Raw genomic sequence first — 72,089 nt, 5'->3', positions numbered from 1 at the left:
ATAATACAATACAGAAGAGGAAAAAAACACAAAAGTCAAAACAAAACAATGAATAAATCACACCAGTTACACTGGTAGGGCACCTTCGTAATACCTTCACTGTCCACCAGGCTCAAACCAACATTCATCCTTCTGACCAAACTTGGTTAATGTAAAGATCAGTATTAACGGCCAAAACGGACTGCATAAACAAGTTAAGGATGAACTTCTGGTCAGCAGTAAGGACATTCATCCTCCCAAAGTTATTCAAGTCATTTTCCATGATGGTAAGCCTTTCCAATTCCTGAGGAGGAAGAGTTTCAGAAAATAATCTAAAATTAATGAGGCTGATGGCGTGGGCTTTAAACACCAGCTGGCTTCGAACCATGGGGTGGGTACTGCATGGGATTGGCAGGGACACAACTTATGTTGAGGAAATAACCACCATCCACAAAGGCCTAGAGTAAGAGTGGGGCAGACTGCAGCCAGGTGTAACTGGATTGTTCCTTGAATAGATTCAAAGCTTCAAGAGTGTCGAAAACAGCACAATCTGGTGTTAAGCAAAAAATAAAGCAGCCAAAACTCTGTGAAAAGCTTCTTCGGACGAAGCAGCCACCACACATTCCCTAGATCAGTGTTTCCCAACCATGTTCCTGGAAGCACACCAACACTACACATTTTCCAACTTTTCCTAATCAATCACACCTGAATCAACTCATCAGCTCATTTTTAGAGAGCCCAAGACCAGAAATATATGAGTTGCACTATTCATACAAAAATTATGAAAATTAAAAAGTATAATTTTTGTTTTTAAATTATGTTCGGGATGTTTTCCATATGCATTGGTGTACACAGATGATGGACTCCTTATATCATTTGATTCAAGAGCTGCAGCCATTTCATTTTCGGTATGTCATCTACAGCTTGTGGGGTGCTGGTAAAATAGACAGATCACACTTTAATTTATAAATTTGTTTAATTTTTTTGCTGAATTGCTAAAACACATTTCTTGAAACCATCACTCACTTTCTCAAAACCCTACAGTTTTTCTCAGTCGCTTTGGTGCATTTCTCACATCACTATTTACATTTGCACAACAGTTAATGCAGTTCTCAAAACAATTAGTACAAACTGCAAAACCTAGTTGATAACCTGCAAAAGCGTGTCACTTGCTCAAAATGGATAGCTCATTCCTCAAAAGCAAGTATTCATGTCAATGAAAGTGTCAGTGTCATCAAGATGAAAAGTCCTGACACCATTGTTTATGAACAAGATAGTCAAATGGCTTTGTCATGTTTTCATTATGACGGTTTACTCTGTAAATGTTTTCCAATGCAAAAAAAGTCAGATCTTGGTGACACTACCTGAAAATGCTCAAGACAGCACTATATACTATTTGCACAGCCATTTGAAAAATACAGTAAAGTTACACATTACTGTATTTAGTGAGGTAACTGAGTACAAGACACTGAATATGTATGTTTCACATTTTTACTGCATATGCTCTTTGCAATTCTAATTTTGTTCACAGCATTGTGCAAAAGAAAAAATACACCATTATTTACAACAAACATAAACTCCATTTGGGTAGAGCTGTGCACAACTGTACACAATATTGCAGTACTGGAACTGAACATACAACATACAAGTACTGTAATCATTCATGCACATCCAGACGTTCCTCATCAGTGAAAGCTGAGATTCACCTGAGAGAAATTGTTCAATTTAGGAGACATTTTCAAAAAAAAAAAAAAAAAAGAAGATTTTAAAAAATGTGTAAAATTTGCTTGACAGATTTTGACAACTAGTTCAACATTTTTGTATGTAATGACTCAAGCAATGAAATGATGACTATTAGTTTTATATGGAATGATTATTCAGCATTCACAAGTATAGTTAATTTTGACTGACATGACATAAGCAAATGATAATGTTATACAGTTTTTCTCGATTGTTTACACACATTTTCTGGTACTTGAGACACAATGACCACAACATGTAACTCATTCACCAACCCCCTGAACCAATTTTGCTAAACTACAAGCACAATTCCTGCTTTACACTCAAATTGCAGTTCTAAAACACACTTTTTTCAAAACACTACACACAATTCTCTGCTTTTGGCACAATTTTCATGCAGAAAATGTCTTGTTTTCACAAGGAACACACTGCCATTCAAATATGCACACTGACTCTTCACATGGGCAAACACCTGTCACACAGTTTTACAATTAGCAATCAGAGCTTTAGCATAAAAGAGCAGCAGGTCAGCTCTTCAATGGGGCAATGGATGCCAACATTGGATTTTTTTTTATTACTGTAACTGTATACAGTAAATTCTTCTGTTGTTTTGTATGTAGACCACTGTATGTCCTACTTTGTGTTGGTTGGGATGTACACTGTGTACATTTTTTTAGTGGGAAAAAAAAAATATATATATATTTGTTACTGTGTATTTGTGTGTTCTGAGTATAAAAACAATATTCTCAGATATTTTACAACACACTTATGTATGTACTGTCTGTAGAAAGTGTAACACTGAACAAAAAAAGGCCTAAATCATTATGATGACTGGAGAAGAAGTGTTTTCCATTCATCATAGTGTTTTACATTGAGCACATCAGTGTTCAACTGGCTCTTATAAATGTCTATTCATATGATGGTTTGTGTGTGTCATTTGAAAACAAAATACCATTTTGAGAAGAAATAACATTGTTTTGAATGTAAAGTTTCATTTTGCAGGAGAATTGAGGAGTTTTGCCCATTGTGTGTGTGTTTTTGGATTTGTGTGTAGAGTTCTGAGAATATGAGGCATGCTTTCAGAAAATGTGTGTAAACAATCGAGAAAAACTGTAAAACAGCAGAGAGTTTTATGAAAGCAATTGATGCATGTCCAAAAGCATTTGCAATTTGTTGGAAGGAATGAGAAACTGCTACTATGATGTGCACAAATGAATAAATGTTGTGGAGGTTGAACTAACTGTTGTGCAAATGTAAAAAGTGATGTGAGAAATGCACCAAAGCGACTGAGAAAAACTGTAAACACAAAAACTATTTTATCTGTGCTCCAAATCAAACAATGCTTTCAGATCTTGCCAAGCCCGTCCTTATAACACGGGACGTCACAACTGCAAGTATAGTATTGTATTGAATATTGTATAGTAAGCCTATTGAATGTATGTATATTCAGCACTTGAATACTGTAAAAATACAGTAGTCAAACTGCAAAAGCCAAAAAGGTTACAGCACAAAACTCTAAATGAAAGCATGTTATAGTCACTCAGAAGAGTTCAGAATCAAGGTCAGTGAGAGATTTTATTCTGCTTCAGCATCACGTCTTCGTGTCGGTCCGGCCTTGTATTATGTACAGTTGGTTTGGTCTCATCATTAGAAATAAGTGTGAACAATTTTAAGTCGCTGTGTGTAAACGATGACAACTGTGTTGTAGTTGTGTTTAAATTTTGCCTGCCTGTGTTTAGTGCTTTGAAACATAAGTGCATCACAGTGTGAAATGTGTTTTAGTGAGTGAGAATGTGTTTAGAGTTTTACAAACTGTGTTTTAACTACCTGATCTTGTTTAATGTTTTACAGAAAGAGTGATTTATTTGACGAATTGGTTTATGCTAATGGCAATTTAGTTCAGAGAATGGGGTTTGTTTTAGCAATTCAGAAAAAACTGTAAGCATAAACATGTGTTCCTAGAAATCACATGACATATCACAAAGGGAAATAGTTTTATATGGTTTTTGTGCTCTTGATTTTGAAGTGATTTTTGCAGGTTGATCTCATGCAGGTTTGCATTGTTTAACAGCAGGAAGATCAGGCCTTTTCTGTTCACGTCACTCCTCTCATTGTCTATCTTCACTGGATACCGGTCGCTGCTGGCATCAAGTTCAAGACATTAATGCCTGTATACAGAACAGCCACTGGCTCCACACCCACCTAACGCCACTTCTTATAACAAACATCCTGTAGTCAGAGAACAAAACAACATTAAAACTTTCTAAGCTCGACAGAGTCTTGTGCACTCTAAAAAAACAAAACAAAAATTTAGCCTCAAAAAATGTTTTGATGCAGCTGTTTGTATCAAACTTTTTGACTTATGACAACTCCCCCCCCCCCCCCTAAAAAGGGTTTAGAAGAATTAGCTTTTCCTCTACTTACAGTTTTTCTCAATTGTTTACACACAAATTCTGGTACTTGAGACACAATGACCACAGCATGTAACTCATTCACGAACCCCCTGAACCAATTCTGCTAAACTACAAGCACAATTCCTGCTTTACACTCAAATTGCAGTTCTAAAACACACTTTTTTCAAAACACTACACACAATTCTCTGCTTTTGGCACAATTTTCATGCAGAAAATCTCTTGTTTTCACAAGGAACACACTGCCATTCAAATATGCACACTGACTCATCACATGGGCAAACACCCGTCACACAGTTTTACAATTAGCAATCATAGCTTTAGCATGAAAGGGCGACAGGTGAGCTCTTCAATGGAGCAATGGATGCCAACATTGGAATTTTTTTTTTTTTTACTGTAACTGTATACAGTCAATTCTTCTGTTGTATTGTATAGACCACTGTATGCACAACTTTGTGTTGGTTGGGATGTACACTGTGTACATTGTTTTTCTGGGAAAAATAAAATATATTTGTTACCGTGTATTTGTGTGTTCTGAGTATAAAAACAATATTCTCAAATATTTTACAACACACTTATGTATGAACTGTCTGTAGCAAGTGTAACACTGAACCAAACAAAGGCCTAAGTCATTATGATGAATGGAGAAGAAGTGTTTTCCATTCATCATAGTGTTTTACATTGAGCACATCAGTGTTCAACTGGCTCTTATAAATGTCTATTCATATGATGGTTTGTCCCATACACAAAAGAAATATATTGAAATATATTTTAAAGTGTCAAAAATATATGTGGCATATATTCCAAATACATTGAAATATATTTGCATTGTTCACTTATATTTATCATTTTGAAATATATTCTGAAATATAACAAAAATATATGATGTTAAGTGTGAAATATATTTACATTTATAACATGTAATGTAAAATATATGACAAAATATATGGTCATAAAATGTTTAGCTTGCTAAAGAATGGTCGAAAATGTATTTTGATCATGGTAATTCCTCTACCTTTTCCCCGATACACAACAGTAGGCTACCATATTTCACTACTGTATAGTGAAGCTATACAGATATATTCCTGGAGGGACTTCAGAGCCAGTCACTCCTGAAGATCCAAGGGCTTCATATATATAAGAGGTTTACACACAGCTATAATAAATACTGTACTTACATTTAAATGACTGCAATGTAAAATGACAGATAGTTGCTTTCCTAGGACTATTAGGCCATATTAGGTGGCACGTAACTAACACTAAGTGCAATTATTAGATTTATTGTTTTATTGACATCTTTCCTGAAGTAATTTAAATATTGAAAATATGCACAATATTTATGATGCAAGTATAACAGTGACACTCCAACAGTGAAGTACACTTAAACAATAGATAGAACTCAGTGTCTTACACTGCATACACACACTATTAAATAACTGTATTCAATTCTGTAAAAATATAGTCAGTAAAGAGGTAGCTGTGGCCTACTGGTTAGGGCTTCAGGCTTGTCACCGAAGGGTTGCCGGTTCGATCCTCTACCAGTAGAAAATTGTGGGCAGGGGAAGTGGTAGAGCACTGCTCTCCCATGCCCATATCCACGGCTGAAGTGGTCTATCTAAAAAATAAACTGAAAATGTGTTGTTTGTTTGTGAAAATGTTAACTTTTTAAATTTCAAAATGAAACAATTTGCAAAACATATATGAACATATATGTAAACATATATGAAAATATATTTACATATATTTAACTAAAATATATTTATTGGGCCAATATGAAATATTTGCATATATTAAATAAGTTTATGATCATTAAGTAAATAATACATCTAAATATTTGAAGGCTACATGCTGTTTAAAAGTAAACATTTTTTATAAAAAAAAACCTTTCTGATATGTCATGTGACTTCAAGGAACACTTATTTGTGCCTATAAAAGGTCTGCGGAGAGCTCGGAAAGCCCTTAAGGATCTCTGGAGTTGGACAGATGATAACACACACAGAGAGAGACATCAACGATCAGGTTTGACTTTATTTGCCTAATTTGGTCGATTTAGCAATTATCAGTTTATTTTCAATTATCTTCTTAAAAACAAAATGTATTATATAATATATTTAAATAAGTAAAGAAAAAATAATAATAATAAAAAAAAAAAAATCTGAAAGTAATGACAGACAATTGGCATCAACAAGTCCGGAGTGGCTTCTTCTATTTGCAGGCTTTTTGCAGGCAGGTTTGATTTGAGATCTTAAGCCCCTGATCTTTTGGAGAATAGAATATGTTTCACTTCACAAATAAATAGGTTGTATAACATTTATTTTGTTACTCAAGTACTTTAAATCCATCTCTCTATGATGAAAAGCTGTTTTCTTTGAGAGATGAGAATTTTCTGGCATTCTTCAGCATAACATCAGAGCACATGACGACACAGATTAATGCTAATTGGTTTAAACAACAGTGATGTATTGATCTCTTTTAAAATGTTTGATTTTAAAAATCTAATATCATGTTTTTATGTGTATAAATTATGTGTGAATATTCCCAAACTCACTTCTTTCACGTTGTCATTATGGGGTATTGTTTGAAGAATTTCGACGAAAATGATGAATTCAATCCATTTTGGAATAAGGCTGTAACATAACAAAATGTGGAAAAAGTGAAGCGCTGTGAATACTTTCCGGATACACAATATATTTATATATAGATTGCTCAACTGTGGCTTGTCATAGACCACTGGTCTCTGAATGTTATCAATGTGTTGTGTGGTACATGATGTGACCTATTTAATTTTTACCATTCCTTCCAGTGATATAATGACAGATCCAAATCAAGATGCCATGGACACTTCTGCAGAGGCAGACTGTGGAGCTCATGGACAGAGTGATTCTGATTCATCTACCAGCAGGATGGGTAAGACAACACTATTTGATGTCTTTGTATTGTTGAATAACACTTGTTCAAATGTTGTATTCTGTGGTATATGCATGTATTTAACAACAAGTCTCTGGTGTTTATTATAGAGATCAGATTTCCTAATATGAACATTATATTAACTGGAAATTCTTTGTCAGTCCAGTTTGGAGATGAAAACGTTCTACTAGGAAAAAAGCAACCAAATATTGAAAATGCCGCAATATCCAGGATTGTTCCTTTACAGAGGAAGATAACAGAGCATCACGTCTCTGTGATCAACATGATGTTGAAAATGTTTGGTCACCATTATGGTAATCAGTATTTCCTTTAGTTGGGCAGTTTGACTCTTGGCTTTGTATTTCAGTTGTATTTACCATATTTGGTTGCAAAAGAAGCCCTAAACATTGATGATAAAATGATACATATTTCATCATCATGAAAAAAAAAGATTAATTAAAAGTGGTAATGAATGATTGAACATGAATTTAAATTTTAAAATACATTGTAAAAAAAAAAAATATTTAAAGACAAAAACATCAGGAATCATGATATGATTCCCAACAATGGTGACATACTTCATGCAGCAATGCATGCGGGGAGCCTCTATAGTATAAAACTCATGGCTCCCAGCATGCATTGCATCATTGAGTAATTGCATGCATTGCATCATTGTCAAGCCCCCCCCCCCCCCCGGAATGTATTTAGAAACCAGAATATCTGATCTGTGGCAAAACAAATATTGATGAAATCTATAAACAACGAATAACCAGTTTTTCTCAGTGATAACATTTTATTCAAACATTTTTGCAACAAAGAAAGGTAAATCACCTGATCGCTTTTGTTTCTGATTTTCTTTGCAACAAGTTATGTGTTTCAGTAAACATTGTTAGAATAAACACAAACTGAAATAAAAAAACAAAGTCAAACTGCCCAACTAAAGGAAACACCAATCACCACGGAGGCTCCAGGAGCGCCATCATTGGCTCAGCCTAGTTGATATGACAAGGTTCGGTTCCTGGTCTCCCCAATTTCCCAGGTTGGGCTGGTTGGCGTCGCGGCAGAAATCTGTGCCCAACAGTTCTCTGCCGCCCAAGCGCAGAATGAGACCATCCAGCACATCCTGCCCTGGTGGCCTGCTGCTGCCTCCACACCGCTGCCAGTGGCAGTTCCTCCGCCTGCTCATTGGCGAGGGCATCCCCCTGCCAACGCTCCCGATAGGCCTCCGCAGCAGCCTACAGTGGGGATGCTCAACCCGCTCCAGGCGCTGCCAAGCCAGGTGGCAAGCGAACAGCGAAAGCATTCCTGAGCGGGCTGCTCAAGGATGGAGGAGGATGCTTTTGGAGTTGGTCACCAATCCACTCCCTCCCCCCGGGTGAGGGCCAGGTGGAGTCTTTGTTTTTGTGTGTGTCTGTTCCACCGCTGGCTCCCAAAAAAGCAGAGCAAGCGGTACCTACACTTCAAAGAAAGAGCAAATTCCTCTGTTCCTGGGTCCCAAGAGGGCAAGTCTGGCGGTGTGCGACCCTGTAAAGCCTTGCACCCCTCAGCCCCCTCTTGTTCGCAGGTACGGCAGCTGATTGCGGTTCGAGGACCCGGTCATCCGCCTTCTCACGCATCCCTGGCTGTCTCGTGGAAACAGGTAAGTGTCATGCACCACACTCAGACCCTGCTTCAGGCCACCTTTGGGCCTTCCAAGCCGGGTCCCTGTCCTCCACCTTGTTGCCCCACCTCGGGTATGTCTGTGGGTCTCTGGCCCAGTTCGTGGAGGCAAAAAATGCTTCCCAACCAGTCCAGATGGCCCCAAACTATACCATCAGACTCGGCTTGCGATTCTTTTTCGCTCGGCTGGTGGGTGACGACCATCTTGGTCCTGTATTAATTGAGATGGGCCCTTTATCGAAAGCCTTCATTCAATTTGGTGCACAGAGATGCATTTCCAAATGCTCTGTCCCCAAGATTGGTCTGCAGCGTTCGACCTGAGAGACATGTACTTCAGATCTCTATCCTTCCACTCCACAGGCCATCCTGTGTTTAAGTGTTCAAATAGTGTGAAGTATCAGTACAAAGACCTACCCTTCAATTGCTCATAGCCAGTTGGGTCCTCAGGTCAACTGGGAAAGAGTAAACTCATCCAAGGGCTGAGGATCTCTTTTCTAGTTTGGAGATGGATTCAGTCCACCGCATCTCTGAAAAAGAGTGTGTGGATGGTTAGTGCTGTATAGAAGTGAGAAAGGGTCCCACTGAAACTCTTCAGAGTCTCCTGGGGCATATGGTAGAAGCAGCCGATCGGTTTCCTCCATATGAAGACTGCTTCAGCACTGACTTCATGGCCAAGTCCTGAGGTGGCCATGGCAGAGCGGCACGCTCCCTGTGAAAGCACCCTGGCCAAACCCTCAGTGCGTAACAGACCTTTTGTTTCTCCTGGCCAATGGTCCCTAGAACGAGTGTCCATCAATACCGGCTGAGGGGCCACATACACAGGGCATGCAGTAATGGAAGTCTGGGCGGCCCTCTGACTGCAATCGTATCCATTGCCTCAAGTTGCTTGCAGTTCATCTCGCTTTGAAACACCGCTACTCAGCGAATTTGTACTGGTCTGAAACCACCTCCTTTATTCCACTTATTACTTCTGGCCTGCACAATTGTGCCGCGTGGGAAGCACGACTTGATCGTCAGGTTCCTGAGGGGAGGAAGGAGATTGAATCCACCTTGCGCCCCCTCTTTACCCTCTTGGGACTTATCTTTGGTGCTACTGCTCTGTAGAGACCTCCCTTTAGCCCTGCAGACAGTGAGTTAAAAATCCTGTTTTTAGAGAAACAGTTATCCTGCTTGCTTGGTCTCTATCTAGAGGGTAGGGACTTGCATGCATTTTCGGTCAACAAATCGTGCCTGGAATTTGGGCCGGCTACTCTCAAGAAATCTGAGACCTTGGTCTGAATATGTGCCCAAGGTTCCTACCTCTCCTACAGGACTAGGTGCTGAGAGAACTAGCCAATGTGTCAAACCGCTGCTTCCAGTGGGCTCCCTTCACATGAAGCCAGTTTCACTGTAAGACTGGTTCGAAGTGTCGGCTTGCTGCGCCATTCCCCTCCTATGGACTGGATACGTGCACAGTTCTTGCTCCAGTAAAGTTCTCCTTATTGGCCGAACCCTGTCGAGTTCCTCCGTACCCTTCGGCAACGGACGTGGCGGAATGTCCGAAGCCAGGCCTATCACTCATATGCCCTGGTGGAACCTGTGTTAGGCTGGATCCATATGTTGTGATCCCTACGGTGATCCCAAATGTATATTCTTCCACGGTATGGCTCCCTGCAGCGAGCCTGTGTCTGTCACTGTCCGGTTGAGTCTCCCCCCTGTTATAGGCTGGAGCCACCTCAGTGACATTCCATATGTTGTACTGCCGGTCATCCGCCCAGTCCATATGTTTATTCTCCACATGTTACCTCCCTTCAGGCAGGATGTGGCTTCCGCAGCCTCCCTTCCTTCCATTGAATGGGCACGCTTCCCAGAGGTTCTGTGGAACAGCAGTGACGTCCCTGGCCTAAGCCCTGTCCTATCTCCGCCTCTATAATGCGGGTGATCAGGAGGCTTTTGTCTAGGCACTGAAAGGTGGCAGCACCACAGGGTGTTTTAATAGGGATCCCAATCAGTTGACACAAACTGCGTCAAACGTGAGCGATTGAAAGAGAATGTATCGGTTACGTATGTAACCCTCGTTCCCTGAAGGAGGGAACAGAGACGTAGTCCCTCCGCCACTATTGCTGGATCACCACTGACTCCGGGCTCCGCTCGGCTCCTCAGCGAAAAACAAGTGGTGTGTGCATCCGCTTCCGTGTTTATACCCGCACTGAGGGGCGGAGCACGAGATGCAACTCACGCACGCCAATCTGCATTGGCTCGTTTTAACAATACTCGAAGATGTCGACTACGTCTCTCTCCCCTCCTTCAGGAAACGAGGGTTACATACGTAACTAAGATGTTCTTCTTGTTGAATAAAGTGTCATATAAATGAGTTTCCCCTCATAGACGACTGGTTTTGGGCATTTTTACTGCGTGATGAATATAAGCAGCACAACAAAACGGTTCATATGCTCATTGTGTACAAATTATGACCATAAATGGATAAATATTAAGTCTGCTGTTTAAAACAAATAAATAACCAATGTAGGAGAATGGTTACAGAGGAAACTCTGTATATTTGTGAAGTGTGCGCATGTCAAAAAATCTATTCTGATTGGAAGCTTGTGACATAAACACACACATTAACCCAATCACATGTTTAGCGTTCATGTAAACACTGTATGTTTTTAAATGTTATGGCTGTTCAGTGTATACACAAAGTAATAAGTATGTCATAGCAGGTAAAATGTAGCTCATTAAAACATAATAATAATAATAATTTTAATGAATATTGTGATTCTCTATTTCATAAGATAGATGATCAAATGGCCAGTAGACCACTTCAAGATTGTTTACCAAACTAAACGCCAATTCAGATTCATTTCAGGACACATGTAAAGTAATTGTTATTGTGGACGCCTGTAACTTTTATAGTCTGTTCACATGGGATAAGCAGTTTCCTTAAAAATTACAAAAATTTGTGACATTGCTGTCACATGTAACTTATCTATCAATGTATTTAATACCAATGTATTCAAGTGCTAATAAATTATGCAGAATATATTAAACATGAAAGTACATGTCAAAAACTGAACTGTTGACAATAGTGAGTCTGTAATCCTGCAGTAGACCGCACAGATTTTTTTTTTCCAAAATGCTAAACAACACATATACACACCTTATTGCGTAATACATCTGTTCAGTACAGTTCTTGGAGTGAGAAAACATGTTTTTTAAGTCCTTAAATCTATATGCAACATGAAGTCATTACAGTATATGTGTCTTTTTGTTTAAAGTGAATGAAAAAGCTATAATGAAACAACAGAAGATGTGTTTCATTTATTCGTTATTTTATATGTCATTTAGACTTTTCTGAATAATAACAATTAAATTAAAAACATGATGAAGATACTCACATTGTTTATTTTCTGCTTCTTTCAAGATGATGGACGAACAAGAATGGAGAACACAACATCGGAGTATGGAGAAAAACTCAAGGTGAGTGCCTCAACATTTAAAGCTGCATTAATAAAACAAAATGCAACCTTGTTTAATGTGTAACCTTTTCTGTTATGTTTATGGTAAACACATTGTAGGGGAATTACAGTTAGATCCCATAGAGAGACCAATATGCTCAATGAAGACCAAGAGTCAAATTTGAAGTCCAATCAGTTCACAGAGAGTTTACTGAAGATAAAGTTCTCCACACACTCGGTCTCCTTGAACATCTTTCTGTCACACACCAAAAATGAATCAAAATACAGCAAATAGCCTTTTTAGCGCACCTACTTTTGAAAAGTCAACATTTAGATTATTTGAAGTAAAATACATTATATAGGCCTAAGTCACTTAGGAACAAATCAGCTTCATGATAAAAAACTTGACTTTACAGTCCGGAAAATAGCTAATTATTTCACGGACCCCTGGTACTTGAGAACTGCTTGTCTACACAGAAGAAAGCTCTGTCTAAGTTCTTCCCTGGTACTGGTCGTGTCGAGCCATTTGTTAGTCTGGTTGTTTGATGAGAAAAAGATTAAATGTAGTTGCAATAAACGCATTAAAGGTGAACTAAGTAACTTTTGTATCTTAACCGAACAGCTTCGGAGTCATTGGAATGGTTATATGACTGTTTTCGGGTTGAATGGTGGTCTTCTCGCACCCCTCGAGCGCCTGTGAGACGAAAAACCACCCTTGCAACTTTGGGCCGGCGGGCCGCCGCATCAGGAAGTATCGCGTGATATCAGGTCTCGCGATGTAACAAACTGCTTCATGGCACTGCACACATACACTATCTAAACATTTATATGCTAGCCTTCTGTGTATTATACATACCTCAGTGGACATGGCTCTGTGCATTCGCCGGGTTCTTTGAAAACAAATGCACATGACCAGCGGGAGAAGATGGGACAAGCCAACGAGTTTTAATGACAGTGTTGTCAAATATCTATTCCGAAGCTGTAGGGGGAGCTCTATAGAGAAACCCGCGAGCAAAAAGCGAGAAAACAGTGAAGAAGTCGGCAAAGCTGCATAATGCAGCTTTAAGAATCCGCACATTAATCTGTGTATCATTCGTTCAGTATTTTTTTTTTATTCAATATTGAAAGCAGAAAAATTAGTTTCGTAAAAAACTTTTTGTTTCCATCAGCACCATCCCCTGAAGGTACTTGAAGGTAGACAGCGCCACCTTTTGGTCAAAATTTCCAAAACTGCTAATAACTTTTGAATAAATCTGCCTTTTGTAATGCCACTGGTCTTAATAGATTCTTTGGGTCACGCTGAGAACATAGATTCCAAGTTTACCTTATTTGGCCTAACTTCCTTTCCGCCATCTTGATTTTCATTCAATACCTACTTTTTCAAACTCCACCTAGACCGTTTGTCCGATTTTCACCAAAATCGAATCATATCATCTCCAGACTGTGCCAACTAAAGGTTATGGATTTCATGTCGATAGACAAAACCACTGTGCCAACTAAAGGTTATGGATTCCGTGTCGATAGACAAAACCGTTTTCGTATAGCACAGCAGCAAAGTTGAGGCATGATGCTAATAGCACTATTCAGGCTTTATCTCTGCAATGCCTTGACATATTGACACCAAACTTTGTATGTGTCATTGTCACTTTACTCTGACCACATCACATCAGTTTTGTAACTGCGCCACCTATTGGTCGAAAGTGAAAATCCATGAAATCATATTTTTAATGACTGTTTATATGATTTTACAGCCATTTCGCCTAAAATCCTCTTGGTTGGATCTACTGAACAAATACGCCCATCACTTAACGAGATCACACTGTTTAGACAAGAGAGATCTCGTTCATGAACGAATTGAACGAACTGGTACATGTTGTTCGTGAACAAAATGAATTAGAGTAGCGGGTAGGTCGATCATTTAGCATGCGAGTCAATCTCATTCTGCAATCAGCAGCAAACAGATGCAAAGCGCAGTTATAGGTACTGTGCACATTTGTTTATTTGTGCAATAATTGTTTATATATTCATATTTAACATACAGACCATAACTCAACATTTAACATAATCCCAGATTTATGAACGTGTAAGTGTCTGACCAAACAATTAAAATGTTAATTATGCAAGAAAACCTTGTGCTTTGGTCATCTGAACCACTTATTTAGACTTTTTATTATATAGTAGATTACCGTAAAACTTCAAATAATAGCCAAGTCCCAAATAGTCAAGTCAAGTCAAGTCAAGTCAAGTTTATTTATATAGCACTTTTCACAATACAGATTGTATCAAAGCAGCTTCACAGAATTAAATTAAAATAATACATCAATGCTTGTTTCTAGTGTAAAACGTCCACGTTTGATAATGCTGATCAATAGTATTGTTGATTGATTAATTAAATTAAATATCCCAAATATCCCCAACTGAGCAAGCCAAAGGCAACAGTGGCAAGGAACCGAAAAACTCCATCAGGTGACCTAATGGAGAAAAAAAAAAACTTGGGAGAACCCAGGCTCAGTCGGGGGCCAGTTCTCCTCTGGCGTTTATGAACTAGAGGTCGGATTTAACTGTAAGATTAAAAGTATTATATGAATGCCTGGCTGAAGAGATGCGTCTTTAATCTAGTTTTAAACTGGGAGAGCGAGTCTGAGCAACGAACAGTATCAGGAAGACTATTCCATAGTTTTGGAGCTAAATGTGAAAATGCTCTCCCTCCTTTGGTGGATCTGGATATCTTAGGTATGACCAAAAGCCTCGAATTTAGTGATCTTAAAGAGCGCGATGGATTATAGGGCGATAGAAGATCCGTTAAATAGACTGGAGCTAAGCCGTTTAGGGCTTTATAAGTCAGTAGCAATACCTTGTAATTAATACGGAACTTTATAGGTAACCAATGTAGTGATGATAAAATTGGTGTTATATGATCATATTTTCTTGATCTAGTAAGAACTCTAGCGGCGGCATTTTGGACTAACTGTAGCTTGTTTATTGAGGATGCAGGACAACCGGCTAATAAAGCATTACAGTAATCTAGTCTCGAGGTCATGAATGCATGAACTAATTTTTCTGCATCAGAAACAGATAGCATGTTATGTAGCTTAGCAATGTTTCTAAGGTGGAAAAAGGCTGTTCTTGTAACATATGAAATATGATTTTCAAAAGATAGGTTGCAGTCTATTATAACACCCAGGTCTTTTACTGTAGAGGATAAAGTAACAGGACATCCAACTATGTTAAAGTTGTATTGTGAGAGGTTTTGTGGGCGGTTTTTTAAACCGATGATTAGTACCTCTGTCTTGTCTGGATTTAATAAAAGAAAATTGCGCGTCATCCAATATTTTATATCTTTAACACACTCTGTCAATTTGGATAATTTAGCGTTTTCATCTGGCCGTGATGAAATATAGATTTAAGTGTCATCAGCATAACAATGGAAACTAATTCCATGGGTTATTAATATTTCCAAGTGGCAGAATATATATTGAGAATAACAGAGGGCCTAACACAGATCCCTGCGGCACTCCATAGTTTACTGGAGTTATGATCGATTTTTCTCCATTTAAATAGACAAAATGGTAGCGGTCAGATAAGTATGATCTGAACCAACTTGTCCTTGAACACCAGTATAATTTTGTAGTCGATCTAAGAGTATTGTGTGATCTATAGTATCGAACGCAGCACTAAGATCAAGTAAAACTAGTATTGAGATACAGCCTTGGTCAGAAGCTAAAAGTAAATCATTTGTAATTTTAACGAGCACAGTTTCAGTGCTTTGGTGCGGCCTGAATCCAGACTGAAACTTTTCATAGATGTCATTTTCTTGCAAGAAAGATCCCAGTTGAGCGGACACCACTTTTGCTAGTATTTTAGACATAAAAGGAAGATTTGAAATGGGTCTATAATTTGCTAGATTATGCAAGTCTAATTGTGGTTTCTTAATGAGAGGTTTTATAACTGCCAGTTTAAATGTTCTTGGAACATGACCTAAAGATAAAGATGAGTTAATAATATTGAGGAGAGGCTCTTCCACTATAGGTAACACTTCTTTCAGTAGTTTAGTTCGTATAGGATCTAATAAACATGTTGTTGTTTTAGATGAAGTGATAAGTTTATTTAACTCTTTTTGTTCTATAGTTGTAAAGCACTGTAATTGTTCTTGCGTCGTGATAATTGAGGCTGAATTATAAGGCGCGATTGAGGATTGAATGTTTACAATTGTGGTTCTGATGTTTTCTATTTTCTCAGTGAAGAACTTCATGAAATCATTACTACTAAACTGTAACAGAATATTTTGTTCAGGTGACATCTGTTTATTTGTTAGTCTAGCCACGGTGTTAAATAAAAACCTAGGATTGTTTTGGTTGTTTTCTATTAGTTAGCGGAGGTGCTCAGCCCTGGCTGCTTTAAGGGCTTTTTTATAACGTGACATACTGTCTTTCCATGCGATTCTAAAGACATCTAAATTAGTTTGTTTCCATTTACACTCTAAATTACGGGTTTCTCTCTTTAGAACATGCGTAGTATTGTTGTACCATGGTGCTTTACTTTTCTCTCTGACCTTTTTTAATCTAATGGGTGCAACAATATCCAATGTTCCAGAAAGAATGGTGCTCATAGTGCTAGTTAATTCATCTAGTTCAATTCATCTAGTTTGTTTGGGTTCACTGAGCAGCTGAGACAGATCAGATAAGCTATTTGAAAAATGATCTATGGTGGATGGAAGGATTGTTCTGCCTGATCGATAACGCGGCGCAGCATGATATATTACAGGAGTCCGTAATATGCAAGTTACCATGTAATGGTCATTGACATCATCACTTTGTGGAATGATATCAATATCGGTTGGATCGGTTCCATGTGATATAATTAAATCGAGTGTATGATTAAAACGAAGAGTTGGTCCGGTAACGTTTTGCTTGACCCCAAAGGAGTTTAATAAATCTGTAAACGCAGCCCCTAACGCATCATTTGGATTATCTACGTGTATGTTAAAATCTCCAACAATTAATGCTTTATCGACATTGACTAATAGGTCTGAGAGAAAATCTGCAAACTCTTTTAGGAAATCAGCGTAAGGCCCAGGCGGTCTATATACGGTAGCCAAGGCTAGAGATAATAGGGATGCTTTTCTAACATCTAAGAGTGTAACATTTAGCACAAGTACTTCAAACGAAATAAACTTATTACCCGTTTTCTGAGTAACATTGAGAATATCTCTATAGATTGTTGCAACACCGCCGCCACGACCAATCAGACGGGGCTCATGCTTATAGGAGTATCCTGCTGGGGTAGACTCATTTAGACCGAAATAATCATTTGGTTTAAGCCAGGTTTCAGTAAGGCAAAGTACATCGAAGCTATTATCTGTGACTATTTCATTTACAATAACTGCCTTAGGTGTGAGTGATCTAATGTTTAGAAGACCTAGCTTTAGAAATTGTTTTAGTTTACTAATAGCAACATTTTCTGTTTTAATAACAATTAGATTTTTCCTACATCCTGCAGTAAATTTATTATTTGATCTCACTAAACGAGGAATAGACACAGTTTCTATGCAATGTTCTACACTAGAATTTATATCAGTTAAATTGGTCCAGCAAAGACTATGATTTGGACTTTTGGTTACTAGTCAAAAGGTATTTAACATTTTGGAGATGTTATCCGACAGAAGATCCGGCCCGAATCTGCTTGGGTGTAAGCCATCAGCACGGAAAAGCCTAGGACGCTCCCAAAACAGATTCCAATTATTTACAAAGAGCAATTGTTTTATATAAAAAAATTATATAATTTTATATAATTAAAAATTCACAAACAACATATGTTCACATTCATGGCACAATTCAAACGGGACCAGAAAATAATTATTTTCTCACATTCACTTGCATTGACGATTTTTCAACCTAGAGGTCCAGCAGGGTTAGCGGAAGGGGCGGGACTTACCAGCTCTATTAGACCTATTTTCAGGCGCTGCGTCATATCATTACGCCTGCTGGACACATGGTACGGCAGCAAAGTTTCTTGATTATCACGCAGGAATGAGAGTATAGTTCCTAGCCATATCAGCCTAGAAAAATCGCAACTTTTCATTTTCCGTCGGTCTTAGTACACGATGTAACTACAGAAGAGTCAAGTTTTAAATAGGAAAAATATAGAAACTCTTTGGTCATTTTTTTGAGAGAGATGCTAATGGTCTCGTCCGATTCAATGATCTATGCTAAGCTATGCTAAAAGTGGTACCGCCAGACCCGGAGATCGGCTGAATGGATTCGAAAACGGTAAAACTCAACTGTTTAACTCTGGGGGAGTTGTAAAATGAACCTATTTCCAAATAACAGTGGAGTATCCCTTTAAGAGGAGCAGCGCCACTTCTTCTACCGTGTTCAAAACTCATTCACTTCTTGGAGGGAGCCTGGTCTATAGGGTGTCACGTGATTTTCATGCATCTAACCTGGACATTGCCATTGGCAACATCAGACTGAAAATATGGCAAAATCATTTACTATGGTGATAAGCATATGGTGATTTTTCTTAAAGGAGAACTCCGGTCAATTTTAACATTGAGCTCATTTTTTTTGTACATTTGGAGTGCTGTCAATACAGAGAACAACGACAAAAATCGGTGTTGCCTACACCGAGTTATTCTATTTTTAAAATTTGCACCCTGTTGACTTCAATGGGGCAAGTTTTAAACCTGCTTTTAGCCTCTTAACATCCTTGATGTGTCATTACAAGTGCACAGAACATGTGAGTGATTCCTTCAGAGTGAACACGAGTGAATCTGACTGCAGTAGATGTGAAAGAAATGGATAAAAATGATGTTATTTAAGCCAGCGCAAATACCTGTGTTTACATCCTGTTTTCGGTGGAAGTCCAAAGTAGTCGATTGCCGAGTTCACGCGCATAGGTTTAGTTACCTATGATCACGTGCGTGAACTCGGCAATCGACTACTTTGGACTTCCACCGAAAACAGGATGTAAACACAGGTATTTGCGCTGTAATGACACATCAAGGATGTTAAGAGGCTAAAAGCAGGTTTAAAACTTGCCCCATTGAAGTCAACAGGGTGCAAATTTTAAAAATAGAATAACTCGGTGTAGGCAACACCGATTTTTGTCGTTGTTCTCTGTATTGACAGCACTCCAAATGTACAAAAAAATTAGCTCAATGTTAAAATTGACCGGAGTTCTCCTTTAAGTATTTAAGTATTTGAAATACTCTAAATACACTCCCTCAAAATATTTTGTTACAAACTACATTTTATTTTTTCCACCCCTGCAAAATACAAATTACAAAATACACTAAAGTAATTAAATACGTATTTAAAATACATTTAATTGAAATACTGCCCATGTCTGCGTTCAGCCGTGACCCCCAGGAGTAACCTTTAAGAGTATCTGGCGTTGGATCACTAATAGGCTTGAGACACGTCTGTTCAACAGTCCGCGTTGTAACTATGAGGTTTGAGCAGCAGTGCTTCTCAGTGAGGAAAAGTAGAAAATGTTCGTTGTAAGTGAGTTTAAAGAGAAAATCAAGAATTATAAATCAAATCGATGGAGCTCCAAAGACAACAATGCGTTCAGACGCGACGCATGATCATTCGTCAATCGGTTCAAACAAACACTATAGACGCCAAATATAGACAAATAGACGCCTGTCTCTTTTACACAACTGGTGTGGCTACAGGTTTGGATAAATAAAGGCCGGTCTCAAATAGAGGCCTGGGGCCTCATTTATAAAGCTTGCGTACGCACAAAACGGGGCTGAAAACATGCGTACGCCAGTTCCTGCGCAAAAGGTGGGATTTATAAAGAAAAACTTGACGTGAAAATATGCGATTGTTTTTGAACACTTTTCCTGTGGCGTGCTTTAATGTTTTAACCACAGAGATAATTGCTTATCATGATAATACCAGATTGTCTGAGAAAATAGTTTCGTGCAAATAATGCCCAAGGCCTATCTGTTTTCATTAAAAATATAAATCAATTAAAAATACAATTCGGCAAGTGGAAAAGACTTTCTCTGAAATGTATTTTACACTATTTGATTTATGTAGGCTATTCAAAAACAAGGTAAGGATAGACAACTACTTGATTTGTATTAATGTAATGTTTCTTGTACCGTTTATATCATTTGCATATGATTATTCATCCACGTGATAACGTTTAAGTTATCACTTGGATGAATAATCATATGCAAATGATATGTAGATGAGGATCTGCATAGTAAAACTAGGCGTTGTAAGCTCCATATATGGTTATTTCGGGTGGAGACGCATGTGCGCACAATCTTCCGCTGACTGGGATTTATAAAGTGAATTCTGCGCAGGTTCTGGTATTTTTGGCTTTTGTGCGTACGTACACTTTTAGTAAGGTTCCTACGCACAGTTTTATAAATGAGGCCCCAGGTCTGTTTTTTAGTTTCGGGTTGTATTTAATCTTCTAAAACCCGTCAGATCGTCTGTTTAAGCCAGTTCTATGGAGCAGATTGCACACACAAGAGAGCCCTGTGCATCTTGGCGGGAGCTGTTAGCGCAAGCAGAGTTAGCGGAGACCGGAGAGGGAGAAGTGGAGGAGAGCGGCGAGGAGGAGGAATTCGCCAACTTGTAGTTGAGGATCGCGGTGATGATGATAGTGATGAATAGGGTACTTTTGTATCACATGATTGCAGTTGTTTTACAGGGTAGCCTTCATTCTTTCTTGTTGATGTGTTTCGGGCAACTAGTTCATAGGCTCGATGGATATTACCGGTAACTTGTATTGTTTAGCCCATGGCTGTCACATCGTTTAATTTTTTAATGCTGACAATAATCTAAAGGGGGTCGCACACCATATGAGAAGCGCAGCGCCATGTCACGTCTATGACAACTCGAGGTATCGCACACCGGACGCGCACTTTGTCAGTTTATGGCCAGCAATATTATGTTTAAGGATATTATGGAATTAAGATCATGTCTGTACTATGTTATGATTGTACTGTACAATTAAATACAATTGTTGCTAAGTCTGCAGTCTGAATTCACTTTACCTCAGAACGTCCATTAACTGAATGAATTGAGAATATCACCTGAAAATCCGATAACATCAGCAATTTTCATTCAAGCAGCTGATTTCTGTAAATGAGTGTAAAACTGAATGTATATTAGAGCACAGGTCGAAGTCAGTATATACATTAACGATGATTTGAGACAATGATAGAGAATCTCATAGAGAATAATGTGTTTGAATTTTAAAGACGTGGCACTGCGCTTCTCGTCTGTTGTGCGACCCCCTTTTGACATTCGGAAATATAGTAGGCTAATTCTTACATTAACTGATTTGTTAAACACAAACACAGATTTGGTAACTTCCTACTGTCATGCTTTCCGTCTATCAGCCTATGCTATTTGGATCGTTATCTCTATTCCTACACTTAATGAACAACATCTCAACACTAAATTAAAGGCCTGTCTCATATAGACGCCTGTCTCAAATACAAGCAGGTGCAGTTCGGTGCAAAAAAATTAAATAAAAATAAAATAAAAGCCCGGGCTATTATTTGAAGTTTTACGGTAGGCACACATTTTGATAGTCAAATCAGTTTTTTGTAACAAATAAATACGTTAATTGACTTAACACTTAAAACACTCGTTTTTATGTAATATAAAAAATGGTCACAGAACGAATCAGTGAACGAATCAGAACAAATAATTTTGGTGGATGAACTGAAAATGTACAAATCTCTTGAAAGAATCAAAATTTCTACCACTATGTATGATTTAGACCAACACAGACATCAAGAATCAGCGTATAAATCTCAACAACTGTGACAATCAACAAAATAATCAAATAAAACGTAATCGGTTACTAACGTAACCTCGGTTCTCTCTAGAAGAGGGAACGAGTATTGCGTAAGTTAACTTACGCTACAGGGTAAAGTCATCTTTTCTCGAGATATGAAGCCAAAAAATTATCCTTAACCCTAAAACAGGCAACGTGACTCACGAGTCACATAGTTTTATTGTCTTTTTTGGGGCCTAAGAACGATTTTTTCATCAAATCCTTTTATCATTTATCACAGCCTGGTCTGTCTTGAGTATGCTGGTCACATGATTTGCAAGTTTTTTGTGATAAATTAGTCAGCCTGACCTAAATCCAACATGGCTACCGGTGGTGCAGGACATTCAGATTTTGAGGAAAGTAAATATATATTAAACTTACTTTTCTTATGGAAAAATAATAATAATACTGCTAACATTAATTGTGAACATTGTCTTAAAGTGCTGAAGAAGAAAATTAATTAATATGTTGTTCATGTTGTTATTTAGCACGCTTTTAAATATATGTGACTCCTGAGTCACGTTGCCTGTTTAGGGTATAAAAAAGGGATTAACTCTAATTTTGACTATCTGTGTATTTTGAGTTTTTAATTCACTATATTACAATTAAATCCTAATCTAATCATGACAGACTATATATCGTTGGAAAGGTCTAAGACTCCTAAATAGATATTCTAGCTCTGTTTTTTGTTACAAATTATGTAGGAACAGTAGTAGATGAATTTATGACAAGAGTGCACCTCAAAAAATCTACATCGTAACAGGAGTTCTGGCGTTTGTCACAAAAAGTCGACACACACACTTTTAATAATTGAAACTTTGGTTTTCATGCTAAAAGTCCATAATAAAACATATAATCTAGTATTTGTCAATAAAAAATGATAACATAATATTATCCTCTAAAAAGCATAACATATATATATATTATACTCTAAAATATAATATTATCTTTTTATCACCTTTTTTATTACATCACATATTTTAGTAGTTCATAAATTAGGTATCATTTGAAAGCTTACAAACTCAGAATTCATCCTGTGAAAACCGCTTTGAAATTGGACATTGCGTTACCATAGAAACGGTAGTCTAAATTCTTTTTTCTGGCTCCACCCCTTTTGGGCGTAATCATGTTTCATAATTTATGATCAAAACCTTTTCTAATCTTGACAAAATATTGTCGGAAAGGTCTGAGTCTCAAGGTTTGATATTTTGTGACAGAAGTGATATTTGGACAGAAATGTATTAATTTGTTACAGCAGAATGCATACAATTAAATTCATTGGAATGTATGTCACCCGGTGGCTATTTCTGGTATTACGCCTAAACAGAATCTCATGGGAACTTCAAGTTTTGTGATATCAACTTCAAATTTGGAACAAAACATGGTTAGATATATGGCTTTGATTTTATATTAATTTTAGAGTAAAACATATTTTGTAAAATAGATATTTTATATAAAAGAATATTAAGTACAGTATATTTGATTTACTGTAAATTTAAACTTCCATAACTTTTTCATACTTTCATTTTTTTAAGTGCTTTCATTTGAGCAATAATCTGCAGAGTGTTTTCTTTAAAACAAGACCAAACTTAGGTCTATTCCCAAAAGCATTCTTGAATTACAACCATTTAAGTTTGAATAGTGCATTTTAATGTCCATTCTCAAAAAGGGGGTGACAGTTAAGGGGTTAAAGTACCATTTTTATGGTAACGCAGGGTCCGATTTCAAAACAGTTTTCACAGGCTGAATCTTGAGTTCGTAAGCTTTCGAATGATATATAATTTGTCAACATTAGATCAGGAGAAGTATAGGATATAATTGTTTTAAACATGCAATGGCAGTTACAGTTATAGATTTGGTCCTTTTTTTATACCCTAAACAGGCAACGTGACCTGGGAGTCACAACTCATAAAATCCAAAATATATAAAATATTTCAAAAATTCTTTTGGATATGTTTTACTTAAGTCCAGATGATATAAAAAATTACATGAAATTATTTTTTGCTTATCATTTTCTACTCTTGCCTGTTTAAGGGTTAATTTTTAATTCATTGTCAACGCAGTGCAGCAGCTAGCAGACCTAGAGGGGGCTTTCTAGCGCGCTCATTGGCTGCTCCGCGGCAACTGCATAAGCCAACCAGTGAGCCTGGTGTGACGTCACGCCCAATCGCGCGCCCTCACGCGTCACAGCCCGCCAAAATGGGAGTGGCTTAGCGTATATAAGGAAGGCTCGGAGGCTGATTCTCTGGTTTTCCGTCGACTGAAGCGACATGAGCTTGTGGCGCGAGCATGGCGGGTTACGCAATACTCTTTCCCTCTTCTAGAGAGAACCGAGGTTACGTTAGTAACCGATTACGTTCTCTTACGAGAGGTTCTCTCGTATTGCGTAAGTTAGCTTACGCTACGGGAACCCCTTGTCAACGCCGTGCACGCCTAGCATCCACAATATGAGTCCCAGGGGAAGCCCGGGGAACGCTGATAAGTGGGAAACAGGTGGCCGACAGAGAGGGCCAACACATGTTCATAAGCACACGTTAGGGGGTGTAGAACGGCTCGGCCGATCTATGCAGATACTGACATAACCCTTTTCGGTGCAGCTCAACCAGGAGAGCTAAATCGAGTAAGTAGCCCGCGCACAGCCTGGGCAGGGCATACACACGATCTAGACTGATAGCAGTTTAGCCTGCAGGGCAGGAACTTCCAGGTTATAGAACCTAACAAATGTAGAGGGGGAGGCTCAGCCTGCCGCTGTACAAATGTCATGAATGGAAATCCCACTGGACCATGCCAAAGACGAGGCCACGCCTCTGGTGGAATGAGCCCGGATGCCCAAGGGGCACTGCAGGTCTCTGGATGCGTAAGCTGCGGCAATAGCGTCCACTATCCATCTGGACAGGCTGTGTTTCGAGGCGGCGAGACCCTTGGTGCGCCCTCCGAACGAAACGAACAGCTGCTCCGAACGCCTGAAAGCGGCGGAGCGCGTGACGTAATTCCTCAGAGCCCTGACAGGGCAGAGGAGGTTACTATCAGCCTCGCTACCGGATGCCGGTAGGGCTGAGAGGGAAATGACCTGCGCTCTAAACGGAGTGTCCATCACCTTGGGGACGTAACCATGTCTCGGTTTGAGAATAACTATTGAGTCGTTCGGTCCGAACTCGAGACACGCCGCGTTAACTGATAACGCGTGCAAGTCACCCACGCGTTTGACTGAAGACAGAGCTATCAGAAAAACGGTTTTGAACGTGAGGTATTTCAGATCCACAGAATCTAAAGGTTCGAAGGGATATGCTTTCAGGGCCTCTAGGACCAAAGACAAATCCCAAATCAGAACCGAGGGGGGCCGTGGGGGATTCATCCTCCTGGCTCCTCTGAGGAAGCGGGTGATGAATTCATTCCTTCCTAATGCGCGGCCGCGTGCCGAGTCGGCGAACGCTGCAATGGCCGCAACATAAACTTTGAGCGTGGAGGGGGACCTGCCCACATCCAGCAGCTCCTGAAGGAAGCATAAAACCCACGAAACTCCACACGTCTGTGGGTTCAAATTTTTCCCCGTGCACCACTTACCAGACCAAACACAGACCATTTTGACTCGTAAAGCCGCCTCGTAGAGGGGGCTCTAGACTGCGTGATCGTGTTCACGACCCCTTCTGGCAAATCAACGAGTATCCGTTGATTCTCCACGCGTGCAGAGACCAGCACTCTGGGTGGGGATGCCAGATCGAACCGCGGGCCTGAGAGAAAAGGTCTCTTCTCACCGGGATCGGCCATGGGGCTGAGTCCGCCAGCCGCACTAATTCCGGGAACCATGTCTGGTTCTCCCAGTACGGGGCTATTAGGAGCACTGAGTGGCGTGTTTCTCTGATCCTCCCGATCACCTGAGGTAACAGCGAGATCGGGGGAAAAGCGTATAGCAGGACGCTGGGCCAGGCTTGGGCCAGCGCGTCCTCGCTCTTTGAGAAGAATATTGGGCAGTGGGCGTTGTCTTTTGACGCAAAGAGGTCGACTTTCGTTCTGCCGAAAAGGTGCCATAGAAACTGGACTGTCTGGTGGTGCAGAGACCATTCCCTGGGGGGAACGTTGTCCCTGGACAGTCTGTCTGGGCCGTCGTTCAGGTGACCAGGTACATGCGTGGCTCTCAGCGAGCGCAATGAGCCCTGAGCCCAAACGAGGAGACGCTCCGCCAGTGCACAGAGGGTTTTGGATCTGATCCTGCCCTGACGGTTCACGTAGGACACCACTGACATGTTGTCTGTGCGGACTAGTACATGGTGTCCCCGCAGGTATGGGAGAAAACGTTTCAGCGCGTTCTCGACCGCTAACATCTTTAGACAGTTTATGTGAAGGCATTTCTCCCAGTCTGACCAGAGGCCATAGACCGGTCTGCCCTCGAAAAGCGCTCCCCATCCTAGGTTGGAGGCGTCTGTCGAGATCGTTTTCCGGTGCGAGATAACTCCCATCGTCACTCCCCTTTGGTACCATTCGGCCGCCAGCCAGGGCTGCAGGGCTGAGACGCAGCCCTGATTCACACTGACTCGCGCGCCGCTGGCAATCCACGCTCTGCGGGGTGCTCTCGCTCTCAGCCAGCGCTGAAGCGGGCGTATGCGCAGTAAGCCCAGCTGAAGCACCGCTGCAGCTGAAGCCATGTGGCCCGACATCATCTGAAATGTTTTCAGGGGGAAACACCTGCCTTTCTGAAAAGACGCGGCGAGATGTCGGATACGGCGCGTACGCTGTGTCAACAGTCTGGCCGTCATAGCAACCGAGTCCAGCTCTATCCCCAAAAAAGAGATTGACTGACTGGGTATTAATGAGCTCTTGGTCCAGTTTACCGAGAGACCCAAGCTTTCCAGATGGCTGAGAAGCGCTAGTCTGTGGGAAATGAGTTCTTCCTCTGACTGCGCTAGAATCAACCAGTCGTCCAAATAGTTCAGAATTCGCACGCCCTGCATTCTCAGGGGAGCGAGGGCCGAGTCCATGCACTTACTCCAGGCTTACATTCATTACACGGCCAGTGGTGGGGGGCTTTATGTGATTTGACCCCTGAGACAGTTGTGAGACAGAGCGGGCAATGTGTAGGTATGGGCACTGGAACGTGGGCACATGACCTACATTTGACACTCGAGCGGCGCGTGCCCGCTTTATGAGAGTGTGCTCTGTGGGGTACACAGGGGAAATCGTGCTTGTGTGTAGGGGTGAACACTGGGATGTGGGCACATTTACTACACTCATAACACCGTCGGCGTGAGCCGGATAACCAGATTTTATAATCTTTTTGAGATTTCTCTAGGTCGCCGTGAGAACGGCGTTTGTGTGCAGGCGAGCGAGTTGTGTAACTGACTCGTTGACTGCGGTGAACACTACTGCAGTAGCCTTTTCTAAGGGGACTGACAGAGGAAAACATGTGCGGTTTGACGGCGGTACGGCCGCGGCGGGATCCAGCCGTCTTTTCCTCGCTGCGCGTGCTAGGAGGACTTCGCAGCCTCGGGCTTCAGCGTGATCTTAGGCCGGGGGCCCCGAGGGGGAGGCGGCCTGCGCTGGCTGGATGAGCGCGACCTAGGGCGGCCGCGCTGTCGTTGCTGCGAAGACGAAGGTCGAGATGAGCGCTGTGTAGAGCTGCGTGCAGGAGGCTGTGCTTGAGAGCGGCCTGCAGCGGAACTCGAGCGGCGTGGCAGGAAAAGGTTCATGGCCTGTGACGCTTTCTGTACCTCCGAGAAACGATCCACGATGCCACTTACAGCAGGGCCGAAGAGGCCGGTGGGGGAGAGCGGGGCGTTGAGGAAGACGGACCGCTCAGACTCACCCATGTCTGCGAGCGTTAGCCACAGATGGCGCTCGGTAACTGTAAGCGAGGCCATGGATCTCCCGATGGCTTGGGCCGCAGTCTTAGTAGCGGGAAGCGAGAGGTCTGTCGCGCTGCATAAGTCCATCAAGGCGGTCTGACTCGGGCCTTTCTCGTCCAGCTGGCGGAGGAGATCGGCCTGGAGTATCTGGAGAACCGCCATTGTGTGCAGGGTGGAAGCAGCCTGTCCAGCGGCAGCGAAAGCACGGCTGACGAGTGCTGACGTAGTCCTGCAGGCTTTAGACGGGAGGGCAGACTTTGAGCGCCATCTCGCGGATGGAGGGCAAAGGTGCGCTGCGACCGTTTGTTCCACCGGGGGAATCTGAACATACCCCTTTTCCATGGCTCCGTCCACGTGAGAGAGAGTCAAAGAGACTGAGGAACGGAGTCTCGCGGAGAAAGGAGCGTTCCAGGACTTGGAAAGCTCAGCGTGGTCACGTCCCAGGCAGAGAGCGCAGATCACGTGGCGGTCCCTGTTGCTGAGATGGGCTTGGCATGAGCTGCAGGAAATACGAGGCATTTTGAAACAAACGCCCCGGCTCTTTTAGAGAAAGTGTGTCGCGGCGGCGAACACACAGCAGAAGCAAGTAAAAAGGATAGCGGAGTCTCGCGGAGAAAGGAGCGTTCCAGGACTTGGAAAGCTCAGCGTGGAGCTCGGGCAGGAAGGGTGCTGGCCTAGAGGAAGGCGCTTGGCGGCGGCTAGGCAGAAAACACCCGTCGAGCCTGTCAGGCGCGGGCGCCTTTTTTGGTGACCATTCCAGGCCTAAGTGCTCAACAGCCTGAGTGAGGAGGCGGAGAAGTTCGTTGTCCACACTGGCGTGAGCCCGGCCAGATTCCTGGGTCGAAGAGGAGGCGGAGCGGTGAGATCCGGACCACTCCTCACTATCCGAAGCCAGGAGAGAGAAGCCTTTCGACGATGGCGTCCTCATCCGCTTCATCCCCTGAGGCGACGGCAGTGCGGGCAGGAGCCGGCAGCTGCGCGTCGGGAAGCGGGGGCAGAGAGGGAGAGAGCGAGGCTCGTGGGAGAGGCTCCGGCGAAAACCTAGCTGGCCCATCAGACTCCGGTGGTCTCTGAGAGCGGCGTTTCTTTTTACGTGGCCCAGAGACAGGTGGAGTGGCAGCTTCGGCGTCGAACAAGGCGAGTCGAGCCCGCAGGGTCGACATCGGCAGTTCTTCGCAAAACTCGCAGCCGCCCGAAGACATGGCGATGGCTGCATGGTCACGTCCCAGGCAGAGAGCGCAGATCACGTGGCGGTCCCTGTTGCTGAGATGGGCTTGGCATGAGCTGCAGGAAATACGAGGCATTTTGAAACAAACGCCCCGGCTCTTTTAGAGAAAGTGTGTCGCGGCGGCGAACACACAGCAGAAGCAAGTAAAAAGGATAGCGGAGTCTCGCGGAGAAAGGAGCGTTCCAGGACTTGGAAAGCTCAGCGTGGAGCTCGGGCAGGAAGGGTGCTGGCCTAGAGGAAGGCGCTTGGCGGCGGCTAGGCAGAAAACACCCGTCGAGCCTGTCAGGCGCGGGCGCCTTTTTTGGTGACCATTCCAGGCCTAAGTGCTCAACAGCCTGAGTGAGGAGGCGGAGAAGTTCGTTGTCCACACTGGCGTGAGCCCGGCCAGATTCCTGGGTCGAAGAGGAGGCGGAGCGGTGAGATCCGGACCACTCCTCACTATCCGAAGCCAGGAGAGAGAAGCCTTTCGACGATGGCGTCCTCATCCGCTTCATCCCCTGAGGCGACGGCAGTGCGGGCAGGAGCCGGCAGCTGCGCGTCGGGAAGCGGGGGCAGAGAGGGAGAGAGCGAGGCTCGTGGGAGAGGCTCCGGCGAAAACCTAGCTGGCCCATCAGACTCCGGTGGTCTCTGAGAGCGGCGTTTCTTTTTACGTGGCCCAGAGACAGGTGGAGTGGCAGCTTCGGCGTCGAACAAGGCGAGTCGAGCCCGCAGGGTCGACATCGGCAGTTCTTCGCAAAACTCGCAGCCGCCCGAAGACATGGCGATGGCTGCATGGTCACGTCCCAGGCAGAGAGCGCAGATCACGTGGCGGTCCCTGTCGCTGAGATGGGCTTGGCATGAGCCGCAGGAAATACGAGGCATTTTGAAACAAAAGCCCCGGCTCTTTTAGAGAAAGTGTGTCGCGGCGGCGAACACACAGCAGAAGCAAGTAAAAAGGATACAGTAGCCGGATAGCGAAGCAGGCACGGATGGCTTGAAGGCGGTGAAGATTCGTCCGGCTTCCTCAGGCGCTGTCCTCTGCTTGCAGGCGCTTGATTCGACGGCGGCGGCTTCTCTCAGAGTGCAGCAATGCAAAGAGCTTCGCTGAAGAGACGGAAAATCAGAGAATCAGCCTCCAAGCCTTCCTTATATACGCTAAGCCACTCCCATTTTGGCTGGCTGTCACGCCAGGCTCACTGGTAGGCTTATGCAGTTGCCGCGGAGCAGCCAATGAGCGCTAGAAAGCCCCCTCTAGGTCTGCTAGCTGCTGCACTGAATGTCAGTAACCAGACAGTTTCTGGTCTCATTGACTTCCATAGTATATTTTTTTCCTACTATGGAAGTCAATGGGACCAGAAACTGTCTGGTTACTGGTTACTGACATTCTTCTAAATATCTTCCTTTCTGTTCAGCAGAAGAAAGAAACTTATACAGGTTTGAAACAGCATGAGGGTGAGTGATGACAGAATTTTCATTTTAAAGTGGAGTATCCATTTAATTGGTTTTAACTACAGATGAGTGACAATTCAACAATATCCGATGAACAATGAGGCTAGTATTTCTGCCCGTCTTGACTGGTGGACTATATATAGGGATATATATATTAAAAAAATATATATATATATATATATATTAGGGCTGGGAATCGATTAAAAAAAATTAACTAATTAATTGCACAATTTGCTGTAATTAATTGCAATTAATTGCATTTCCTCCAAGCTTGTAATCATCAATAATTAAACTTAGAATCACCGGAAAAAAAGGAACAGAAAATAGCCCTATATTAAAATAATATTAAACATCAATATATCAATGTATTATTCTTTTTCAATAATCAATCAACAATCAATTTAAGATTTTTTTTTCTAATTTTTTTAACTAATTATAAAAATAAACTATAGTCCTAAAAAAGCTATTATTACCAGAGCATGTATGATTATCATTTACTCTCCCTCAAGTTGTTCCAAACCTTTATATCTTTCTTTCTTCTGCTGAACACAAAAGAAGATATTTTGAAGAAAGTCGGTAACCAAACGACTGATGGACCCCATTGATTCCATAGTAGGAAAAAAAAATACTATGGAAGTCAATGGGGACCAGCAACTGTTTAATTACCAACCTTCTTTAAAATATCTTGTTTTGTGTTTAGCAGAAGAAAGGAAATCATACAGGTTTGGAACAACTTGAGGGAGAGTAAATGACAGAATTTTTGGGTGGGAATTTTTTTCATTTTTGGGTGAACTATCCCTTTAACATTGTTGCCCAGCAATATCCTACTAAACCAGCTCAGCAAACAGAAGTCTAAAGAGAAATTTCACCTTATTTGAGCGGACTTTGCTTTTCCAGTGCTCGGTACATGATTGAAGCGTTTGGGCCGTGAACGACAGAGCAGAACGCGCAGCGCAAACACGGAGTCGAACATTGAGCAGAGAGCGCAGCCGCCTACACCTATGGCCGACACACACACACACACACACACAGACACACGGAACGGAGAGTGCGGCGGCGCACACGGAGCGGAAAAGACCCGCTCATGAAAGCTGCGCGAGAATGAAACCCGATGCACATATTTTCGGCTTTTCAATAGCAGCCGCAACAGGAAATCATTAAAACGAGGCAAAAAAAAAGTGCTGCGTTAAATGCGTTATTTTTTTTTAACGCGTTAAACATTTCAAATTAATTCCCCCAGCCCTAATATATATATATATATATAATTAGGGCTGTCAATTGATTAAAAATATTAATCGATTAATCGCATGATTGTCATGAGTTGACTCGCGATTAATCACACATTTTTTATCTGTTCTAAATGTACCTTAAATTAATACTTTTCAAGTTTGTAATACTCTAATCAACATGGGCATGTATAAATATGGATGCTTTATGCAAATGTATGTTTATTCTTGAAACCATAGTCAACATAGAGCATGAAGACGAGACGTTGAAGATGTTTCAAAGGTCATAGATGTTTTTCAAATAACTTGTTCATGTTCTATTAGACACATGTAGAAAGTACAAAGAAATACCAGGTTCCCATTACTTCTCTTTCTTTGCACTGAGCTATTGTTTACATGTTTAGATTTTTGCATGACAGGGCAGCTCTTCTGAAAATGCTAAATGTACATTTATTATTTATTATTATTATTTATTATTTTATACATTAGTTTGTCTCTCTCTGTGCCCATTTTGATGAAGTTAAATTCTCAATAAAACTGTTTTCATTGGTATATCTTACTGTTTCTGTTGTCAGTCAAACAACGGAATGAATATGAAATGGTGACTGAAACGCGACCCATTAAGACATAACCAGCTCTCCGTTCCCAGATGTTAATCTGCACAAAAATCCTGATAATCGAGCCGTCGTCTGATGAAATCAAATACACATAAGATAAAGATAATATCTGTGCTATGATTTCGGCTATGCTTGCATGTAAAATTAGAGAAGCAACATATTATCTGTGTTTAACTGAATTAAAGCACTGCGAGACGCAGAGAGAGAGAGAGAGGTGTGCGCGCGCGCATGCTGGGAAAGCACCGGCGGTACCGGTAGATTCTCAGAAACTAAATAAGGTTTGGGTGCTTTTTTGAAGGGAAACAATCGCTAAAGGGGTCTGCAATGTCGCCAAGTTGGCAACACTGTGAATCTCCATTTCTCCAACTAGGGGTTGGGCCACGGGTCAAACAGAAAATACGCGCTGCGTTAATCGTGCGTTAAAAAAATTAGTGGCGTTAATATGATTTTGCGTTAACGCGTTAATAACGAGCTAACTTTGACAGCACTAATAATAATATATATTATATATATAGGGGATGTTACGGTTATGGAGGCTCCTCCTCAAAGCCCGAGGCCCTAGGCAATCACCTGCTCTGCCTATAGCTAGCGCCGGCCCTGCTTCTGACACAACGCGTTAAAAAAGCGTCGGACATCGAACAGGTACAGATAGCCTCCGAAGATGTCTACTAGATTCAATAGTCTTTGTTAAACAAAGATACTGTTAATGTACTTACCCCCAGGCCTTCCAAGATGTTGGGGACTTTTTGTCTTCAGTAGAACAGTAAAGAAGATTTTTGGCTGAAACAATGATGTTTGGTTATTCATAAAATGCAAGTCAATGGCTACTGGCAATTTGAGTCAAATCATATCAGGCAACACAAAATTGATACCTGTGGCCCCTGACGATATATTGAGGTCTTATGAAGCAAAATGATTGGCCTGTGCAAGAAACTGAACATTATTTACAACAAAATTATCAAACCTCAGGCAAACAGGGATGTCTGATTCAGACAGTTTGTTTCAATGAACTGCTTCAAATAACTGATTCACCAGTTTATTTACGTTATCATGCAATGACAATCTAAAGGATAATCTACTCTGAGTGTAACTAAAACGAGCCAATGCACATTGGCATGCGATAATTGCATCAGCTGCACTGCATTCACGGCACACACATATAATGAGCTGCAGTCGTTTTTAACGTTATATGCCGATTTCCCCTGTGAAACGGGCCATTGCTATGCAACCTATTTGGAGGCGATTGCTCTTTAGGAGACAGTGACCGCACCGCTCCTTACCCCGGAGGAGGGCCGGGTGGAGAATCTTGTGTTCCATTTTGTTTCTCTTCCGCCACTGGTCAGCGGCACCCAAATTCTCAATAAAAGAGCAATTTCTCTCAGCCACCAAGCCTTCTCACGCACCCTCTGCCCAACCGTGGAACCAGGTAAGTGTTTCTGCTGTGCCCGACTGGGGCTAACAGGTCACTGACTCGGGCTACGTTTCTTGCACAGACTGATTGTTTTGTTTCATAAGACCTCAATATATCGTCAGGAGCCATGAGTATTCATTTTGTGTTTTGACTCTCAAAGTGACTGTAGCCTCTGACTTGCATTTCATGAATAACCAAGGACCATGGTTTCAGCTAAAAATCTTGTTTACTGCTCTACATCTCGGAAGGCCTGAGGGTAAGAAAATTAACAGCAAATTTAAATATTTGGGTGAACTATCTCTTTGAGTTCACTTGGTCATCATTTTAACAAAATTTAAGTGAGGTAAAATTCAGAGTAAAATGACAATATTGTTTCTTCAAACAATAGAAAATAATACAAGTAAATGTAATGCTGTTTGTTTATTCAACAGGGAAAAAACAAAAACTTTGGAACAACAGGAGTCGGATCAGATCAACACCAACAACAACAGGAAAAGACTAAAAAACTGGAGTATATACTTCACAGACTTAATCTGGAAGACAGGCATACCAATAAACTGAGAGCTGCAGATGTTCTTCAGATAACCAAACATTCATTAGAGTCCCATGAGTCTTGTGCTGAAGAGGAGCTGATTCAGACTTTCATACAAAAACTACTGATGATGAACTACAGAGCAAGATACATTCATGCTAAAGAGACCAGTGACTCATTTGAAGATGAGAGTGATATTTTTAAAGATTTATCTTTATCAAACCAAGGAATGAGTCAATCTGAGCGAATTCACCCAATGGATGTTCAGATGGCTGTATTGCATTGTGCCGACGGTCTCCTGAAGCAGCTGATGGTGACTAAACTGTCCCAGTGTCAGTACGCTTTGCCTCTGCTTGTTCCTGATCCATTCACACAACAGATTGAGTTTCCTCTCTGGACATTCAGACAAATCAACAAGAACTGGAAGATAAGAAACACCAACCATGAAATCATCAGTCAAACCCAACCGATCTACAAGGCAGAAACTCCAATGGTGTTTTTCTTCAGGTTTGGCTCCATGTCTTCATCCAAGTCTGAGCTGATGAACAGTCTGATCAACGAGAAACAAAACACGTTCTTCCACAGGAACTGCCCAGGCAGCAGCAGATCCAGAGTCCTGATGGATGGAGTGGTGGAGATCGCCTGGTTCTGCCCCTCTGGGAAAGACACAGATAAATTCAATGACTGTGTTGCATTCTGTAATCTACACGGTGATGCAGGAGACCATGAGAAACAGCTGCAGATCCTCTCTGAAATGGCCTCAGTCAATGTTGTTATTCTGCCAAAACTGGACAGGAATGACAGAAATGCAGCAAAGATCCAAAAGGACAGAAAGCCACTCATTTGTCTATTTACTGAGGATGAATCTGCTGTAACTAAGCTGAAGAAAGGAAAATTCAAGATTGGTCTGAAAGACAGAAATCAGTCAGAAGTATCTGAAGAACTCAGAAGAGCGATAAATGATTGTCTCTCAGAATCATCTTCCACTTTCAGACTTGAAGATGTGTCCAACCAGTCAGACATCAGAGTAGATGAGGAAGATGATGATGACTGCAGGAGAGGAAGAGAAGCAGCACAGCAGATGATGAGTTTACTGAAGAAGAAAGATTTGACAGAAATCAAAGATTCATTTCTGCCCTGTCAGGGGAAACTGTGGCATCAGTGGAGTCAGAAGAACAAAGAACTACATCGACCTCAAGGAGAAAATATAGAAATGGTAAAAAGTAGGAAAGAAACAGAGATGAAGATAATCCGTGTAAAACAGCATGAATGTGACATCGGCGATTTTATGATGCAATTCATTGAAGAAATGAACTCATATGGTGAACATGGGAAGACGTTTTTTCTCAAATGGCTCAGAATCCTCCTGGACGAACACACATCAGCTGACCTTTCTGATCTACTCCAGAAGTATGATGAAACATGGTCAGCAGTCTTAAAACTGAAAGACAGTAATAAATCTGAAGAACATAAAGCTAAACAAACAGAACTTGAGAAATTATCTGACGATCTTCAAGCTGCAACTTTTGGTTTGGAGCACATCATGAGGGAGATCGGTCAGATCTATGAATCATGTTTATTTGTGAAGGAGCAAAAGAAAGGCCTGCAGTTTGACTTCTCTTATCTCCCGAGTCTTGCAGCACAGATGATGATCTCTGGATTTCCACTGGAGCTGATGGATGGAGATGCTGCCCATGTTCCTGTGATCTGGATCTCTGCTGTTCTAGAAGAACTCATCCAGAAACTGGGACACCAGACCAGAGTCTTTGTGCTGTCAGTTTTAGGGCTTCAGAGCTCTGGGAAATCCACCATGCTGAACGCCATGTTTGGGCTCCAGTTTGCTGTCAGTGCTGGAAGATGCACCAGAGGAGCTTTCATGCAGCTGGTCAGAGTCTCAGACGAGATGAAAACACAGATGAACTTTGACTATATTCTGGTCATCGATACTGAGGGTCTTCGTGCTCTAGAACTGGCTGGAAGATCAACACAGCATCATGACAATGAATTGGCCACATTTGTTGTTGGTCTTGGAAATCTGACATTGATCAACATCTTTGGAGAAAACCCATCTGAGATGCAGGACGTTCTTCAGATTGTTATTCAGGCCTTCCTGAGGATGAAGAAGGTAAATATGTCTCCCAGCTGTGTGTTTGTGCATCAAAACATTTCAGACATCACAGCTGCAGAGAAAAACATGGAGGGAAGGAGACGACTGCAGGAGACACTGGATGAGATGACAAAACTCGCTGCTAAAAATGAAGTCTGTGATGCAGAAAGTTTCAGTGATGTCATTAGATTTGATGTTCAGAAAGATGTGAAGTATTTTGCTCAGCTCTGGGAGGGAAGCCCACCAATGGCACCACCAAACCCAAACTACTGTGAGAATATACAAGAACTAAAGAAGACTATTATGTCTCATGCCTCAAAAACACATGGAATGATGCTGATAGACCTAAAAGATCGTGTTAAAGATCTCTGGGAGGCTTTACTGAATGAACGGTTCGTCTTCAGCTTCAGAAATTCTCTGGAGATTTCAGCCTACAGGAAACTGGAGACAGAATACAGCAAGTGGTCCTGGAGTCTTCGCAGTGCCATGATGGAAACTGAGAACAAACTACACAACAACATAGACAATGAAACAATTCATGAGGTTGAGGAAACTGATCTTCAAACAGAACTGAAGAAGACAAATGAAGAAGTGAAAAAATTAATGTCAGAATTCTTTGAGAAAGACAAAGATAAAGATATACTGATTCACTGGAAAACATCATTTGAAAAAAAAATCAAAGAACTTCAGGAAAACATTGTGAGAGAAACAAAGAGGAAATTAAATGAGATTCTTCAGCAGCGAGACCTGAAGAAAAAGATTGATGCTCAGAAGATAAATCATGAAAACACTCTCTGTAAACACTTCACTGAAAAGAGCAAAAAAATTGCCTTGCAACTAAAAGACAAAACATATGATGAAGAAACACTGAAGAAAGAGTTTGATTTGTTTTGGGAACAGAGTGTGAAGAAGATCATCACAGACAATCCTCCAATCAAAGACATTGATGTAATGAGAGATGTGAGAAAGATCCTAAGTGACATCTGTGAAAGTGCACCTGTAGACCACTGGGGGGAGAGCAGGGATATTTTCTCTGTACACAATTATTCTGATTATGTAAAGGTAAAGAAATCCAGTGGAAATGGTGTCTTTACAAATACCATTAGATCATTTCAAGGGATGTCTAAAGAAGATAAAGCCCAAATAAGATCATTAGTCACAGATGTTGCTGAGCAAACAGACAAAGAGATTCAGTCATTTAACATTTCAAAGATGGGCTACAACATCAGTTACATTCAACAACTCACAGGTTACATCAAGGCAAGAGTGACAGAACATCAGGAAGGATCAGTGAAATATGAGTTCAAGAATGAATTCTTCATGGATTTGGTTTATTGCATCTGTAAGAGATCAGAGGAGATGATCACTGATCAACACAGACTGTTCAGAGAAGCCAATGATCCAGTAATATATGTTGAGAAGAAGAGAGAAGAGTACTATAGTATTTTCCAGAAATACTGTCATGAAGCAAAATCAGCTGCCATTTTTGGTGAGATCATCTGTCAGAAACTGAAAGATCCCATTGAGCAGAGCATCTACAAGAAGACTGCCAAAGAGCTGAGAGATGAAATGAGAGCAAACTGTGAATCACTGAATGGAAACAGATCAAATCTGGAGAAACACATCCTGAAGACAATGGCAGAAGAGGGGGATTTTAACAAATACATGAACTACATTCATAATCCCAGAGATCACTTCAAGGGTTTCATCAGACGTGAAGTCAGTCGGTACATCACTGATAAGTTCAGTGTCAGTGTTTTACCCAAGATGAAGGAGAACATTAAACTCCTGCAGCAGAAGATCATGGAAGCAGCACATGAATCTACTGAACATGTTCAAGAGAACAGAGATGTTGGTTTGTGGTTGAAGAGTTTCACACAGAAGCTCTCAGATGAGCTGATCTTCTCTGAAAAAGACCTCAGTGGAGTGGAAAATGATGATGTTGATGATTTCAACCTCCTAGAAGAGGTGATAAGACACAAACTTCCTGCTATAATAGCTGACATCAGCAGTAGATTCAACACAGAGACATTTCCAATAAAGCTGGACAATGAATTCAGGCCAGATGAGCTTCTGGTTGATCACTTCTGTCAGTGCTGTTGGGTTCAGTGTCCGTTCTGTAATGCCATCTGTACCAACACCATAGAAAACCATGATGGAGATCACAATGTCCCTTTCCACAGACCGAGAGCAGTAACGGGTTCGATTTTCAGGGATACAACAAACTTGTGTGTTTGGATCTGCACATCATTAGTAGCAAGCAACAATATTGGTTTTTATCCCAATAATTCAGATGATTCAGTCCTATATAGAGATTACAGAACAGTTTATGCAGACTGGAGCATCAGCCCTGATCTCTCTGAACTGCCCTACTGGAAGTGGTTTGTGTACAGATTTAAGAAAGATCTGGAAAAACACTACAGTAAAACATTTGAGGGGAGTGGTGAGATTCCAGATGAATGGAGCAAATACTCAAAACCTGAAGCTATCGAGAGTTTAGATAAATACATGTAATGAAGCAGAAAAGGAAAATACTATTGTCTCTTCTCAGATTTATTAAGAAATAAGTTTCTCTGACATTCATCAGTGAGAATCTGAGCTCATCTACACCTCAGAAGATCAGAGCTTCATCAAATACACCAGAAGAGAGTTAAAGACGAAATTCAGTTCCTAATACATTATCTGAACTACAAAACAACATATTTCTGAACATATGCCTAAATGATAAAGCTCAAAAGTCAATCAATTTATTCATTCAGAGTGAAGCGATTCATGTAACTTTTATAGAAAAGACAGTATTTCACTAGTTTCTGGCAGTTGGCGTCAGATCTGCACTCCAAGACTCACTGTCTTCAGTGACCTTTGAACTTCCGCTTCTGTGAACACATGCTTCAAAACAGAAATAGAGTGCAATTACAGTGGACTGTACTAATGTTAAAACTAGGTTTATTCTTGCACCCGAAATCCATCAGCCCACGACGATACAGACCTGCGACACGAGGACAGGCTCCCTCTCTGAAAAGACTTTGAGCGTTCACCCCATTAACAAGCCAAACTCTCAAGCTGTCTTTCCTCTCACATTGTAGCATCTCAATGGAGGAGGGATATATGGACTTACTGAATAACTCATGAGAGTAGTTTATATAGGGGCGCATGCGTCTCTGATTTATGGCCTTATATGACCATTTATGACCTTTTATGACCAGGTGTGTGTTTGTGACCTTTTGAGCTTCCGTTTCCGGAGTGTTTGTGTGTTTATGACCCCAATCTGTTCTGTGATAAGGAAAGTTAATGTTTTTTTTTTTGTTTGTTTTTTCAGGTTTTCTTTTTATTGTTGAGAAAAAAAAGATGATTCAGAGTGTAAATAGTTGAAACGAGAGTAATAGAGTGTGAAGAAAAAAGTTTTAAGTTAATTTCCAGTGAAATCCAGGGGAAGAAACATATTTTCATACTTTTATTTCGAGGAACTCTGGTGAGTGTTTTGTTACTCTGTTGTTGGTCTGTAATCAGTAAATGTGTTTAATTAATGATTTACAGTAAGAAATATGATTGATAACTAACTGATGATGAGTGAATATTGAAATATGCATGTTGTGACGAAGAGATAAAGGATAGTTTTGTCATTAAACCAATCGGAGTTGAATCCAATGTGATGTTAAAATCAACTGCGTCACATGTAATTAATGTGCATTGGTTCGTGTAAACAGAGACATTTGATGACAGTTTGATATTGTTAACTAACTCTGGGGATATATTGTTGTAAAAGAATCAGAGAATGATTTGATGAATATGTGTGTATGACATTCAGTAGTTTCATTTAGTGTTTGAGTCATACAATAACAATATGTCAGACATTGCTCTGTTTAATGTTGATTTAGTGGGTATATTCTCCCAGGAATTTCTTTGTAAAACAAGTAAATGAGTTAATATGCAGTTAAAGAAAGAAAAGCGAAAGATCTTAAATTCCATGTGATTTATATCTGTTGTCAATTCAGATGAAGTGAATGTGAATGAGTGACAAGTTCTCTGCATTATGCAGGTTTTTTTCTTTTCTTCTTCTTGTTTCCTGTTGATGTGTTCTTCTTGAGTTGACTGTGGACGAGTGAACGGCGAGCTAACAGTTGATGTCACAACATGTCTTTCTCTGGAGCGAGCGAGTATCCTTAACCTTGAGTGAAACGTGATAGTATACCTTTTTAAAAAGGATACCTTTTTCTGTCACGTGACTACTTATGCTTCTATTTTTTTCTACTTCAATACTTATTTCCTGAAAGGATAAGACTTTATTAAAACATCACAAGTGAAGCTAACACACTGGCAGAACGCTGTGTCCTGTTGCAGGACACATTGAGACCGATAAGAGTTTTACAACCCCAAAAAGGAATTTGCAGAGGGCTGTGATACTCACTTAATTCTTACTGAGGATTTTAAATAAACCACATGTTACTCCTATATATTCTATATATAACCACTTGAGAAATATATATAAACATGTATCTAATTTTCTCATCTAATGATTTTCCTTCTATGTGGTTTGGCCTTTGTATTCTTGTAAACTTTTGGGATTAATGTTTCAGACTTTGTTGCATATACACTGAAAAAAAAAATTCATTGGATTTACTCAATTTAATTATGGACACTGTTTCCACATAATTTGTTTGGGTTCACAGTATCCTACACATTCACATCGTTTCTGTACTATAGTTTTGTGTTAATCACATGTATTTTAATGAAGTAATGTGTACATGCTCTGTTTAAGTAACATAATTCAGTCATGTTAGCTGAATATTATTCTTTTTAGATACATGCCTGGATCATGTTAATTCTACACAATCTAATCAAGTTATCTTTACATATTTTTTTTGTTACATTTTTAATGGTTTATATTGTTACTTAAATGTGTTTTTGTACTAAACCTTTGTACTGTCCTTTTATACTAAACCTTGTACTAAACTTTTGTACTGTCCCCTTTCAAAAAAAAAAAATGAAATGAAAAAAGAAATAAACAATAAAAAAGCATTCATTTAAGCCATTTATTTCATTTATTGAACATTCATTCACTTAACAATTATGCATGTAAAAACGTACAAAAAGTACTGAATCTGATGTATGCAGTCTCTATTTTCTTGCTAGACATATAATCTCATTCTCATCAGATTCATATCATAGATAGATAAGATCATAAGCAATATAACCTCTCATATTTCTGTGAAAACTGAATTTAGAATTTTGCACAATTCAAAGAGATCTTTGTTCTCTCCGACTCTCTTCAACACATTTAATGTGCAGACCTTGTGTAATGTGTTCATTAAACATCAAAACGTCAGTCCAGCACTGAACAAAAAAATGTTCAACATCTTGAAATGACTATGAAATAACATCTTTTTAGAATCTCTTTGGTGATTAAATATCAACATGACAAACTAGTATGTAAAAAAAAAAAACATACTGTTCTATGCAATATGCATACATGCCCATTTTAGATCGAAGACGTGAACTCTTCATAAGAAATGTTTTAACAAGATCATGAACATGAGTTATATCTAATACCTGCATTCATGAAACTGCGTCTTTATAAACAAATAGAACATTGAAGCACAAATAATTTGATTTCATGAAATAAAATAAAAAACTGTCCTCTGACTCCTCTGCACAACTTGAATGTGATGAACTTGTGCTGAATATGTAGATTAGAAGAAACCTCAAAACTGTAAGTGCCTAAGAAAAGGCAGTACTCAGAACTGTTAGTTCATGCATCCTGCGAAAAAGCAGTACATCTCACAGGTGAAGTCTGGATTTGAAGTTTTGGGCCTTGATAGAGAGCTCACCCCCATCCAACTCCATGATGATTTTTTGCAAAATCTCAAAAGTGTAGGGCAACGTTGCGGGGTACTTCAGGTTAAGAGAATAAATGAGACCAAACAACATTGCAGTTGCAAAAGCCACATTCTCAAGGTCCTGAAGCACAATCACACCCTCAAGGACAATTCCCACATCTCAGGGTTCATTCTCAGCAATGTGCTTTATCACAAAGATCCCCATGGTGGTCTTCTCAATGGCACTGTGAAACAGATCCTCATCTGTGTCCTAAAGAAAGTATTAAAAGATTAGATGGGTATATAATTAAAACACTAACACGAACCACAAGGGGTAGCTTTTAGAGTTTTTACTGAGCAAGTGCATTTTTAATAATTTGCAGCACATAAACTAATCTAATACAGATGGTTTCCAAGCAGTGATTACAGTGATAACAGGAAATTAATGCAACAAAGATTGTTTTATCTGTACGGCATGCACATGTGTATTACGTGTTTAGTCTATAGGCATGCACGTTTGAATGCGTATATGGACAGGCGCGTAGTCTTTCTTTACAAAGTGACAATGCCAATTAATTGTCTAGTATGCATAATACAGTATTTTTAGTCGTTTTCACTGATCCGTGTAGATTAGCGTTGCTACCCGTCCCGGTTTTCCAGGGATTGTTCTCTTTTTTGAGCGACAGTCCCGTTTTTTTGTAAAAATGTACTTCTAAAGTAGAATTTCCTGGTTTCAAATTAAACTGTTTCCTTCTAAGTTACTGTTTTCTTCATGGTTGTGTACATCCAATCCTGTGTACGTAAACGGGTAAAACAGTGGATTGGCCAATGCCAGGCACACTGTTAGACTTTTCTGTAATTTCTACAGTTATTTACTTTAAATCCCCCAGTATTATACTGCTATTTCTCTTTACAGTAAATAACTGTGATTCCCATTGCATCATGGGAATTTTCTGTGACGTCTAACACCACATACAGAGACTTACTGTATTTTTTAAATTTGCTGTATACTACTGTATTTAACGTAACTGCCTCTCTGGCTGGCACCATTCCATCGTGCTTTTTATTTCCTAATTTTTGCCTTACACTGCGTCTGCGTGTCTACAACGCTATAATAGCCAGAGGCCGTCTATATTGGACACATTGAAGCGACCGGACCTTTAAATGCAAACCTGTTTGTCCCTTGTCAGAAATAGCGCGAGCGCTTGGACTCGTATCGGACTACGTCAGAAATATAACGGCCGCGGTGCATCACTTCACTGTCTGGGATTTGTCGTGTCGCGTCAGAGCATCCAGTGTAGGTAATATCACTGGGGTCTGTCTTTTGTTGGATCGCGACGTTCGTGTCTGGCCCGGGGAAGAGACGGAATTCACTTCACAGAGAGAGAGAGAGAGAGATCAGCAAACAAGGTTAAAAAAAAAAAAAAAAAAAAAAAAAACCTTCTGTGTGTGTTGACAGGATTGTGCCCAGTTTAACCTATGTTATAACGTTAACGTTAGCCTAACGTTACTCATCTTCAACATGGCGGTAACGAACTTTACCATGGTAAACTGAGCTAACGTTTCATTTTACACACTTTGTTAGATTGAATTGTCGAGTTAAAATATGCCAACGAGCAACGCGTTTACATAAACAATAAATGTAAATAAACTAATGTGAAATTCTGTTTATAGCCTGTTGGCCTACTGATGAGAACCGTTATAGTTTTAGCATTATTTTTCAAACTATACCATATTATATTTTTTTTTAATGGAATTTAATATTTACTTCCATTTTTGTGTTTAAGGCAACTGCAACAAAGCGCCAATTTCGCGCCAGTGACTTCTAGCAAGATTCCAGAGGTAAGCAGCCCATTTGTGATATATTTTGAGATAAGTTTGCAGAAATGATTAGCATATGCTATGTGAAAATTGCTTTTGAGCCACTGGTGCAGACTAGGTAGGTTACAATATCTTATAAAATCTCTATAAACTTTATATCAAATAAGTGACCTTTGCATTATGTCTAACTTTATTACACAGCAAATTAACCAATCAGAAGATGGACCATTGTCTTTGTTCAGTCTCACCAGATTAAATGTATCCAGGTAAACATTGCAGTAAAACTCTCACTAATTCATTCATAGCAAATCTAGCATTCTAAACAACTTAAGTTTATATTTTTGCATATTTTATTAGCCAGAAGACTCTACCATTGCAGTCCCACCTGACTAGGAAGGTCCTAATATCAGCGCACAGGTGGGTTAACTACTGTAGGAAGGAGAACGATCATCACACAGTGATTTCTTGCATGTATCTTACTGTGTATTTGTCTCAAACAGGTACTCCTTCACTGCAGACAAGCTGAAATGGGCTAAAATCATCGATTTCAGTCGTTTTTTCTATGGATCTCAGCATTTTTGGACAGAATTTAGGATTATTTAGGAAGTATTAAAATTGAATCTGGCATAATTTAATTTAGTTCTTTTGTATGCTATTTATTGATAAAAGCTGTTTACAAATATATATTCTTAAGTTTTTGTGAAAATAATAATAAAAATTAACAAAAAAGGAGGTTAAAAATAATGTGACACTAATTCTCTCTCTCTCTCTCTCTCTCTCTCATAGTTTTGGAACCGGGATCTCCTCTGAAGGACTGAATACATTTGTGTTTGTGGGCATGCATGCAGACCAGGGAACACTCTGATGTTGTCAATCAAGTTCTGAACAGGAACCAATCTTTGGAGAAGTTCATTTATTCACAAAGGTGGACAAAAACATTGTGTTGGCTTTTTAAAGATTATTTTGATGATGATTTTTACTTCTATGCAGTAGAAAAGATGGAGTAGACAGTCAGACATTGATAATAATAAGAAATGTTTCTTGAGCATCAAAGAGACTTCTTTCAAATACATTAAGACACTTAAATACTTCTTTTGGCCACCAGTGTACATGAATCCAACACATTTTTGGAAATAAGTGAAATTATTTTTAAGGTGGGGTTATGTGTCTTGTATTGTGAAAAGAACTGTGTTTTGTCCTGTTTTGGACATTCCCTTTTTGAATGCTTAAAAATGTATTTATATTCTGCAGTTTTATGAATGTAATGGTTGATATTTCATTATAATACTTGTATAAGCTAAACAACCAATGACTCTACATTCATTTAGTCAAATGCTAATGTTTTGTTTATGGTTTTATGTATGTTTTCAAAAATGTTTGCAGTGAAGGACAGCACATAATGTGTTAATTTAACACGTTTACACATCTTTGTGCTAACCTCTCTGACATATTTACTTTGTTAAAATCATTAACACAATGAATGAGTTAAAATTAACACAAAAAATGTTGTCTCTAAACTCACCCATTAATGTGTAAAAATTTCACACATCATTTCCAGCATTGGCATGTTTATTTTGTGATATATACGAAATGTTTTAAATAAAAAAATGGTATTTTGTGATAACTTTGTCTAATTGGTTTGTATGAAAGTAGTACTTATGTAGGATAAAAAATAAAATTAATCATATATCAAAATTATCAAATCTAATTTAATACAAATAAAAATAATTACAGTAGTGTACTGATTAGCTTCGTTTTTACAGTAATGCACTGTATTTACACAAAACTGAAATACGGTTTGGTACTGTAACTCTTAATTACAGTAACTTACTGGCAACAGTGTTGAGTGAAAATGAGCATTTCACCCCCCCTTTAAATATGAAGGAAAAACAGCGCTGGAAAATCATGCAAAAACAAAGAAGCACCAGAGTTTTGCATTAAGCAAACGCAAAAATCTAGCCAAAAAACATTTTTTTTTCATGATTATCTGCATCTCCTGCACTGCATCAAGCCACTCTCTGCAACATAATGCATGGCTCTTAAGCCTTGTTTATACTTTAGCCTCGCTCCGCACCTCGAGTCTCCGCTGACTGCACGCGCACCTCCCCAGACAGACAAAGCATTTATACTTGACACGTTCAAGTGACAGTTCCCTCAACTGACCCGAGTTTCTTTCACGCTGGCCCCGGGCAATCGGGCAGTCGTTATTGTCGAGCCCTAGCTGTATCGTTTTTTTTTTTTTTTCCAGTTTTGACTTATATTTCATGATATATTTCAGCTGTGTAATAAGTGTTATGACTTATCCCTTAAATGTTTGTCTTGTTTGAATGTCTTAGGTCGAAGCCGCTTGCCTGTTAAAACTAGAACAAACAAGTTCAGTCTATGCAGCTATAATCAGCAGCAAAGATCTGGAAAACCTATTCTACGTCTTCTGGAGAGAAGATCTCGAAGTCATCTAGTCCCCTTGATTGCGCATCATGTGAGGTCTGGGTCATCAATTATTAGTGACGAGTAGGGGTGGGGGAAAAAATCGATTCTTCGATGCATCGCGATGCGGACGTGGACGATTCTGAATCGATTCACAAATGTCAAAAAATCGATTTTCTAAAAAAATATATATATTTTTTTTTTTCTAATAACGTAATATTGACGGAACGCAAAAGGCGGAACTATAAGCGGACGTGCAGTGCGCGGACAGTCTGTGGCGTGCACATAACAGAGTCGCGCAGACTCATGATGGCTGAGCGCCAAATTCGAACGGCACCTTCTTCGTTAAAAGCTAACGTATGTAAAATTGTCAATTTCATTGTTACCTATTTAGTATTTTTGTATGAGAGCTGCTTTCTGTATTGTTTAGTTTTCACATCAGTACACTGTGTAAACCGATCTGTTATACGTACGTTATACTGCAATATGTGCAATTTCAGTCACAAAAAGTTACATTTTGACTGTGCTCTCTGCAGATGTTCATTCACTTTTTTTGTATAAGCTGTTTTTGTTTGTAGTATACAGCAAACATTTCAAGTCATAACTCTTTATTATTTAGTTGTGTATAAGAGTGGCTTTGTATGTTACTAATTGAAGCTACAGTAAGTTGTTCAAAAATGTTCATTTTGTCTTCTTAATGATTAAATTGGACAATTCTCTTCTAGAAAGACAAGGTGTTCAGGTGGAGAAAAACCTTTTTCTTTACCTTGACATGTTTCGACTGCAACCTGCAGTCTTCCTCCACCTGAACACCTTGTCTTTCTGGAAGAAAATTGTCCAATTTCTACAGTATGTGGGTTCTGATCTACTTCCTAAAGGAAATAAGCCTTTCATTTATTTGTTATTGTTTAGTTCAACTTGATGAGTCACAACACAATGTGATGTATTCATTTCTGTGTTCTACAGAACATAAGCTACATACAAATAATTCTGAAGTTATAACTACACGACACAGAAAGTGCTTTGAGTTGTTGTTACTCAATAAAAGAGTTAAGTAATTCAGCAGCTTACTTTTTTTTAATACTGCAATCACTTTGTAGTGTATTTTCGTTTACTGTTGTGAAATGGAAAATCAATAATCGCTAATCGAGAATCGTTAATAATCGAAAATCGACTGTAATCGAATCGGGACTTCAATAATCGTAATCGAATCGAATCGGGAAATCAGACAGATTAACCACCCCTAGTGACGGGTGGCGTGCCTATCGCATACTCCCTGCACTAGGGTACAGCCATCACACTGTCTACCACAGCAGGTGGTATGTAGATCCCCACACTGGTGCCCATACCCAGCAGTACAAAAAGTACAGAAAAGTACAAGTGTTCATATTCAGTCACTGTAACCAGTGTAAGGGCACTGAGATGAAATTTATCGAATGTTTGGGACTACTTTGTGACACTGTTTGAAATGAATTTTCACTCAGCCATGAAATTGAAACAAGAAAACCTTCTTACTACACCAAAATATTTTGCTTATTTTCTTCATTTTGTTGCTTTTTGTTAGTTTTGTTGCTTATTTTGTTGACGTTTATTCATTTTGTTGCGTATTTTTTATTTAGATTTACTTTCTTGCTTATTTTGTTGTTGGTTTTCGTTCATTTTTTGCTTTTTATTATAAGTTTATTTTTCATTTCATGTCAAGTGTACAGTTGTAGTTTTATTTGTTGCATCGTGAAATAAATATTTATATGTTCTGTATCACTGTGTTGTGTTTTTTTCCTTTTTCTGTTTAGAAGATAACCGAGCATTTAAATCTCCTTTATAAATGCTTTACAAAGCATAACTAGTCCTCACTTTAGATGAGCTCACAAAAATAGTTAACTGACCACTACTAAATGCTTTATAACTACCTGAATTAACCGTGAATTACAGTAGAAATACATGTTAATAACATAGCATTAATAGCATTTATAACACACAAAGTAACCATCACTATATGTCTGAATAATAAGATGTATGAATGTACATTTAAATAGTTTATTAATCATTTACTTACACTTTCTAAGTGATCTTATGAACCACTGACAACTCCTAAATAACTGGTTTGTAAATAATGAAATAATTCATTTAGGAATGATAAATTGATCATTAATAAAGTATGAAAATACAATTATTAAACACATTATAGATGTTCTTATAAATCAAGAATAAAGCATTTATTGCTATATTTACAAACTGCTTATTAATGTTTATTAATGCTTTATAAATGAATTAACTGTTTACTAATGCTTAACTAATGATTAATAGCGTGCAGTTATTATAAAGTGTTACCCAAGTATTTTGGGTGACCTTTTTATTTTTTTTATTGAATGCTAGACATCAAGTTGTTGTTATTTTCATCTGAAAGAAGATGTACAAGGTGCACTTCTGCACTTAGTAAGCTAGGCCTATGTGTTTTCAAGGCTTCAAGGTTTTATTGAATGCTTCCTCTGACTAAGAAATGCATTACTTTGCATGATAGTCTTTTATTTTGGAATTTTAAGAGCAATAAACATATATTGCAATGTTAAGGAATTCATGTTTTTTTTCATTTAGATATGTAAATCAACATGTATAAATTGCTATTAGCTGGGGTGCACATAACTGGTGCTCACGTGTGGTAAAAATAAACGACGCGCAGCAGAAAACATTGAAGGAAGCGCTTTTGAGTACCAACATTTTGGCCCAAAATGTTGGTACTCAAAAACGCTTCCTTCCATGTTTTCTGCTGCGCGCCGTTTATTTTTACCACACGTGAGCACCAGTTATGTGCACCCCTGGCTATTAGTCAATTAATGGGGAGATAATCGAATCGAAATCGAATCAGACTGGAAAAATGAATCGCTAGATTAATCGTTTAAAAAATAATCGTTTATCCCAGCCCTAACTAAAATAATGAACTGATTCCTGATTCAAGCAGAATCAGCAGAAAATAAAGAAGGACAATAACAATGAAATGTTAATAAAATGCGTAAAGAGTTTAATCAATCATTAGTTTTTTTTTTTCAATTCATTAGTCATGTTTTGAAGCAAATACAAACATAAAGTAAAAGTGAAGGAGAATGAGACAGATCTCGCTCTTTACTGACTTATAAGAGCCAAAGCATCTCAAGAGAAGAAGAGAAGAAAAGTGTCCAGTTTCAAAGATACATGAAAGTATATCTTGTGTTTGCGTGGAATAGTAGAAGTGGAAGAGAAACTAGATGTTCTGATGAAAAACAATGAAGAAAAATTAACATCAGATTCATGTCTCTCTTAAAAGTGTTATGACCTCTTCTTCCTGAACTTTGCCTTGAGATGTTTTTTTCCAGTGTGGATTTTCTGGTGCTCTTTAAGTTCATCTTCTGTAGTAAAGGACTTCTGCACTGAAACACACACCGCCGTGTCTTTTCTGCTGTAATATTACTAATGAATCTTCTCCTTTGTGTGAATCTTCAGGTGTTTCTTCAGGACTGACGCTCAATGAAACTGTTTACCGCACTGATCACAGTTAAATGGTCTTTCTTCAGAATGAGAAGCTGATGTGATTTCAGAGAGAAAGCCTGAGTTCTTCCCAGTGTGAACTCTCAAGTGAATCTTCAGTCTTGATGTACAGATTTGGATTTACAGACAGAATCTTTAGCTTCTGTTTTTCCTTTCTCGTTTGCGTCCATCAGATCTAAAAAAAACATTAATTCAAGTGAGATTTCATATGAGAGACAAACGTGAAATGGAAAGTGAAGCTCAAAGTCAAGATCACTGATGAGTTCAATAGTCATTTTAATCCCATCAAATCTGGTCAACAACTGCTGAGCACGATTATGATCTATTTTAATGTCATGAAGATTATTTGTGTTATAAATCACTAGTTTGGTCATGAAACTTTAGATGACGCAGGCTTGACGTGATCTGTAAGAAATCACATAGTTTCCTACATGACACAAGCTGATTGGCCTCTAAGCTATGCAAAAATGTGCAACAACTTGTTGACAGACGGCCCTTTCACAATCAACGTAAAACAAATATTTGTTGGACTGAAGGAAAAGCAAATCAGTCGTCGTAAAAATATCTGCCAAAGCAATAAATGTAAATGTCTTGTAAATGTAAGAAAAAACTTTCAAGGGACTATTTTACACAATGGACTATTTTACACAATTGAATAGTCATGGATTACTTGCGTAGTTCAAAGTGTTCATGAAATGCTAATGTTTCATTTAAAGTAATTTTAATCTTTAATGTTGGTTTCACTAGTGCCACCAAATCTTCTTAAATGTGTATTTTGCAGCAGCTCAAAGTTTATATCTTATTAGTCAGCACTTTTCTTTAAAGACCAAAGAAAATAGAAGAAATTTTCTCTGAAGAAAAAAAGCATTGCTTCATTAGTGGGTGAATATTCAAAATGTGTTTAGTGTGAAAAGGCTTTCAGACTTCCCAGTACACCTGCACTTTAGGCTTTTCCTCGGTCAAATGTCAAAATAATTAATCAAATATGTAATTAAAGGGGTCCCATTATGCCCTTTTATCAAGTCTTGATTTTGTTTTTGGGGTATATTAGAATATGCTTTCATGCTTGATTGTTCAAAAAACACATTATTTTTCACATATTTTACATTATTACAGCTCCTCTGTCCCTAGTCTGGGTTGAATGCTTCAACCAGTATTTCCTTCCAAAATACGAAATGTGCTGTGATTGGTTAGCTGGCCCAGTGTGTTATGATTGGCAGCGCTTAGCATGTGTTCGGGAAATGTCCCACCCCTTACCATAACCGTTCTTAGTTCTAGTACTTAGATGTAAATATTATCGATGGCATCAATTTCAAACCAATTCCAGTCTGATTCAGACTTAAGAATGTTAACGAACAAGATGTTATGTGACCGTCATTTCTTATACATTTTAGATACAATGATTATACATACGATTAAATGGTTTATAATCTAATATATGTCGGAAAACTATGGTAATACAAACAGTAATCAATCACAACTATTCCCTGAACAGAATGGAAGCTTATGTGAAAATGTAATTTTTTAACAAACCACTATACCTCTGGCAGAATGAGCTCTCAGCCCCTCCGGAAGAGTCCCATGCCATTATAACCTAATATAATAGCTTCCACTACCCAGTGAAATAGGTTTACCCTTATGAGAATCAGAAACAACTAACTGATTTATTTTCCTTTGTATTTTAATTCTGTTTGCGTAGTGACATAGTGAAGCCGCTTGCAATTTTTTAAACATTTTTTTTATATATATATTATTGTATTGTGGCCAGCCTAAGGCACACCTGTGCAATAATCATGCTGTCTAATCAGCATCTTGAAATGCCACACCTGTGAGGTGGATGGATTATCTCTGCAAAGGAGAAGTGCTCACTAACACAGATTTAGACAGATTTGTTTACACTATTTGAGAGAAATAGGCCTTTAGTGTACATAGAAAAAGTCTTAGATCTTTGAGTTCAGCTCAAACAAAAGTGTTGCATTTATAATTTTGTTCAGTATATGTAAGTTTATGTTTTCCTCTAATGATGTAATGAGGTGATCTGAACCTATTATGTAAGTGTGTTTTAGTTAGACAGTAGTCAGGTGGCCAGTTGGGGAAAGGGACATAGTTTTGAAACCGTGGAGGCGATTAGATCGGTCTCTGATTTCCTTTACTTGTTTTCCGAATTTACGATTGTTTTCAAAATAAATAAAGTTTATGGAACACACGTCAGCTGTATTTCATAGACGAAAAGAGGGTCACTACACAGCACATAAAGATAAACTAGTTACCGTGATTTCAGACCACTGTGATGTGGTTTCTCCACTGCATGGATCATCATGTGCAGCTTCAGGTGACTTTTAAAAGAGAAACTCTTTCCACACTGATCACACGTGTGCGGCTTCTCTCTGCTGTGGATCCTCGCAGGTTTTTCTCTAGTGTGAATTCTCTGGTGCCGTTTTAAAAAGCTCACTGAAATAAAAGACTTCCCACACTCAAAGCACACATGATCTCTTACACCAGTGTGAATTTTCTCATGTCTATATAAATATGACAGCAGTGAAAAACTCTTTCCACACACAGAACATGAATGCGGCTTCTCCTTCGTGTGAACTGTCAGGTGTGTCTTCAGGGCTAATGCCCACATAAACGTTTTCCCACACTGATCACATGTGAACAGCTTCTCTCCGGTGTGGATATTCTTGTGCCCTTTAAGATGTACCAATTGTGTGAAACTCTTCCCGCATTGATCACATGTGAACGGTCTTTCTCCAGTGTGGATCATCATGTGAACTTTAAGATATTTTCTGTGTGTGAAACTCTTCCCACACTGAGTGCATGTGAACGGTTTCTCTCCAGTACGAACTCTCTTGTGAACCTCTAGTTGTTGTTTGCTTGAGAATCTCTTTTCACAGCAATTACAAGAGAACGGCTTCTCTCCAGTGTGTCTCCTCATGTGAACATTAAGACCTTCTCTGTTTTGAAACCTCTTCCCACACTGATCACATGTGAACGGCTTCTCTCCTGTATGAACTCTCATGTGTTTCTTAAGGTGAGATGATCGCAAGAAACTCTTCTCGCATTGATGGCATGCATGTGGCTTCTCTCCAGTGTGATAACTCATGTGAAACTGAAGACTTTGTTTGTATGCAAAGCTCTTCCCGCATTGATCACATGAGAACGGCTTCTCTCCAGTGTGAACTCTCATGTGAATCTCAAGATTATTTTTGCGTGCGAAACTCTTTCCACATTGATCACATGAGAACGGCTTCTCTCCGGTGTGGATTCTCATGTGACATTCTAGACTTTGCTTGGTTGTGTAACTCTTTCCACATTGAGTGCAGGTAAAAGATTTCTTGGCTCTTCTTTTCTTTAAAAATGTCTTTTTAGTCTTTGAGCGACTCAAAGGTTTTTCTCCAGGTTTGACATGATGTTCCTCCTTCACTTCACTCAGTTCTTCTCTCTCCTCCTTCACTTCACTCAGTTCTTCACTCTCCTCCTTCACTTCACTCAGTTCTTCACTCTCCTCCTCCACTTCACTCAGTTCTTCTCTCTCCTCCTTCACTTCACTCAGTTCTTCACTCTCCTCCTTCACTTCACTCAGTTCTTCTCTCTCCTCCTTCACTTCACTCAGTTCTTCACTCTCCTCCTTCACTTCTCTCAGTTCTTCACTCTCCTCCTTCACTTCACTCAGTTCTTCACTCTCCTCCTTCACTTCACTCAGTTCTTCTCTCTCCTCCTCCACTTCACTCAGTTCTTCACTCTCCTCCTTCACTTCAATCAGGTCTGACATGAAAGGGGGAAAAAATCATCTTTGTTATAAAACATTATAGGCACATATCCCATGTTTCTGTAGTGAGAACTAAAAGAATAGAGAATACTGCCATAAATATGGGACCAACTTATAGATTGCCATTTAATTTATTTGACTAAACTTCTTAATATATTAAAGGCTGGTCAAACTAGACTTTTTCTTCCACTGACTTCCATTTATACGCATGTGAATGTAGGACACCTGCATTTGTATCAGGTGAACACTTGTGGCCAAGATTGATGCATCAGTTAAATTAAAAGAACACCAACTCATTGCAGTCAGGTGGAGTAGATTGGTATTTTTACATTTAGATGTATTATTATTTGTATGTTGAATTTATCTAAAAAAAAAAGTGTGACATTAAATCACGACCTTTGCAGAAATTCCACATGCTCACAGTCGAGCGTGAACACAGCTTTCACAAGTTTAAAACTAGTTTATCTTTATTTGCATTATCTGTGTACTACATGTTATTGTGTACTACATGAGTTCTCCTTTAATTTTCAATGGTCATATATGCGGCTGAAACAAGTAGCCTAGTGCATCCCAAAATTTTCAACATTAACATTTTAATATAACATAGTCATTACGGCTTGTAGGAAAAAAAATGTTTTGTTTTGTTTGAGGTGAGGGTATAGTGCACTATAGGCCCCTGTGCCGCAGCCTAGGCTTTTGTCCTTCATTACATTACTTTTACTTTTATACTTTAATTAGGTTTGAAACCAGTACTTTTACTTGAGTAAAAAGCTTGAGTTGATACTTCAACTTCTACACAAGTCTTTTTAAACCCTATTATCTATACTTCACTTGAGTAATGGATGTGAAAACTTTTGACACCTCTGTTCATGGGACTCTTATGATATTTCATATTTTACACGCAATACACTGACAAATGTAGTCAAATTGAATGACAAGTAGGGTTGGGCCGATAGACAATGCCTTTGTCTATCGCGATGCCTGACAGACATCACAATCTTGAGCCGGCATCGCGGCATATGTGTATATATATATATATATATATATATATATATATATATATATATATCGGCCACCCTGCTCTCTCATCATCATCATCAGTCGAGCTGGGCTAGAAGTCGACGAGAGGTTTCCCTCCTTTCGGTTTCCCTCCTTTCGGTTTCTTTTGCCTAGGCGCGGCAAAAAGACAGTTCCATTGTTTCCGGTTCTTTGCCAACTCGCTGATTTCCTTTTCGCTGAGAGTGATCATGCTTTTGTCGGTGATGTGACGTGATATTTGTTCGCAGTACGATGTTCGTGGTGCCCCGCGCCTATTTGTTGGTTTGACCTGTGACTCATATAAAATGAAACGTTTGACCGGTTCGTCTTCTGCCATGCGAATTCAGTGGCCTGTAAACTTAACCCCCTGAGGTCGACGGTATCGCCGGCGATACCAGCTCGCTTTTTTTCAGTTCAGTTCAAAAGAAATTAATTTTGCTCTGTGGACTTTGATATTACAAGCAAGTTTCATACATCAATCGATTCTGTTAAATGTGTATTATTTTTATGTATACTCACAATAAAAACAAAGTGTTGTGCTTTTTGCCAAATAAAGAAAAATAAACGTGATGCGAGTTCTGCCTTCTCTGTGTCAGTGAAGACCATTCTGAAACGCGTCCGAAAATGAACAATAACTCAGCGAATACTCAGTCAAACAGGCAAACAGACATACAGGCATGAAGCTTGAATTCTCTTCTCTTAAATGAAGTAATTTATGTAAAAAACAAATATTCTCATCTTGTGAAATCTGTATTAAAAGAGAGCGATTCCAGTCGACCTCATTACAAGTAATTCAAATGTAATGTGACTCCGCCTACGGAGAGCGCGCGCTATTCAAACGCAAATGAATGAGGCAATCTGCGCAATCCTGTGAACGCCCCCATCTCAGCTCGAGAAACACAAGTTTATTCAGATCATTACTTTAACACCGTCTCGTAGCGCTGTGAGGAATAACAATAATGAAAAAAGTACCTCAGAAGTGCGGGTATATCGAGGAGCGAGCTGAGGAATACTGTAAGTTTTTTTTTCTTCTCACGTGAATCGGGTTTCTGTTTATGAATGAATGAACGGCAGAGATGCGCGCTGTTTACCACAGCTCGCAAAAAGATTAAATTTAAATTGCGTCTCTGTGTGAATGAATGATGATGTTTTAGCAAACTGTATTGCCATACTGAGTTGAGTAAAAATCGACAGAAATATGTTGAAATAAAATGTAGGCTATTTGTATAAGCAACGCTTTAAACTGAAAATTAACATTTATATGCCCTAATATTTCATAAAAACAACGTTACAGTCAGGCGTTTCTGTTTGTGTATGAATTTTTCGGTTTTAGCAAACTGTATTGCTACACTCAGTAAATATCGACTAAAATATGTTGAAATAAAATGTATTTGTATAAGCAACGTATTAAACTGCAAATTAACATTTATATTTCTTATAATAAAAATGAAGGACCTATGTTACAGACATATGAAAGACAACATTTCGTTGATTAGTTTTGGATAGATTATACATTTTTAATGTAAAATATCTGCCACCTCAAATAAGCTTTCAAATAAGTTTGCCAATATTTGCTTATGTTAAATATAATATGTTTTGTCAAAAATAAAGTTATCAAATAATCAATCAAATCCTTAACTTTGAAATATGTATGATAAAATGTATACTTTAGTTTTTACAAAGAAAGATTACACTTTCTTTGTAATTGTAACATTTTTAATAAAAAAATATATTTACAAGGTAGATGTAAACAAACTATTAAAAGGTAAATATAAGCCTTTTCTTTAAATAACTTTTATTGTGTTTTATTATTGACAAATTTGGGGAGAGGATAAATATTCCAAAACTGAAAATACTGTATGAGAATTAACTGCACAATTACTAGACATGTTTTCCTTGGATATTATAGGCCAAATTGCAAGAACAATATGTGGAAAAATAAAAAAGAATTGAGATGCTTCCAACTGTTGCTCTTGCATTCTTGTGGCTCAGTGACTCACCTGAATGAATGGCTAATTAAGTATGCGGGCCCCATTGTCTCCTCAGGTGTGAACCACTATATATGCATGACCGTAGACGCCCACTCCGCATATTGGCTTTCCAAACAGAAAGTGCTTTGCAAAATTCAAATCAATGTATTGTGTTATGTGAATGATAAGGCAGGGTGATTTTCACTTCATTTTGAAGAAAAAACACTAGGCAATGACATATTTTAGACAAAAGTCTTATTGGCACATATTTAGAATGTGTTTTATGGCCTTATTTCAGAAACTTTAGTTTTTAGTTTTTTCAATAACCACGCATAAACATTATTCTCTCAAAAATGCAGACATGTACATTCTTGTTGCTCACATTTCATGGTAGCCCTGTTTGTGCTAAATAGTGTGTAATTTTTTTTTTGCCATTAATATGTTTATAAGCAACTGAAAAAAGCAAAAATGTCAGGGCATGTCAGAACATCTCAAGGACCCCAAAAACACCTTAGACCCCAGAGGGTTAAGCTGGCGATCGTATAGAGTTGTGCTTATTGGCATCTGTTGAACCGTCTCGTATAAATGTTCATTTGTGATATGATCGTTCTTCTAGTCTATACCAAGCATGATGCAGTAACAGTTTGTTGCATATGCGTCGAGTCGATTCGCTAGATGTTTAGTGAGGATCCATGTTTCGCAGCCATAAAGCAAGATGGAGATGCAAGCGGCTTTGAAGAGTCGAATCTTGAAGTTGATCTTGGTCTTGGGTGCTTTTAGGATGGATTTGAGTTTGTGAAACGCTACCCAAGCTAAACCGATTCGAACATTGACATCTTTGTTTGTTGATCCTACGTAGGCGCCTAGGTATTTGAAGTCATTTACGATGGCTACCTCTTGGTCATCTATCTTGAGTGCAGGAGCAGGAGTTGCGTCTTTCTGTATGTTCAGGCACATTTGCTCGGTTTTGTTGATATTTATCTCTAGGCCTACTTGGCGTGCTTGTAATTTGAGTGCGGTGACTTGTTTTTGTTGTTGCTCTGCGTTTCCTTCAAGTAGGGCGATGTCATTGGCAAAAGCTAGGTCATTCACTTTGTGACTTAGCACGCAAGTTGATGCGTGTAAAGTTCTATAACTTCCATCTATTTCCTTGCCCTTGTGTGTAAGATATCCAAATTCGTTAGCTGATAGTTTTGAGACGTAGTCGATGACTATGATGAATAAAAATGGTGCTAAGACATCACCTTGAAGTACACCTGTTGTGATTTTGAATGGCTCGGAGCACTGGCCTTGCAGGTATACTTGGCTTTTCGAGTCATCGTACAACACCCGAATTGCATCAACGATCTTTGCTGGAATGCCGTAGTGTCGGAGAATAGTGAAAATCATTTCTCTGTCGATTGAATCGAAGGCCTTCTTGAAGTCGATGAATGTGATGTAAAGTGGGATATCTTGTGCATATGCTCCATCCATTATTCGTCGCAGAATATGAATTTGCTGAATGCAACTGCGGCCTGTTCTGAAGCCTGCTTGGTTCTTTCTGAGCATAATGTCGATGGGCAGACGAATTCGATTTAAGATCATGCGATTGTACACTTTTGCTGCAATTGATGTCAGGGTGATTCCGCGCCAGTTTGTCATTAGCTGCCAGTTCCCTTTCTTCGGCAGAGGTTTGATGAAATTCGATGTCCATTGAGTGGGTGCGTGACAGTTTTCGTAGACCATTTGACAAATATAGAGCAGCTCGTCGACTATGAAATTGCCGCCGTCTTTGAGCACTTCAGTTGTCATTGTGTAGTCTGGTCCAGGCGCTTTGTTGCGCTTTAGGTCTTCGATTGCTTGCTCTATCTCGGATCGATTGAATTGAGCAGTTTTGATGTCAGTACAGTCGGGTGATGGAACTGGGTGGACTGTTTGATCTGCGTTTTTGTTTTTATTGTTTAGCAGTGAATCGAAGTACTCGCGCCAGCCTTTGAGTAGATCGTTTTTATCTTTGGGCATTGATCCATCGAGTTTCTTTACTTTGCTTGGGTCGACCTTGTTGTCCTCACCTGAGATCTGATTGACGATCTTCCAGGTTTTGCCGTGTTCTCTCTTCTTGTCTGCATTCTCAAGCGTTTCAAGCAGGTGGCTGAGATGCGCTTCTTCATCATGTGTGAATGCGTCAGACAATTGGTTCTGCAGGCTTTGCCACGTCATTTTGTGCGAGGACAGTCGTGTTCGCTTGTACTTTGCCCTGACCTTGTTGCAGATGTCGAGTAGTGTGAGAGTTTCAGCAGTGACCCAGCTCGCAAACTTTGCTTTGCGCCTCTTTCCAAGTATGTTTTCGCTTGAATCGCGTAGAGCAGCATCCAGTGTGTCAGCGTGTTGCTGGATCTTGGCAGTTTTACTTGGTATGGCTTCCATTTCGCCCATTAGCAAGCTGAACCGATTTTTAAGCTCGCAATTGAAAGACTCTTTGATTTCCGGTTCTGCTAGTCTTTCCTAGTTGAACTTGCATCGATTGTTGGTTGGTTGTTTTGGTGCTCTTAGGCTCAGTTTGAAGTTTGCGTTCATTACTTTGTGGTCAGAGTCGACGTCGATTGTATTATAAGCGCGGTAGTTTTTGAGTGATTTCCACCACTTTGTCGAGATCAACATGTGGTCAAGTTGTGACCACTCGCCCTTTGGTGAACAGTAAGTGAGTAGCCGACTTTTCCTGTTTGGAAAGTGTGTATGCGCTGGTCGAAGGTCTGCTAGTTCGTATAGTTCGAGCATGCGTTCGCCATTGTCAGTTGTTGTGTTGTGCATGCAATGAGGTCCAACTTGCCTAGGGTTGGTGTCTTGACTGTCCTTGCCGATGCGGGCGTTTAAATCGCCTGCAATGATGGTCAGTGTGTGTGGCGGCTGTGTGAGGGCGATATATTTAAGATCATTATAAAAGGCTCTAAGATATCGGCAATCAAAAAAAACAATATCGGTCGACCACTAATCCACATACAAAATGGAAATGCAGAATGTATATGATTATTGTTCACATCACATCAAAACCAATGAGAAATGTTTCAAGGATTATTTTGCATAGATGTTAAATTCCAAAATGTATACACATTTGAGGTACACAAACATAGCCTAGCCTATATTTTTACAACAATAATAATGGCAATTTGTTTAAAAGGTGCTTGTGTTTAATAGGAATCCATGTTCAATCAAAGGGTAAATTGGAATAACAGCAAGTTGACAGTAGGGCTGGACGATTTTGGAAAATAATCTAATTGCGATTTTTTTTACCAATATTGCGATTGCGATTTAATATGCGATTATTTTTTAAGCTCTTTATCTTTTTTATTATTCAACAAAAACAAGCAATAAATCATTGTAAAATAGGGAAGGGAATCTTTAGGCACCTCAAGAGCCGATACATTTTTTTTCTTTAATTGATCTTATTAATAAAACTTAAAATAATTACATAATTATAAGTAGGCCTACTTATAATAATTACACATTAAAAAACTAAATTAACCCTCTGAGGTCGGCAAACGCGCCGGCGCGTTTTGCTGGATTTTCTCCACATTGTAGCACTATAAACTTAAATTACTCCGTCATTTATGGTCATACAGAAAAAAGAAATATAAAAAAAGAATCTGTGATATTTCTACTTTTGTATGTGTCCACTTACAATCAAATCAAAACATTGTGCTTTTGTAAAATAAAGAATATAAACAGGGTGTGCGTTCTGCCTCTCCGTCGCGGTGAACTTTTTTTTCTTGAGCACGTCTATAAACTGAAACAAAACTCAGCGAATACTTGTCACACATTTATGAGCCATACACCTTTATAAACATTTAAGTGTGTACTTTTAAATGATCGGGTTCAAAACGAAAACAAATATTTTCTGTTTAAGTAATTTGTATAAAACCAACAAGATGTCCAGCTTCTCAAACGCTTGCTCATTACAGTTAATTTGGCCACGCCCACTCGCGCAAAAGATATTCACATGCAAATCTCCACATGGAACGCGAACTAGCTCGTTACCTCAACAACAAAACACCAAAACACTTCACTTCACTTTTCGTCGAGTTTGAAAGACGCGCCTGAGCTTACATTGGATTTAGGCTACCTCAGAAGAAGAAGAACGCAATTTGAAGACAAGAAAGATTTAAGGTAAGAAATTCTTACATGTTTGTTATTGTTGCATAAATGTCACGTTGTAGTTGAACTGTTGCTAGATATATGGGGAATATTATAATATTTAGACCCGTGTTTACTGTTAGGCCTACTGTGTTTGTGGCTATCTGGTCAAACGTAGATATGTATATGGTAACCATAATGTTTTATATTTGAGCGCGATCGCGTTTGAATGTATCAGATTTTGCAGCGCGATCGCGTTTGAATGTATCATTTGAAAATTTGAAAAGCAAAACACACCAGACGGCTTCATGTTTTTACTATTATCTCATTTCATATCATCATAACGAATGGAAACATTTGAAGTAACATGATAATCAATATATTTTTCTCTAGCTTGGTTGTTACTGAAATATTTGTATTATTATTTTACCCAGCACTGCGCAGCCTATGCCTACAAGGCACAACAAACCTGGTGTTAATTTACTATTGTTGGAAACATTTGTGTGTGTGTGTGTGTGTGTGTGTGTGTGTGTATTTTGTGAACTTTAAAAAGCAATTTTAACCAGAAAAATCTAATATTTATTTCCAAAATCGTGCAGACCTTTCTCTTGATATCAGTATGTTCACTTTTTTTTCAGGGCCCAGATGAGTCCTACCGACTTCAACATTCACATGAGTCTCTGGAACATGAACATGGTAAAGTGAAAATCAAACACCTTGGAAATTGAAGGTATGTACAATGTTTTTAGGAATGGCACAAATGTCTCTGTCTTTCAATAAGTGCTTTTTTGCCATTTGTTGTGTCTATTTGGATTATGTTGTGTAAATAAATCCAAACAATTTAAAAGCCATTCTTTTTTAAATCTCCTCATTTACAGTATTGTGCAAGGTTGCTCAGAATGATGGGCCCTGATAAGCTCCTAATAGGGCCATTAGGGAGGTTCTTTGTCTTTCTCAGGTGAGAAAAGCCTTACATATTAATGAGGTAATCCGCCCCTTCGCATAAGGCTTATTCACACAAAACACGTCGTAAAAATTTTAAATCAATATATTGTCTTCTCTGAATGAGCAGTCAGGGTGATTTTCACATAGTTTTGCAGCAAATATTCTAGGCTACGTCATACAATTTTCAAAAGTCTTGTGAAGAAATAATCAGTAGGGGTTTCATGGCCTTATTTCAGTGAGAATTTTTTTTTGTATTTTCACAAACCATGCATAAATGTCATTATCTCAAAACTACAAACTTTTACATACATGCTGTTGATATATTATTGTAGCAGAGTTTGTGCTGAATACAGTGTAATTAGACTTTAGCCATGAAAATGTCACAAGTAACAGAAATAACCAGAAATGTCAGAGCATGTCAGAACACCTCCAGGGCCCAGAAAACACCTCAGACCTCAGAGGGTTAATACAATTACATATGAATAATTTTAACAAATATAGCTTCAAAACAAATAACAAAGAGGGAAAAAAATATTACAAGCAATAAACAAAGAGTGCTTTCAGTATTTAAGAGTAGGCTGTCTGAACGTTTTCATCTCTTTTGAAATTATAAGATGTGGTTTGTCCTCAGGGGCGTCATGCAAGCCAAAATTCTGGGGGGGCACAATCTGAGACGTTGCAATTGTTTTCTGACAGGTCATATGGATCATGTTAGGAGGGGTAAGGGGGTTTCTCCCCCTGAAAATTTTAAGCATACCAAACATACCATTTCAATGCAGTTTGGGAGGGACAGAAATACCTTAACGGAGCTAGCAGCAACCCTCCTCTATCTGAGGACTAAGTTAAAGTATCTATTTTGTAAGTTTATGTAAAAGACAGGTTGATGAAAGAACTGTAAGCTCAAATTCAAAAGCTTTTGATGTCTACTTCATTAAAGCATGTTTGCCTATCTTTTTTCACTGCATTTGAATTAGCTGCCTGATCCGTGAAGAACCGTGAATAACAGTCTATGGGAGAAACATCAAGTTGATGCCTTGATAACGTTAGGTTGGATTTTGCAGTAAGCCTACAACAAATTTAACACCCTCGTTTCTATGAAACTGAAAACAATTGAACCAGCTGGAGACTTTGACACAAGACAAAACAGAACAGATGTTTCAAAACCGATCAGATAACATTATGGCTTTGTATGGCAGTAACGTTAGCCAACTAGTTTACGGTTAGACTAGGCTAGCTATCGATAACGTTACACTGACACAACTTAAGTTAATGCTCTGAATTCGCAGCTATATCAAATCCATAACTTTTTGATCAAGTTAAAATTTCCAGGTCAACCACAAATAATCCCACTACCTTTTAATATCATCCGATAACTAATTCAATGCCGATTTGTTGCTTTGCCCACTTACCACTTCAAGACCATCTGTAAAACATTGCCAGCTCAACGTGCGAGACGAGTGAGTTGCTTGAACATACACAGCAAAGATTCTAGAGCGCTACACAGACACCATATTAGGAAAAAGGGGCGGGCTGATGCTGACCGATTTATTACACATCCAGAAGAATACATTTGAGTCGTTATAGGCTCTGGTATATTATGGAGCATAATAGGAATAAAGTTGTGACAAAAAAATTATCAGGGAGGAAAAATCTGAGGGGGCACGTGCCCCCTCACTTTGAATGGGCATGACGCCACTGTTTGTCCTGTCTGTTTAATAACTGACTGTGTCACATTAATTTCGCGTCATAAAAGCATTTTCTTCGCAAAGCGCACGTGAGTATTTGAAATTGAAAGCAACTTCTGTCGGTGATTTTCATATTTTTAATATATAAGCCAACTGCATTCCAATACATATGATGCCTTCGTAGAACATTTGTAAGTAAAATACTGGCGGACGAGACCACGCACTACAAAAGTAACATCACGCAGACCGAGCGTATCTCATATATTGTGCAATGAAGCCTGTGAATGTCCTTGTAATTCGCTTCAACTTTTCCGAACTTTATTAAATATTATTTCTCGTAAGGTTCGAGTGGTGTCGTGTGTGTGTGTGTGTGTGTGTGTGTGTGAGACAGAGGAAGCAAGCAGAATACGGTTGTTTATAAGCGTCATCACGTATCTGTGTTTAAAACTAAGCTCAGACATAAATCTGAAATGATACAGAATCGTTGGAGAGAATCTATAACACAATATCACATAAATTAAACATAAACTGTTATTTCCTGTAGCCAGGTCTATATGTGTCGCGTGCCAAGTTGATGCTTCATCTGCAATACAGACTGGTTTACTCTCGCGTGTCACGTGACCAGACTATAATCGCAGCTTTGCGGTTAAAAAAAAATGGCATTTCATCATATCGCGGTATTATCGCAAATGCAATTAATCGTTCAGCCCTAGTTGACAGTATAATGATTGACTGGCATTGCCTTCATAGTGTACAACAGACAAATTAAATTAAGTAGAACTTTTTATAAGTTCGGTTGACTGTATTTTATTTTGATAATGACCAGGCTGCGATGTCAAAATTAGCGGTGCTAGAACTGACATATTGTGTGCGCACGTGGGACGCCGTATATATGTGGAAACAAATGAATAATCTTATTTATGGCCATACAGATAAGAGTACATCTTAAAAAATGGTAAAGTGTCTATTTTTTATTTGTGTAAACATTAAAAATAACTACAAAAAGTCATGCCTTTTAAAAATAAAGAAAACAACAGGATGCGAGTTCTGCCGTCTCTGTCTCCTTTCTGGCGCACGTGTCCAAAAATCAACCAGAACACAGCGAATAGACTACATGACACACAGACTTAAGAACTATAGATATATATATACAGTACCAGTCAAAAGTTTGGAAACATTACTATTTTTAATGTTTTTGAAAGAAGTCTCTTATGCTCATCAAGCCTGCAGTTAAAAAAAACAAAAAAACAAAAAAAAAACAGTAATATTATGAAATATTATTACAATTTAAAATAATGGTTCTCTTTTTAATATACTTTAAAATGTAATTTATTTTTGTGATGCAAAGCTGAATTTTCATCAGCAAGTACTCCAGTCTTTGGTGTCTTATGATCCTTCAGAAATCATTCTAATATGCTGATTTATGATCAATGTTGGAAACAGTTGTGTTGCTTAATATTTTTTTTATAACCTAATTTTTTTTTTTTCAGGATTATTTGATGAATAAAAAGTTAAAAAGAACCGTATTTATTTAGAATAGAAATCTTTTGTAACAATATACACTACTGTTCAAAAGTTTGGGAACAATAACTTTTTTTTAAGAAATTAGTACTTTAATTCAACAAGAATGCGTTAAATTGATAAAAGGTGATGGTAACGATTTATATTGTTAGAAATGTTTTTATTTTGAATAAATGCTGTTTTTATGAATAAATGCTGTTAACGTTTTACTCATCAAATAATCCTGAAAAAAGTATTCCAAAAAAATATATTAAGCAGCACAACGGTTTCCATCATTGATAATAACTGAGCATCAAATCATCATATTAGAATGATTTCTGAAGGATCATAAGACACCAAAGACTGGAGTACTTGCTGATGAAAATTCAGCTTTGCATCACAAAAATAAATTACATTTTAAAGTATATTAAAAAAGAGAACCATTATTTTAAATTGTAATAATATTTCATAATATTACTGTTTTTGTTTTTGTTTTTTTAACTGCAGGCTTGATGAGCATAAGAGACTTCTTTCAAAAGCATTAAAAATAGTAGTGTTTCCAAACTTTTGACTCGTACTGTATATATATATATATATATATTCTATCTATAGAAACCTTTAAGTGTCTACTTTTTTTATTATTTGACGTTAAATGCATTATATAAGTCACCAAGTCAGAATAAATAGCCTAGCATTTTTTCAGATGATAAAGAAAACACGACTCATAGTCTGGAGTAAACGGTAGGCTGTTATAAATTATTTCGCGGACCCCTCTTTGAGAACCACTGCATTAGAGGATGCGTTCCTTCCATTCGAATAGGAACTTCTGTTTTTTATGACATACAATACAACATTAATACAACGTTCCTTACAAATCTGGTTTTGCTCACGTTTCTCAAACCTCCCTTTACTCACCATTTGTTCCCATTTCATAGTTGAACTGTTTATCTAAATGTGATGAAGTGCTTGAATGTTTCTAACATGAATGTTCTTCAGCATCATGAATGAATGAAGAATAAACACCAACCTCTTTGTTCTTCAGGATCTTCAGTGTGTTTCATTCTGCAGGGTTCTGGATCACTCATGTTCTCACTGTCCTCTTTAATAAACTCAGTCTTTGCAGATTTCAGCTCTTCCTGATGCTCTGATGCTCGTCTTCACTTGTAGCTGATGGGAATTTACAGCATTTATTGGAGAATTACAGTGGGAGGAGCTTCACTGATGATGTAATTGCAGTGGGAGGGGCTTCACTGGTGATGTGATTGCAGTGGGAGGAGCTGATCTGACAAAATAAAAAAATAATATCAGTTCATGAATATGTTTTTATACTAAATATCACATCTAAGCCTTTATGTCTGTCTGTAGTAAAGTAACTGATGTATTCATGAATTTATAACTTATGCTATGGCTAACCAGAACACTCCTGCTTTTTCCATTACAATATCTCTAGAACTAAAAAAGTATATAAAACATCATATTGTCTTCCAAATATTGACAAAGGTCAGAAAAAAAACAGTTGAAAGCATGGACACAGAAATAAATGAAGAGTTCAGATGCAAGATCTAAATTCAGTAATTTCACTTAGGCTAAATGGCAATGGAAATGACCTATTCATTGTCATTTAAGTGAAATTACTGAACTTAAATATATATAAAATTTATATTAATATAAATATAAAAATGATCATTCTAGAAGAAAATTTCAGATGGCACTTACAGGCATCTGAATTCTTCAAATGTATCTTTGTGAGCAACAAATCCCCTCAGTCTGCTGACACCAATGAAATGAGCTTTAAGTGTCAATTTACAGGAGATCTGAAGACATCAGCATAATAAATGAGGTGAAAACAGGAACTATTGTCATGAAATAAAGAGTGTTTTCAGCAGATCTGTTAATATTGATGAGCCTCAGACTATCAACACTCATTCAACAAGCCATTCAGGATCATCAGCAGATCATCTCACTTTATTCTGAGTGTTTGCTGTTAGAAACACATTATTTGAGTCAGGATACATGACAAAAGCCTATTAAACTGCTCTATTGAAAGACAATACTGTTGGTTCTCACAACATGATAACGAACATAAAAAAATTTAAAAAAAAAAAACACTAATGGCATTCATCTTTAAAGGTGCCATATGAAAAAATTGAGGTAAAAATATCCCAAAAATGAGCTACACACATCAAAAGAATGAGAAGAAATAAGGGCGATGATGTCATTAAAAAAATGTCAAGTTATAGTGCTGCAGAGATATCAACCTTAATTAGCATTAGCATTACTAGCCACGGCCCGACAGGTGTCGTAATACCAGTTTCGGCCATGGGAAGCGGTATACGGGCAACATAACCACCAGCCAAACATGCAATACACGAATAACTCGCACGGCTTGTGGGCGTACTTGAACCTGATGTGGAAAGTACAGAGAGCGGAAGGATGGCTGAAGCCCTTGGCAAGAGACCCCTACCACCACCCGCTGCAGGGAAAAAAACGCGCTCTGAAGCACAAATAAAATCTCAAAAGGCTATCCGCCACACTGGCGGGTGAACGATCATACCAAAATATGACATTTTAAGCGCGCACGCGCTCTTCTGCCTCTAAGAACTAGCAGAGAGAGAGAGCGAGAGCGAGCCCCGGCCGCGCGCGCGCGCACTCACTCACTATTTTCAGAGCGGTCAAGTTTCCCCGTACTTTTTGACAAGCGTCCTTGACAGGGCGGCCAGAGCTTCTTTGCAGCACAAGTCGGCGGCGGTGTATACAGTTTTAGTAACGCTCTATCTGTTGACGGCGCTGAGGAAAAAGCTCCCGCCACTGGAAGAAGCTGTCGCCGCCCATTTGTGTCCTCCTGCGCACCCATCAAAGCCGTGCAGAACGTCTTCAGCACTCACGGATCGCGCATACTCCGCCGCTGGCCAGGCTGCTTCTGCTTTACACACCCTGGACGCACGAAACGTAACGGAAAACATTGCAAGGTGTAATGAGACCGAATGTTTTTTGGTGACTAATGATAACTTAGCTAGAAGTGGTATTGCTAATGAAAATCAAACTTGATATATGCTGCTAAATTAGCTTCAGGCGGGCAGCATAACACTCTAAATAGATGTTGTCCCTATTTTAACTTGTATATGTGCAGCTAAGAAGGTAGGGGCGGAGCATAGACCAATTCACTTTCTGGAGGTATACTGCCCCCATCTGGTATGGAATGTGGAGTATGACTTGATTTTTTTTTGCCAGACATGACATATGGCACCTTTAACCACCTCATCTAAATAAGTACAGCAGCATCATGTCAATATCTAAATATATATTTTGATTTTGTAGTACATTTATTGCACTGTTATTAGATCAAAACCGACAATGATCCTAAAAATTATAATCCTCATTAAGCTCAATGTGAAGTATTTAGACATATGTTCCAGTATATTAACAATATGGAGTGACACATTTAATTTGTTAAAGATAAAATAAAACGACAGCATCAATTCCCCTCACAGATCTCAAACTTTGACTTGACATTCAGTAACAGTTCTCACACAAACATCGAGACAATCACACAAACGAACACAAAATCGCTCAGGTCTGAATGAACTCAACATATTCTCCTCATGCTCGCTGCTGCTGCACTAAATCTTTATTTCAGTAGGAAGACGCCAGAAAAGACGCACAAGTATCGCTGTGATCGATGAAAACAATACAGAAATGAGTCTGTCGCTTAATCAGACTGTATAAAGTGTGTGTGATGGTTGTGTAAATGTGAGAAATACCGTGAACTGCTCTCCTCAGTCCTCACCTTCTTCTTCTTCTTCTGATATTTGCGGCAGACTAGTGTCTACAATGGTCTATTGCTGCCCTCCTCAGTTCATTTGAAGTATTGAAGTCATTTTTAGTAACTAAATTGAATTTTATTATATGCCGTTTCTCTATGGAGCAAATTATGTGCCATAATTGAACAAACAAATCCAGCATTTTGCAAACAAACTCAATCTACTTCGCAAAGGAAAACTCGACTCGCAAACAAACAGAAAGCAATGTGCAAGCACAAAGGTCAGTTTGAGTGAAAATGCAGTGGAGTAACAAATATGTATTGTGTTTTACAAATATAAATAAATGAGCCAAGATAATACTAAACAAATATATACAAACCATCCTTCAAATTGCATGTAACCTTTGAACAAATACCAAATCTAGTGCATACAAATGCATATCTGTCTGTTTTGATTGTGTGACACTTAGCTTTTTATGAGATCTCTCGGCGCAATTTTCTCTCAAATGCGTCCAGGCAGATTTTCTCACAAATGCGTCCAGGCAGATTTTCTCACAAATGCAGTTGAGCAACTTCCTCTTCTAAAACAGTAGATGGCGCTAAACTAGAGGCTATTTTAGCACTAGTCTTCCAGGAGAAGCACTGATTTGAAACTTGCCTTTGCCTACAGCTGAGGAAAAATGACCGGTGAACGGGTGTGTTTCTGTCTTATTTTATCTATAATTAACCTTTTTGAGGTTTTCTCTTGCAAAATGTTTATTGCATATCTAGACAGAAATCCACATTAGCACTTAGTAGGCTAGCACTTCACTCTCTTTAGGATAGGGGAATCTATAAGCTGAAAGCTCTACCATCATATGTTGCTTTTTGTAATTTTTTTCTGCATAGGACTCATGCGAAATTACTAAATTAGTGATTATGTCTACACTTGAACAAATCTATTTCTTTCGTTCTCCATAAATTAATGAGAACATTTCATTTAATTGAGCGGCGGGTTTCATTTGTGTGTCCAAAATAATAATTTGGGCACTGCATACGTCACAGGCAAGTTAAGAAACAGCTTCAGCCCCGGATGTTTTTTTTTATAGCCCCGGATCTCAAAAAATTGAATTTATTGATCATTATTATTATTTTTTAATAATTGTGTATTTATTTTAAAAAATTGACCGGGTCTTTTAATCTATCCTTCGGAATCAATCATGTATTAAAGACGATTAAAATGTGTTCAAGCCACTGATCTATATAGAATGACATGGTGGTGTCATTATATAGATCAGTGGTTCAAGCATATCAAAGTTGCTATGGTTACTCTCACACAGAGACGCACAACGTGAGCGATTTAGCTATCCAAGTTCATCTCCAGGATTTTTCAACATAAAAAAAAATAAAAAATAACTTTTTAACCTTAACTGAACAGCTTCGGAGTCAGTGGAATGGATCTGTTTCGACCTCACTCTGACCGTCACTACGGTCTAATAGGATGATAACCTTCGTTCCGCCTTCTCTCGAGACCTTATGTAAACAAAGTCATGCCCATGACCCGGAAGCGGAACGTCACACGCTATAAAAGGCGAGTTAAACTTCCGACTCGTTCTCTTTACCTTTCTCGCCTTAGAGACCTGGTACAGGTAGGAACCTAATTATATTGTTATTTACCATTCAATTCATCACCCAAGTGGTGCAGGTGCCTTGTGCCCCTGTGAATTGTGGTGTTTTATTTTGTTGTATTATGTTTGTTTATCTGTGCAATCACTTAATTCAAATGCTTGAATTGTGATAAGTTTGATTGATATTTGAGGCTAGTGTTCATACTAGTCATTCAATATTTAAATATAAACACTCAATTTATGCTATATGTGCTTATGAATTGGGATTAGTTATTGTATTATTCAGATATTCTGAGGCTAGTTTTTAATACTAGCCATTCAATATTTGGGTTATTTCTGTTTTCTTTCAGAGTATCCATCAGTAACATAGTGAATATACTTCATTACAAAATTTTGGTGAGTATTTTCTCCTTTTGGAGCCCTATATCACTGTTCGCAGCTGTTGGGGGTTGATATAGGCCTGCTAAATACGTTCGCGTACTAAGTGCAGGCCTTCTTTGCTTTGTGTGGGCTTGATATACCCTTTACTACTGTGCGCAGTCAGTGGGATTGTGTGTGGCCTTACCTGCTGTGGGGGTATTATGGCATCTCATTGCTGCCGATATTGCCAAACAGCAATGGACCCTCGTGATGGACATAGGGAATGCCCTTCATGCCTGGGGATGGCTCATTTAAGAGAGGATGTGGATAATCCCTGCAGTGCGGCTTGTGACCTGCCCAGAGGGGAACGACTTCACCGCGCTAATAGAGTATGCAGTTCTGTACCTGAGCGTGGTAGGAAGAGGGAATGCTCATCGGACAGGCATAGTCATAAGCGTTCTCGCAGGCACTCACATGATCGCCATGAATCACACAGATCAGGCCATGAGAAAGTGGTGGAAGTGGCTAAACACCCAACTCCTGCTCCACCAGCGGAGGGTGGCAACACAGACACTCAACTACAGATCCTGGCTGCTATTCAGAGTTTAGCACAGAGGATGGACAGAGTTGAAGCTCGCCACTCATTTTCACCATCACTACCTTCTGGTCAGGAATGTGTTCCTCCACCTGCGCAGCAGGGTAATCCTGACACTGACGCAGAAGATGCTGATGTATTATCTCTTATTGCTCCCCACTCGTTGGTTGATAATGCACTGCAGGCAGAAGGAGGGAGCCAAGGAGAAGGACCCCATTCAGATTCTGCTGAAGTGGATGGCGAATCAACTGGGAAGGATGATTTTCCAGCAAATTCTCTGGTGGCTAGAGTATTTAGTGCAGCAAAAATTCTTTGTTTGCAGCCTTCTGTGTCTGACCCTGCTCCTGTTGGGGGTGTCTGGGAAGGCATACCTCAGACTAATTCTCCATCTTGCATTCCAGTGGCAGATGATTATACCTCAATGTTGAGGACAGCATGGAAGAAACCATCTCAGAAGCCTCAATTCAATGCAGGCTGCAGACGGTTGGCCAATGCCCGTTACCCAAAAGAAACTGGACTGGGGGACATGCCACCGGTAGAACAAGAAATAGCATCATGGACAACTCTGGGACCAGCCTATGCATCAGCTAACCCTCGCTGTCCCAAGAAGGAGTGTGCGAAAACTGACCGTTTGATCTCACGATCCTTTAATGCCACTGCACGTGCAGCTCGTACAGGCAATGCTTTGGCTATCCTCTTAGCAGCCTTACGGAAAACCGTAAGTTCGGATGACCAGGATTCTAGGAACCTTGTTGATTCTGCTCTGGCAGCCCACTCACAATTGACACGTGATGTGGGGGACGCTATGTCTTCGGCTGTTTTATGTCGTAGA

General features: G+C 39.2%; 2 protein-coding genes across 5 annotated transcripts; one reads left to right on the top strand and one right to left on the bottom strand.

Moving 5' to 3' along the window:
- Positions 1–33,194: 33,194 nt before the first annotated feature.
- On the top strand, positions 33,195–38,846 carry LOC308695181 (interferon-induced very large GTPase 1-like; the record flags this gene model as incomplete). Its single annotated transcript, XM_081373204.1, has 2 exons — positions 33,195–33,251; positions 34,125–38,846. The coding sequence occupies 2 exons, from the start codon at positions 33,195–33,197 to the stop codon at positions 38,844–38,846; spliced, it is 4,779 nt and encodes a 1,592-aa protein (XP_081229330.1).
- A 10,548-nt stretch (positions 38,847–49,394) lies between these two features.
- Positions 49,395–68,748, bottom strand: LOC308703421 (uncharacterized protein). 4 transcript variants are annotated; one of them, XM_081386877.1, is made up of 5 exons: positions 68,697–68,735; positions 66,652–66,749; positions 65,963–66,217; positions 52,189–53,683; positions 49,395–50,093 (listed from the first exon to the last, which is right to left on the bottom strand). In XM_081386877.1, the coding sequence occupies exons 3-5, from the start codon at positions 66,018–66,020 to the stop codon at positions 50,054–50,056; spliced, it is 1,593 nt and encodes a 530-aa protein (XP_081243003.1). In that variant the 5' UTR covers positions 66,021–66,217; positions 66,652–66,749; positions 68,697–68,735; the 3' UTR covers positions 49,395–50,053. The 4 variants fall into 4 exon arrangements, with proteins under 4 accessions (XP_081243003.1, XP_081243004.1, XP_081243002.1 ...); XM_081386878.1 differs by lacking the exon at positions 66,652–66,749 and having other exon boundaries at positions 68,723–68,748; XM_081386876.1 differs by lacking the exon at positions 66,652–66,749 and having other exon boundaries at positions 65,963–66,212; positions 68,697–68,740.
- Positions 68,749–72,089: the final 3,341 nt, after the last annotated feature.

Source organism: Scardinius erythrophthalmus (assembly GCF_964197995.2).
Source record: "Scardinius erythrophthalmus genome assembly, chromosome: 1".
In the NCBI taxonomy this organism is placed as follows: domain Eukaryota; kingdom Metazoa; phylum Chordata; class Actinopteri; order Cypriniformes; family Leuciscidae; genus Scardinius; species Scardinius erythrophthalmus.
Note: the sequence above shows the minus strand (reverse complement) of the source record. Positions and strands in the feature narration are given on the sequence as shown.

What these genes read in the sequence shown, in the direction of transcription:
- LOC308703421 (XM_081386878.1), bottom strand. Translation starts at nt 66,020, where the DNA reads ATGAGTGATCCAGAACCCTGCAGAATGAAACACACTGAAGATCCTGAA. An exon ending in AGATCCTGAAGAACAAAGAG is followed by an intron (nt 53,684 to 65,962) that starts GTTGGTGTTTAT and finishes CTTTCATGTCAG; the next exon opens with ACCTGATTGAAGTGAAGGAG. An exon ending in CACAGTGGTCTGAAATCACG is followed by an intron (nt 50,094 to 52,188) that starts GTAACTAGTTTA and finishes TGTTTTTTTTAG; the next exon opens with ATCTGATGGACGCAAACGAG.